Source organism: Trichechus manatus, unplaced genomic scaffold (assembly GCF_000243295.1).
Source record: "Trichechus manatus latirostris isolate Lorelei unplaced genomic scaffold, TriManLat1.0 scaffold00109, whole genome shotgun sequence".
Taxonomy (NCBI): domain Eukaryota; kingdom Metazoa; phylum Chordata; class Mammalia; order Sirenia; family Trichechidae; genus Trichechus; species Trichechus manatus.
Window position 1 is genome coordinate 569,031 of NW_004444045.1, and position 72,089 is coordinate 641,119.

Sequence of the window (72,089 nt, forward strand, 5' to 3'; positions counted from 1 at the left end):
TACGGTGATTTTGGTTAGTTTAATTTTAAATATTCTTGCAAATCTGTTTAGAACATAGTGATATATTTGTACTCCTGGACAAAAGATCAGCCATGGGACAAACACATCCCAAGTCAGGTCTTCTCAACATCCTCTCACCAGGGATGGTGTTGCTGCTGAGCTTGGAAGAACCTTCCAATCTGGGCTCTTCTTATTTGTACTTTCAAAGTGTTTCTGCTCGTAGAAAATACCTACCTTGCCTCTTCTCCTGACGTCAACCACAGTCTCCAATCATCTGGTTACCGATCTTCCTTTAAAGATTTATTTGTTTATTTTAAATACATCATATATTCACATGGTTCAAAAAGCAAGATGATATAAAAAGGAATACATTGAGAAAGCTCACTCCCTCACCATTCTCATCTCCCTCCCTGGGCTCTATAGGTGATAACTGGCACTAGATTCTTGTTTATTTTTCAAAGCCTCTTCAGATACCAACTGTATTAGTTTCTTACTGTTGCAGTAACAAAGTATCACAAGTGGGTGACTTACAAGAACAGAATTTTATTGTCTCACAGTTTTGGAGGCTAGAAGTCCAAGTCAATGTGTCAGCCAGACCGTGCTTCCTCTGAATTCTCTAGAGGAACATCCTTTTTTGACCCTTTGAGCTTCTGGTAGCCACAGGCGTTCCTTGGTAGGTAGCTGCATCTTCACACAGCTGCCCTTTCTCTGTCTCTCTGTCTCTTCTCCTATTTTATAAGGACATCACTCATACTGGATTAGGACACACACTACTCCAGTATGACCTCATATTAACTGATAACATCTTCAAAGACCCTATTTCCAAACAGGATCACATTTTGCAGGTACCAGGGTAAGGACTTCAACATATCTTTTGGGGGAACACAATTCAATCCATAACACCAACACATAAAAACATATATTCTTTGACCCTCTCTATTTCTTATACAAAAGATAGCATACTATATTCACTATTCAACATCTTGCTTTATTTTTATGCTGAACAGTACTTTACTGAGCTATAACTTATTTATAGTAAAATGCACAAAATAAGGAATTTCTTTTTTCTTTTTTAAATTTTACTTTATCTTGTGTGACTTTTTAAAACAATTTTATTGAGCCACAATGGACATATTTATACCCTCATGAACCATCCCTTCCCTACAATCAAGATAGTGACCATACCCGTCACCCTCAGAAGGTTCCTCTTGCCCCTGTATTTTCTTGTTAACTAGTCAAACTGAACAGACTTGTGAGCTGGCCTGAAGACATCTAGCATGGAGCTGACTTGCAGTTTCCTGGTTACTTCTTCCAGACTCCCCTGGTTTCCTAAGAACTCAGAAGGTAGATAACCAAACTTAAGGTTTTATTACTACGAAGTCTTATTAATCACCCAAATTTCTCATGATTAAACATTTAACCTCAAAGGGCTTTGATAAGCTCAATTTGAAAATATTTGCAGTAGCAAGCTAGTGTTATCAATTTGTAAAGCTTCTAGCCTCAGAGCTTCTGGTCCTGGTGTGTTTAACTCAGGCGTGTTTAATCTGGTCCTGGTGTGTTTAATCAAGAACTATTGGAAAAAGAAATAGAACCCCCAGGAAATTTTAGGATTTCTTTTGTTTCTAAACCATAATTCTGGGAGGGAGGAAATGAACACTTTCTATGAGTCTGGCAAGGTCGCTGAGCAGTGCAAATGGTTTGTGCTTGACAACTGACTTAAAGTTAGTAGTTCAAACCCACCCAGTGGTGCCGTGGAAGAAAGGTCTGGTGATCTGCTTCCATAAAGGTCACGGCCAAGAAAACTCTATGGAGCAGATCTACTGTGTAACACCTAGGGTCACCAGGAGTCAGAATTGACTCAACGGCAACAGGTTTTGTTTTGTTTTTATGAGTCCAGCACTTTACATAAGAGAAATAATTTAATCGTCACAATAGCCTGTGATATAGGTGGGGTTGTCACCATCTTGCAAAAGAGGAACTAGGACCTGAGAGTCTAAATAACTGGCTCAGAGACACAGTAAGTAACGTGAGTGGGAATTCAAACCCAGAGCTATCTTATTGTAAAGCTTATCCTTTTTATACCACGGCTATACCCTCCACCATCCACCCATAGACAAATATTAAACACACACCCACACATACTGTATATACACAGATACACTGTGTATAATATCAGTATGTGCTACTTTTTGTTACATTTTATGCCTTTCCAAGGACTTAGAAAAAATATACCAGTGCTTAACAGAACAAGGAGCCCCGGTGGCACAGTAGTTAAGTGCTCAGCTGTGAACCAAATGTCAGCAGTTCACCATTCCATGCGAGAAAGATGTGGCAGTCTGCTCCTGTAAAGACTGCACCCTTAGGAGCCCTATGGGGCGGTTCTACTCTGTCCTGCAGGGTTGCTATGAGTTGGAATTGGCTTGACAGCGACAGGTTTGGCTTTTTTTTTTTTTTTAGGTAACAGAACATGGAGACAAACTGGTCATATAATACAGCAAAACCTGCGAAAGCCAGAACCTGTGTAAGCCGGAAACCTGTCAGAGAAGGAAAACTAATATTTTCCACTAAAACAAGGTATAGGAAAACGGTAAGGCTGCACCCTGTCAAAGATGGAGAACGTGTGAGGCCCGGAAACGCAAAACAAGGCGGTCGTGTGGCGATCTGGCTCTCCCAGTTTTCACTGTACTTGGATGTTGTTGTTGTCGGGCACTGTCGAGTCGATTCTGACTCATAGCAACCCCATGTGACAGATTAGACCCACCCCATATGGCTTTCTGCTGTAACCTCTACTGAAGCAGAACACCAGGTTTTTCTCTCGAAGAGCTGCTGGGTAGGTTCGAACTGCCAGCCTCTAGGTTAGCAGCCGGGTGCTTAACCAGGGCTCCCTGATACACGATAAGTGTGCTTTATTAGTTATATAAATGTTTACATATATTGAATTGTTTTCCAATTTTTTTAGTTGACAAATACTGAGAAGTTATTATTGTGGCCTAAGAGTTGTACTCTGCACATCGGCAGAAACAAAGTAAGAATGGGACGTAGTCTCTGTCTACTGACAGAGACTGTAGAGTGTTGGAGAAATGAGGTGCTAAGTGGGAAACGGTTTGCAATGACTGAAGGCAGTGTGGTTCTGGAAAGGGCCTGCCTGGAGGGAGGAGAACTGGAGGATGTGAAGTTGGATGTTCAGCTGGGATCTGAATATTCAGATCCTTAAAAAACAGACAGTGAAGTTTCCACGACTCACTCAAGTTCACACAGAGAGCTGATAGCACAGCTAAAGCTAAGTCTTTGGCGTCCTGGCTACTTACACATCATACTGACCTCTGTACTCTTCAAAAGCTGCAAACTTCATATCACGAGAGCCATCCTCAACGAACGGCGGCAAAGAGAGCGAGGACTATGGTATCAGCCAGCATCCTGTAGGAAACTCATGACGCGCTCAGAAGAGGTAATTAAAGAGCGTTGCCTGGTGGGACCATTTGCGAAGGTGGAGCAGGCTTAAAGAAATCGGTGAGGATGGTGGAGCACCAGCATCGGCAGGAAGCCATCGCCACCCCTGTGTGTGCGGGGGCAGGGGGGACAGAGAGCAGTGCCGGGGGGAGCCGGGGGAGCTGAAGAAGGGACTGCAGCCATTGCCAAATCAGGGGAATAAGTACCCCGTCATCACCTTCCTCAGTCTTCTGATCGCTTGCCTGGTGCCTCCTATTGGCCCAAACCAAGAGGAAACCAGAGGTCAAGGGAGCGGTGTGGTTGCCATCCCTAGAGGTCAGCCTCCGGGTGCACAGTGCAGAGGAGGAGAGAGGATGGATCTGGAGGGACAGATGGAGAATATCCAGTGCAAAACCTGTGCTGGAAGGGGGTCCAGGAAGGCTTGTCTGGGCAGCACATCAAAGGAGCTGTTCCAGATGCACTGGAATCTCCCTGTCTTAAAGTCATTCCCTTTCATAATCCAATAGCTTGCCCTGGTTCTCAACAGAGTCTTATTCTTATTGTAGTCATCATCTCCTGCAGAGCGCAGATACAAGTGCCAACTGTTTAGCTCAAGCCTTGGCTGAAGAGGCTGTAATGGGTCTAAGTGATCACATTGTGATGGGTTATTGACTTGAGGTTCAAGGTAGTGGGTGCCTAGATAACTTTGAATGATGTGTTGCTTACTGGTTTGAAAGAGGTCCTCCTCACTAACTCATTATCTTGCTGGAGAAGCAGTTGTATCATGGCTTCAGCTTTGAAATGGTAGTGGCTCTACTTCTGACTTTCTTGGAATCTATTATCAACTATTACTCCAAACAATACACTCGCGTATTTGACAATCTGGAAACCAAATTTAGCCGTGCAAATTATAGACAGCTGCTCTCTTGTAATGTTACTGTCATGTCCCAATTTTTTAAGAAATGGAAGATTAACAAAGCCAGCTTTAAATGCTTGCAACAATATTTTATGTAAGAAACCATTTTCCCCCAAAGATGCAGAGACCTGTGAAATGTTCCCAGAGCTCTCTGGAAGATAACTAATTTTGCTTGCAGTGGAAGGGGGAAGTTGCAGAACATCAAATATATGCAAAAACACTTCAAGGCTGGAAGTGCCATCAGGTTACTAAGGAATTATGTAGAAACTAAGGGACACTTAAGAGGTAATTTAAATGATTTACCTTCTCCCAAACCCCCCTCCTCCCTAAAACCCCAAAACAATGCTTATAATGTTAGACTGACCTTTAGCATATGTGATTTTATTGAAAGACAAGACATTTCTCTGCTTCTTACTGTATCTCAAACCACCCTTTGAAGTAATGATTCTTGATCAAGGCCCTTGTGAAAAAGGGATGTCTGACCTTTGAAAAATATTCCATGGGTCTGAATCATCTACGTATATTATAGCTTTATTCTTGCAGACAAGAGAAACTAAGAACAGTTTGCATAATGGAGAAATCTGTTGATACAACTGGATTTGAATCCCACCTATTGGGATCGTACTGTGTGACCCGAGAAAGTTACTTAACCTCTCTGAGCCTCAGTTTTTCATCTCTAAAATAAGTATAAAAATACTATCCTACATACTTTTTGTAAACAGTAAATGGATTTGTGTGTGAGCACAGTGCTGAATAAGTGAGCACTAACGTATTTTTTCCTAAAGCTACTTGTTATATGCAATATGATGAGGGAACCCAGCCACAGTAATTCCTGAGACTTCTCAGATTCCAGGGCTCTGCACTAAGAAAGCATGTTGGCAGATGATCTATGAGACATTGGTATATATATGTGAAATCTGAAAAATGTCACAGTGTTATGGATTGAATTGTGTCCCCCCAAAATATATGTTGGATTCCTAACCCCTATACCTGTGGAATCCACCAGCTGTTCCTTGGAAACCCTATGGGGCAGTTCTACTCTGTCCTCTAGGGTGGCTATGAGTTGGAATTAACTCGACGGCAACAGGTATACCTGTGGATGTAATCCCATCTGGGAATAGGGTTTTCTTTGTTCTGTTAATGAGGCTACATCAATGTAGGATGTGTCTTAAACTTAATCACTTTTGATATATAAAAAGAGCAGATGAGGCACAGGGACAAAAGAGAACAAACTGCTGAAGACAGAAGCACGTGTGAGGATCTCCAAGGAACCAAAATGCTGGACTGTAGAAGCTGAGACAAGGACCTTCCCCAGAGACAACAGAGAGAGGCTTCCCCTGTAGCAGGTGATCTGAATTCGAACTTCTAGCTTCCTAAAATTATTGAACCAATAAGCAACATCATGATAAATGGAGAAAATATTGAAGTTGCAAAGAATTTCATTTTACTTACATCCACAATCAATGCCCATGGAAGTAGCAGTCAAGAAATCAGATGACGTGTTGCGTTGGGCAAATCTGCTGCAAAAGACCTCTTTAAAGTGTTCAAAAGCAAAGATGTCACTTTAAGGACTAAGGTGTGCCTGACCCAAGCCATGGTGTTTTCAATCGCCTCGGATGCATGCAAAAACTGGACAAGGAATAAGGAAGACTGAAGTAGAACTGATGCCTTTGAATTACGATGTTGGGGAAGAATATTGACTATGCCACGGACTGCAAGAAGAAGGAACAGACCTGTCTTGGAAGAAGTACAGCCAGGATGCTCTTTAGAAGTAAGGATGGCAAGACTTCATCTCACATACTTTGGACATGTTATCAAGAGGTACCAGTCTCTGGAGAAGGATATCATGCTTGGTAAAACAGAGGGTCAGTGAAAAAGAGGAAGACCCTCAATGACATAGATTGACACAGTGGCTGCAGCAATGGGCTCAAGCATAATGATTGTGAGGATGGTGCAGGCGGTGTTTCATTCTGTTGTACGTGGGGTCACTATGAGTTGGAACAGGCTCGATGGCACCTAAGCACAACAACAACAAAACTGTGAAAAAATAAATTTCTGTTCTTTAAGGGCATCCGCTTGTGGTATTTTTGTTACAGCAGCACTAGGAAGCTAAGACATAGTTTCTGACACACCAGTTCAGCACCAATGTCCTTGAGTGTGCATCTCTTTTCAAACTCATCCTTTGAGATACCTGGGATTACTCGACAGAGTACCTCAGGGATCTTAATAGTTAGGACAGTGATGGTAGTAGTACTTACTCTCCCTGCGAAATCATTAGAATGATTGGTCTGCTGTCCCTACTTAGGAAAATGGTAGTTCTAGATGTGGGAAGGATTTTGGTATGAAATTGTGAACTTACTCTGATGATGATGCTTCAAGATTTAAGTAACTTCAAACTTAAACAGTTTCAATTCAACATAAGTTCTACAAGCTCAAGTCTTTTTTTTTTTTTTTGTAGTCTTCAATTCTTTCTGCCCTACCCTAGAAATCTGTTAAACCTGAACCTTTGGGGAGAAGCGTAATCTATTCTTTATATTTCTCTGATTTTTAAATAAGTTTTACACATGGATATGTATTATTTTTATAATCACCAAAAAGGTTTACTTTATAAAAGTCTTGAAAATGAAGTATTATTTTTGAATATTTTTGTAAATTGAAATTTATTTGAATACGTTTTGTGTAAACTAGAATCAAAGAATCGAGATAGACCATAAAATATAACGGGAGGGGGAACTTTGGGAGAAACTTTAGTGGTCTGTTACATTATCTTACCTAAAGAGGCAATTAGTGGTAAATTGCCCAGATTCTGGAACCTTCTGCGTGAGTCTAAATCCTAACTTGACCACCCTCAACTATGCCAGGTTCAAGATTATGAACTTTGGGCAAGGTATTTAACCTCATTTTGCCTCAGTTTCTTTGACTGCAAAATGGGAACAGTGATAGTACCCACCTCATAAGTATGTTAGAGGACTACATGCTTTGAAAAGTGCTGGGAGATAGGCAGCGTGACTTGAGTCTTAGCTATCATAATCATTACCCCTCCCTAATCATCTCTCCAATATTCCTGATGAGTGGAAATTTAGCCTTTAATTTACTGTGTGTATTTATTTTAAATTATCTTTTATATTTATCAAAGTTATACATAATCCAAGTAAAAATCAAATTGAATTTAAAGGCTAATAAGGAGAAACAATAGTCCCTGTCCCCACAACTAATCCATCATCTTGCTACCCAAAGGCAGTCATTTCCAATCTATTCTTCTAGCTGATTCTATGGATATTTTCCTCCTTGATTCTAAATAATAGGCGTATATTGCTATTTCTTGACTTCTCAGTTTTAGATATTATCTGTTTGTCATGGATTGAATTTGTCCCCCAAAATATCTGTGGACTTGGCTGGGCCATGATTCCCAGTGTTGTGTGATTGTCCATTTTGTCTTCCAATGTGATTTTCCTTTGTGTTGTAAATCCTGTCTCTATCATGTTGATGAGATGGGATTAGAGGTGGCAGTTACGTTAATGAGGCAGGACTCAATCTACAAGATTGGGCTGTGTCTTGAGCCAATCTCTTTTGAGATATAAAAGGAAGAAGCAAGCAGAGAGACATGGGGACCTCCTACCACCAAGAAACAAGAGCCAGGAGTACAGCCCATCTTTTGGACCCAGGGTTCCTGCAGAGAAACTGCCAGTCCAGAGGAAGATTGATGGGAAGGACCTTCCTCCAGAGCTGACAGAGAGAAAGCCTTACCCTGAAGGTGACGCCCTGAATTTGGACTTTCAGCCTACTAGATTGTGAGGAAATAAACGCCTGTTTGTTGAAGCCATCCACTCGTGGTATTTCTGTTATAGCAGCACTAGATGACTAACACAGTATTGATTTTTATCATAGCAGTCAAGTTTACCCTTTGTGCACTCTCCCATTCCATTTCTCTAATTCTACCAGTGTAGCTTTGTCAAATTTATGATTAAATCATATTTGATATTTACTTTAATATGGTTACTTATATATTGTTCACCTCCGAGTTAAGTAGTGTACTATAATTACGTTTTGTTTCTTTTAGAAATTTTTGATTTTATTGGGGATAATAATTGCCTTGTTTCTTCATTTCCTTAAATTCTTTTAATTTTTTTCTCACCTGATTGATCATATCTGGCAAGCACCGTTTATTTTATTTTAAAATGTTCAAATATCTTTAATACTGGATCAATTTCATTATACTCCAAAAAGACATCCCTACCTGAGCTCTTTATCCTCCTGCTCCAATCTAGACTTGGTTGTACTCTAGCCTGCTGCCCATCTTCATCTTGGATTTTTCTTATACCTTTTCTGTGTCCTACATCTTCATATTATCTTATTCCCTTATTTTTTTTTCTGGAGCATATCCTTCAGAATCTTACTAAGAAAAGATGCATTGGAGGTAAAATTCTTGGTTCCTTGCATATTTGAAAATGTCTTTAGTGTACACTCATACTTGATTGATCATTTGGCTGGTAATAGAATTCTAGGTTGAAATAATTTCCCTCAGAATTTTGAAGGTACAGGCAGTCCTTGGGTTATGAATGAGGTCTTATCTTAGTCAACTAGTGTTGCTGTAACAGAAATACCACAAGTGGCTAGCTTCCACAAAGAGAAATTTATTCTCTCACAGTCTAGTAGGCTATAAGTCAAAATTCAGGGCATCAGCCTTCATGGGAAGGCTTTCTTTTCTCTGTTGGCTCTGGAGGAAGGTCCTTCTCATCAATCTCCCCCTGGAGTAGGAGCTTTTCTGCTCAGGAACCCCCTGTCCAAAGGACGCACTCTGCTTGCAGTGCTGCTTTCTTGGTGGTATGAGGTCCCCCAATCTCCGCTTGCTTCCCTTTCCTTTTATCTCTTGTTGGATAAAATGTGGTGCAGGCCACACCTGAAGGAAACTCCCTTTACATTGTATCAGGCATGTGACCTGAGCAAGGGTGTTACATCCCACGCTAATCCTCTGTAACATAATCTAATCTTGTCTCATTAACCACAGGGAGAGATTAGGATTTACAACACATAGGAAAATTATATCAATCACAAAATGGAGAACAACCACACAATACTGGGAATCATGGCCTAACCAAGTTGACACATATTTTGGGGGGACACAATTCAATCCATGACAGATCTGTTCTGCAGTCTGTCTTTAAGTGGAATTTATAGGTAAGTCGGAACAGGTACATGTGGTTCTTATTTAGGGTCAATTAATCAAATGTTTGTCTTAGTATGTAGTATGTATTTTACCTTTCTATGCATATAAAACATTTTAGAAACACTTCCAAACTGCACATTGTTTTCAAGAGTGTCACAAAGTAGTGCATGTGTTCATGATTATGAACCATTGTATGCATTTAACTCAAATTTTTAATGTCATAGGCTTTATGGCAGTCCTTTCTTAAGTACGAGTTGTCTGTAAGTCAGACGTTCATAACCTCGGGACCGCCTGTAGTATTGATTCAATGTCTTCCAGCTTCCAGTGTTGCTGTGAAGCAGTCTGATGCCTTTCTGATTTCATTTCTTTTGTACATGAGAGTTTTATTCTCTCTAAATCCGTTTAATGTCTTCCTTTTTATGTTTGGTATATTTGTTCACTGTCCCAAGCACCTTGTTGTTACTTTCAACTTGGAGACTTGTAATATTTAGTTCTGGGGTATTTTCTACTTATTTGATAATGTCATTTTTTCCATTGTCTTTACTCTTTTCTGAGAACCACTTTTAGTTGGTGTCAGACTTATTTAATTGATTCTCTAAATTTACTTTATTCCTCTACTTCTCTTTGTCTTTTGTTGCACTTCGTGAGATATTTCCTCAAATTTCTTTCAACTCCTTTACTAAACACTTAAAAATTATTATTTTATTTTTTGAATGAATATTATATGCTTATGTTTCAAAATTCAAAACTATAAAAGCCAATGTAGGTAGGATATGGTGAAAGAACTCTCTTTCCTCAGACATTCAGTTCCTCTATTTGGTAGGGTTATTTGGCACAGCAGACAGTGGTAGAGAAGCCTGTAGGAGTCCCAGGACTCTTTCTCTACTTTGCACCTGGAATGCAATCATCCAGGGATATATTCTCCCATAGGAAGTGGCTGGGCTGCCTTGGTGGAGAATAGAATATTGGCTGTCTGTATCTTTGGGTCTTCTCTCTTGGTTTCATAAGATTCCTCAAAGTAGTACCTCCTAATAACCGATTTGCAGAGTATAAGCTTAGCTGCTAGTATTTTGAGAAAGAAAGCTGGGGTGAGAGGAAGGGTGTGTATCTCTACTTTCAGGGTGTAAATTTCCACTGTATCTTTTTTTTTTTTTTCAATATTGTGCCACCACCCTCAACTATGCCAGATTCCCCAATCCAGAGACCCTTTGTTTTACCCTCTGCAGAGGATAAACTTTTAGTCTTCTGCTGAGGTGGGGGAGGGACAGTAATCAATCTAGCTGAGTTGAGTAAGGGAAGGCGTGTGTAGTTCTAACTGCCTTTTCTGCTCTTTAGATTGGATAATTTCTTTTATCTATTTTCTTGTTTACTGACACTTTCCTTTGTTACCTCCATCCTACTCTGAAGCTTATCAAGTGAATATTATATTTCAAATATTGTATTTCCAAGTTCTAAAATTTCCATTTTTTCACTTTTTTAGTTTCTACATCTCTGCTGAGATTTCTATCTTTTTGTTCATTATGAGTATATTTTCTTTTACATCATTGAACATAGTTATAATAGCTGATTTAAAAATCCTTGTCTACTACTTTAAACATCTGAGTCATCTCAAAACCAGTTTCTATTGATTGTCTTTTCCCTTGAGAAACAGTCACATTTTCCAGTTTATTCATATGCTGAAGTTTTGGGTTGTATTCTGATCATTGTGATTGTTATGTTTTGGATTATTTGGAAGTGTGTTGATTTTTTTCTGCTTATCTGTTTTAGCAGGCAATTAACGTGGTTGGATTCAAAATGAAAACTTTTATCTTGGTTGGAAGCTCAAATCTCCTTTTAGTTCGTTTATCTATAGCTGGGCTGCTTGCAGTTTTGCCCTGTGCATGTGTAACTCGGGAGTCACCCAGATAACTGGGCAGAGCTTATGTACATAATTAGGGGCTCCCCATCTCTGGCCCTCTCCTTTCCAAGATTACTTCTTTACTTTCCAGTGGCTGTGGTGCTCTGAACTCTGTTCTTTGGTTCTTCAGGCCAGAAAGACTGCAGAGTTTCTGTTGGAGTTTTAGCCATGCTACCTGGCCACCTTCCCTCAATCTAAGAGCCAAAAGAGAGAGAGAAACTCATCCTGTCATCCTGTGTCATTCTCTTCTTACAAATGTCAACTCCCTTCTAGAATCTGCCAGCTTTTGTTGATTCTACACTGTCTTCAGGTACTTTTAAGAATTTTTGTCCAGAGTTTGTAGCAGGGCTTTGAATCAGTTCATTCCGGTTTGAACCTCTACTAAGAATTTGCATTTCTACCCCAGATACACTGAATCACAATCTACATTTTAACAAGATCCCCAGGTGACTCCTTTTTTTTGTTTTATATATATGTGTGTGTGTGTGTGTGTGTGTCTATACATATATATGTATAGACACACACATATATATACACACACATATATATCTTAATTTCATTTTGTTTCAGGTGAAAGTTTACAGCTCAAATTAGTTTCTCATTCAAAAATTTATATACAAATTGCTTTGTGACATTGGTTGCAATCCCCGCAATCTGTCAGCATTCTCCCCCTTTCTCTTTCCACCCTGGGTTCCCTGCATCCATTCATCCAGTTTTCCTGTCCTTTCCTGCCTTCTCATCTTTGCTTTTGGGCAGGTGTTGCCCATTTGGTCTCAGAGACTTGACTGAACTAAGAAGCATGTTCTTCACGTGTGTTATTGTTTGTTTTATAGGGCTGTCTAATCTTTGGCTAAAAGCTGGACTTCAGGAGTGGCTTCAATTCTGAATTAGCAGGGTGTCAGGGGGCCGTAGTCTTGGAGATTCCTCTGGTCTCTCTCAGACCAGTAATTCTGGTCATTTTTTTGTGAATTTGAGTTATGTATAATAAGTTTTGAGAACCAGTGCTCTGCTAGTGGTTCTCAGAATTGGTCCCTAAACAGCACCATTAGCATTGCCTGGGAACTTGTTAGAACTGCAAATTCTCAGCTGGGATTTGAAAGGGAACTAACCTGTTCAAAGCCCTGGTTTATAGTTGTTATCTATGAGAGGGTAGGTCCAGTAGAAGCTTACTCTGCTATACTAGAAGTGGATTCTTTCTAACTGCTTCTTAAACAACCTTTGAAACAATACTATTTCCAGTCATTAACTCCACTTCTAAATTACCCTGATGACACAAATTTCTCAGCTTTCTTAGAGGTTCTGTGCTGCAAATGACAATGCCACTCCTACTACATTTACCTCTAAGAGTTCTTAAATAGCACATAAACAAAGTGGGAGTTTATAGAAGATGGTGTCATGGAACATTCTATGTCAGACAGAATCCCCATTGCTCTTCCATTTAGTCTCAAAGTGGCAGTGGTTAGGGCATTCCTTTAAATTGATGTTTTAAAAAATGTGGCTCAGAACGGCCAAAATCACAATGCAGGTTTCTGGGCACTACCTTAGTCCTCTTGAATCAGAATATGGGGATGGAATCTACGAATTTACAGACAGTAAGCACGCCATAAGTGTTGTCTGTCGTTAGAGTTGTCTGAGGCTGCATAATCACCAAATAGCCTCCTGATGTGTGTTTGGCTTCACAGGAACCAGGCTGCCGGAAGGGCTACTGTTTATACATGGGACTGGTATTACTAGTCAGATGCAGCACCGGATTTTAAGTCAGTAAACATATTTCAGGATGACAAATATAAATACTTTGGAACCATACTGCATAATAGGAAACAGATTTTTGTTGTTTTTGTTTACCTAGGATCACTTTGAAATGGAGCTTTGGAATAAGATTTAGTGCTGAAATTTGGAGATGTTCTTAGCTCCCTACACTAAATTCCTGTCAAGAAGGCATTACAATAGACAAAAAACAAAAACAAAAACTTTTGCTATGGAGATGAAGAGATGACCTCATCCCTGTTATCTCTGGTTTTCTCTCGTCTGCATTCAGTTAAGTAATACCAACAGTACTGCTGTGTATGATAACGATCTCACAGAACCAGTCACTCCAGGACCCTATGTACGCACTGGAAAGCTTTGTGAAGGTTATCTTATTAATCTCTGGGAGTGAATTTTTACCCTTACCTTACTATAAACTCAAGAGCACAGAGAAAGTGTAATTGGCCTGTTAGATAAATTTAATTAGGAATTGGCTTCATCCTTAATTCATGATACTCAAGTCCATCAATTTAAGTCTCAATAAATTTATCCTAGAGAAGTTAGTGTCTTTGTGGAGAGGATTCTACCAAACTATAAGCCCTAATTCTTCTCCAGGGAGTTTATATGCTGGTTGGGTTGTAGCGGAAGTCTGACTATTGTTAGGTGCCGTCGAGTCGGTTCCGACACATAGCAACTCTGTGTACAACTGAAGGAAGCACTGCCCGGTCCTGTGCCATCCTCATAATTGCCGTTATGCTTGAGCGTGTTGTTTGTAGCCTTGGTAATATATTGACTATGGCTGCTAATTAAAAGGTCAGCAGTTCGAATCCACTGGCTGCTCTGTGGAAACCCTATGGGGCAGTTAATTCTACTCTGTCCTATAGGGTCACTATGAGTCAGAATCGACTCATTGGCAATGGATTTGGTTTTTTTTTTTTTTTTGGCTATAAGTGCAATAGAAAACTCTAAGGTCTTTTGGGGATGGTCAAAAAAAACTTCGTAGAGAAAATGAGATCCATCCGGGCTCTCAAGGAAAAAATGGGATTTGGAGAGGGGTAGAGTGGTGGAGGGGGCATTGCAGACACGGTGCTCCAGTGGAGCAGGAACAGTAGTAGAAGAGATTGAGGTGTTGGCAGACGTAGGAGAAAGCTGGTCCTGGCTGGGCAGAGGATGCGCTAGAAAGTCCTGAGACCTCAGGTTGGCTGGAACAAGGTCAGCTCGCAGAGAGTCTGGAGAACTTTGCAGGCAGGGGAGCCTGGGCTCGACATTAGAGCATTAACTGAAAGGAGTAATTGCAACGTAGTACTAATTAACTTCTCATATTGTCATTTACATTAATCATCTCAACTGATTCGGATAACCAATCCATTGCAACCTGGAGAGCCACCAAAGACAGCACAGCACAGGCACCATCTGAAGGTGTTCTCTTGATTCCAATAAGAATGTCAGAAACAAGGAGCACTTTTCTGCAAGATGGAGAGTTTTCTAGAGTAGACAGCTGGCCTGACTAGAGCCACTGGCTCCAGAAATAAAGGGCAGAAATAGTGTCCTTGGGGTATCACATCCCGTTGGGCTAATCTTGTTTTCCTCAGTTGGGTACTCAACTCCCTCAGTGCCTGATTCTTCATGAGGCTAGAGGAGTTAATGCTGAGGATGTTGCAATTCTTTGAGTAAATACAGTTTCTGTTTCTGTGTTGGAATTTCCTGTTTTCTGCACCTGATTTAGATATTTGGCTTATTTGCATACGAATGTAGTTTGGGATTCAACTCAAAAAGGGGCTTTTACAAAAGTCTGAAGTCAGAGGAAATTATTGTCTATGTGAGTATACTTTGTAAAGGTCCCTTTAGATATGAAGTGAGTTACAGGCTTTGTCTCCTAGGAAAAGACACCCAAACGGTTATGATATGGACTGCAGAAGAAGATGTGGACATAATTTTAAAAGTTTTTATTGCCAGGTGAAATTTTTTTTTAATTGTACTTTAGATGAAGGTTCACAGAGCTAATTATTTTCTCATTAAACAATTAATACACACATTGTTTTGTGATGTTGGTTGCCAACCCTGTGATGTGTCAACACTCTCCCCTTCTAGACCTTGGCTTCCCCATTTCCGTTTGTCCAGCTTTCCTGTCCCCTCCTGCCTTCTCGTCCTGGCCTCTGGGCTGGTGTGCCCATTTAGTCTCATGTACATGGTTGAGCTATGTGTATTATTGTTTGTTTTATGGGCCTGTCTAATCTGTGGCTGAAGGGTGAACCTCAAGAGTGACTTCAGTACTGAGTTAAAAAGGTGTCTGGGGGCCATGTTTTCATGGGAGTTTTCCAGTCTCTGTCAGACCAGTAAGTCTAGTCTTTTTTTTTTGTGAGTTAGAATTTTGTTTTACATTTTTCTCCAGCTCTGTCCGGGACCCTCTATTGAGATCCCTGACAGGGAAGTCAGTGGTGGTAGTCAGCCACCATCTAGTTGTGCCGGACTCAGTCTGGTGGAGGCTGTGGTAGTTGTGGTCCATTAGTCCTTTGGACTAATCTTCCCTTGTGTCTTTGGTTTTCTTAATTCTTCCTTGCTGCAGACAGGGTGGAACCAGTGGGTATCTTAGATGGCCACTCACAAGTTTTTAAGACCTCAAACACTACTCACCAAAGTAGGATTTAGAACACTTCTTTATAAACTATGTTATGCCAGTTGAGCTAGCTGTCCCCCAAGACCCTGGTCCCTAGCCTTCAGCCCAGTAATTCGGTCCCTCAAGGAGTTTGAGTGTGTCTATGAAGCTTCCATGACCTTGCCTTGGTCCAGTTGTACTGACTTCCCCCGTATTGTGTACTGTCTTAGCCTTCACCAAAAATTGTCTAGTTAGTATTTTTCCCTCCCCACCCTCCCTCCCTTGTAACCATCAAAGATTGTTTCTTTCTGTGTTTAAACCTTTTCATGAGTTTTTATAACAGTGGTCTCATGCAATATTTGTCCTTTTGTGATTGACTTAGTTCCAGGTAAGATAAAATTTGAATCACTTTAGGGCTTGAATCAAAGTGTTTGTTTTTGTTCACTGATGCAGAATTCAAACCAATTTCTTCTTCTGGTCTTGTACCCTTTTTCAGAAGATTATTGAATTCGAATCACTTGAAATAGAGCTAATCTGGTCTAGTTGAATTTTTGGAATTCTTTAAACCCTCAGACAGGTTGAGTTTATTTGTGACTCAGAAGAAGTAATGAACAATCAACATCATCATGCTTTCTCTGAACTCAGAGCACTCAGATTGTTTTCCTCTGGTAGAACTGTTGTTTAGCCCTGATTCATCTATTCCTCCCCTCCTTCCTTTGTCTCTCTTCCTCCTTCCTCCCTCCTCCTTTTTTCTTTCTTTCAATTGACTATTAGTTATGCCCACTATTCAACTAGAAAAACTGAAACGCTGAAGAGATAAATAAGCATTGTGCTCATGTCTTGGTCACATCTATTTCTTTTGGGGGACAGAAATAGAAATAAAATTTAGGTCTCCCTCTCCACTTAAGGCATTATAATTGCTACTACTAGGCCCTTCATGAGACCCTAAGTCAGTGGTTCACATCCTGGGATACCTGAGCCATTTGGGGGTCTTTGTAGGAAGCAACAGGGATTTTTAAATTATTTTCATTATTTCAAAAAGTACAACAGAAATTGCACATTTCCCAAAATAAGATTGCATGAATTAACTAGGATGTCATGGTATTTTTGCTTTTGATTAGAGTTGAATTAATTCAGTTGGATAACATTGATTATCATGCTGATCTGAAGTTGTGATTACAGTTGCATATGCCTTAGATGATTAAAATGGGAAATAGGTTAATTACATCTTAAAAAATGCAGTTTGTTTGATAGGCGGGTTTTATAAAACCAGAAACTAATCGGAGAAAAATATAACAGATTTTGGGAACTCCTGATTCTGAGTGTATCTCGAATAGGCAGAGTGATGAGACACATGAAACTCTGAAATGTGTCTATTTCAAGATTCTTCTGGAATCACAAGATCCATATATTTGTTCTTTCTGGTTGCCTTCCCACGCACAATCTAAAGTCAAAACTCTCTCTTATACTTTCAATGCTAGTTATGGCTCAAGTCCATCAACCATCTAATGTCTGTCATTGATGGTTATTTAATATTGATCGTGTGTATTGGAGGCTTTGGTGGTTCGGTGGTAGAAAAGTCATCTTCCATGTGGAAGACCTGATTCCATTCCTGGCCAATGTGCAGCTACCACCTGTCTATTGGTGGAGCCTTGCGTGTTGCTATGGTGCTGAATAAGTTTTAGCAGAGGTTCTAGACTAAGACAGACTAGGAAGAAAGTCCTGGCATTCTACTTCCGAAAAATTAGTTAGTGATTTTTGGATCATCACAAGGATCCAATCACGTTGTACACTGCAGGGTTTCCATGAATTGGGGCCGATTTGACGGCAGCTAACGACATGTGTGTATTGACTTTTATCATTTCAACTTGATCTGAATGTCTATGGATGCTGACAATACATTTGAAAGAAGATACTATGGAGAAGCAACGAAAAAACATAAACATCATTTATTATTCTGCTAACACTCAATGGCTAGCTTTTTCATGTGCTAACAACACATGATAAGGGCAGTTAAGCCGGTTTGAAAAGTATAAATAGAAGTATAACGAATTTCTGATCTCTTATGAATCATTAAGCTAGTCAAAAGACATGTCTTTGAGGAAGTACTCAGCTTGCTTCCGGAACAGGATGGGGTTTTCATAATCATGCTACAATCACTGTGGCTTTGGGCGTCAGTTTTCTGACTCACCTGGCTCAGGCTGCTTTAGACATACAGCCCTTTAAAGGTTAAATCAGTGGGGAACTGGGGCAGGCTATGGGGCTCAGGAACAAGTGACTTGCTAAATTTAGGTCACATTCTTTGCTGGTGTATTCTGGTTCCAGAGATCATTATGGGGTGCTTTTTGGCCCTAAGGGAAGGTTAGGCATTACCTCCACTCAGGTGCCTGTGAACTACGAGGCAACACCAGAACTTGCCAAGTATCAATCACAAGGGTTATTTGTATGATTATGGCATGTCTCCTGGAGTGCACTGCACAAAAAAAAAAAAAAACATGTGACACAGTGACAGAAGCTTAATTGCTTCAGATTGCTCATGTGTAAGGTAGGGCTAAGATAGATGGTCTCTAAGGAGCTGGCAGGCCATGACCAACTATCTGTAACTCTTAACTTCCTTGAGTAAGCAACGTCAGAATAAAGATCATGCTGGCAAGACAACCCTGACCAGGTCGACACCAGACAGATGGCAATTTACATGCGTGCGAGACTCTCGCTCGGGGGTGGGGAAAGCTAGCTGTAGACAGAGCATGTGCCTTAAAAGATATATTTGAACATTCCGAAACAAGGCAGGTGCACATGTGAAGGCTACCCTTTCCTTTTTGCTTCCTCCAGCCAGTATAGAAAATGACCAGCTGTGACACTTGGAAATATCTGCAATGGAACCTTTTATCCTGGAGACTTGAAGGTTGACGATATGAAGATTTTAATTAATCAGTTGTATTTTGATTAACTAATTGCCACTGATGAATTAATGCGGTTAACTCATTTCATTAATTGTATCGTTTTCCATGTTCCCAGATGGGCTTGACAATTTCCTTTCTTCTTGGCTTTCATCCTCAGCTCTATCTCCGGCAGGAGACACATGGGGCTTGGCACCTGTGAGCACTCTAGTGAGTATTTATGAATAAATCCAGTTGTCATTTATTTAGAATTTACTCTATGCCAGGTCCCAAGTGCCAAGCATTGTTTAAGCCCGTCCTGTTTAATCCTCACTATAGTCTCATGATTTATTCTTATCCTTATTTTACAGATGAAGACACTGAGATTTTGAGAGGTTGAGTAGTTTGCCTGAAGTCATATAAATATGGAAAAACAGATTCAGATTATAGTTTGTTTGACTCGAAAGCCTATGTTCTTAATCACTATGCTGTCTATTGTTCCCCTTCCTTTTGTTGCAAGGGTGAATAACAAGTGCTTTTTCTCCTTATGGAGAGTGTAGGGGTAGGAGATCCTGCTTACGGACATCCTCTGTGGTGGAAAGCAAGGGGTCTGGGGGTGGGCGTGCTCTTCTCAGTGACATCAGCAAAAGAAGGATGTACAACTCAATACCACTTGCATAAGTTTAAAAAATACATACGTACAAAGCAAAAAAAAAAAAAAAATCCACATTTCACAAGAACACATTCAAGTAAAATAACATTAAACTCATTAGAGCAGTTGCCTCTGAGGGATGAGGAGTGGGAGTGGAGGGTAGGGCTAAAAGGCAATAAATATATACATTAAACAGGAGAAGGGGCCTAATGAGGGTCCACAGACGATTAGGTGGTGTGACTGAGCAAAATAATAATGCAGCTTGTTGTACTTGAGGTCAAAAAATAATAATAAATGAGAGAGGGGAGTCAAGGCAATTGAGAAGTAGATGAAATTAGGACAAGATTTGGAACGTCCAGGAAGACATGAGTGAGTGGCTCCTTACCCACATTCAAGAGTCATTTACTTAGTCCTAGTATGGAGGGACAGTAGCCCTGGTGGTGCAACGGTTAAGCACTCGGCTGCTAACCGAAAGGTTGGTGATTTGAAACCGTCCAGTGGCTCCACAGGAGAAACATCTGGCGATCTGCCTGCATAAAGATTACAGCCTAGAAAACCCTATGGAGCAGTTCTACTCTGTCACATGGGGTCACTATGAGTTGAAATCAACTTGATAGGACCCCACAACAACAATAGCATGGAGTGACAGTAATGTAAACATTTACTCGGCATAGACATGAGGTTGGCCCCATCAGACATTTCATTTTTGTCAGAGGATAAAAGCTTTGAGGTCATTTTGTCCAATATAGTGAAAGAGACAGTCTCAGAACATGCAAGCTAAGAAAGTCATTCACGATTTTGTTGCAAGTAAGAAAACCGAAGTTCAGAGAGGTCGAAAGACTAGGCCAAGATGGCGCAGCTAGTTTGGGACAGATCCTGAATGACAGCCCAGTTCTCTCCACTTGACCACGCGCTTCTCCAGGTTCACCTGCCTCTCTGGTCTCTGGACAGCCCCTGGCGAGTGATAACTCCGTTTCTCTGTTTGAATGAGAGATGGATTTGTTAGCCCAGTTTTCTCCTACCTAACCTTGACTCAGAAGAGCATTGACTATGGAAGGTGCTCAGTGAATGTTGATGACAGTGATAGTCAATATTTAGGAATAAGTTCTTCTTTGAATCTTCAAACACTTCAATAAGAAAATTAGTGTTGTACTATTTGTTCTGGATTCCTGTGGCTTTTTCATCTCATTCTAGTTTCAGCTGTGCTGTTCACAGCTATATGAATGTGGCCCTGTTAATCTTGGCTTTAATATCCTCATTTATACAAAGGGGAGTGGTTTTATAGTCTCCAAAGAGCCTCATATAGTCAAGGCTTCTATGATCAAGGCTCTCTAGGACCCCCAGAGCTAACATTCCTCACAAAGACGGCACTGGGGAGTTCATGCTCACAAGATGTAGCTCTTCTTTATTTCAGCTGGTCAGCTGTGCTGGTCTCTGGTGTCATTTCAGAAATGAGCATTGAGACATTTACTAGAGGCAAAGTGTCATGCAGAGATAGGCAGTCCTTGCCTTCCAGGCACTATTATCTTATTGGAGAAAGAATAACAACAGATAGGTAGTAGTAGAATACTAAGTGCCAAACCAGAGCAGGATAGAAAAGTGCTGTTGTTGCTTATGTTACACCAGACCTGGCTGCGAGTGGGCAGGGACAGCTTCTCAGAGGAAGAGGGGTTTATGCTGGGTCTTGAAGTGGGGTAGGATTCTGTGTTTTATTGACTATGCAAAGGCATTCTACTGTGTGGATCCTAACAAATTATGAATAACATTGCAAAGAACAGGAATTCCAGAACACTTGATCGTGCTCATGCGGAAACTGCGCATAGAACGAGAGGCAGTCATTCAAACAGAACAAAGGGATACGGGGTGGTTTACCATCAGAAAAGCTGTGCGTCAGGGTTGTATTCTTTCACCATACTTATTCAATCTGTATGCTGAGCAAATAATACAAGAAGCCAGACTATATGAAGGAGAATGCAGCATCGGGATTGGAGGAAGACTTATTAACAACCTGAGATATGCAGATGACATAACCTTGCTTACTGAAAGCGAAGAGGACTTAAAGCACTTACTAATGAAGACCAAGTACTACAGCCTTCAGTATAGATTATATTTCAACATAAAGAAAACAAAAAAAATCTCACAACTGGACCAATAAGCAACATCATGATAAACGGAGAAAAGATTGAAGTTGTGAAGAATTTCATTTTACTTGGATCCACAATCAACATCCATGGAAGCAGCAGTCAAGAAATCAAATGATGTATTGTATTGGCAGATCTGCTGCAAAAGACCTCTTTTAAAGTGTTAAAAAGCAAAGATGTCACTTTAAGAGCCAAGGTGCTCCTGACCCAAACCGTGGTATTTTCAATTGCCTCATATGCATGCGAAAGCTAGGCAATGAATAAGGAAGACCAAAGAAGAATTGATGCCTTTGAATCATGGTGCTTGCAAAGAATATTGAAGATATCATGGACTGCCAAAAGAATGAACAAATCTGCCTTGGAAGAAGTATGGCCAGAATGCTCCTTAAAAGCGAGGATGGCGAGACTTCACCTCAGGTACTTTGGACATGGACATGTTATCAGGAAGGACCAGTTCCTGGAGAAGGACATCATGCTTGGTAAAGCAGAGGGTCGGTGAAAAAGAGAAAGACCCTCTCAGTGAGATGGATTGACACAGTGGCTGCAACAGTGGGCTCAAACATAGCAACAGTTGTGAGGATGGTGCAGGACCAGGCAGTGTTTTGTTCTGTTGTACACAGGGTCACTATGAGTTAGAACCAACTCGACGGCACCCAGCAACAACAACAACAGGATTCTGATAGCAAAGACGATGAAATGCAGCACTATAGGTGGAAGTCACAAATGGACCAAAGATACAGTCAAGGGGACCCAAAGCTTGATGGGGCATCTTCAAGAAACTGTCTGGCTAGAGCAGAAGACAGTGATGTTCAGATCTCAGCTTCTAGATGAGTGTGAACTATGGAGGTGACCAATCAAAGGCATTATTTACAACAAATTTTGGTCAGTAGGCATTTGAGTGTGTATTTGAGATTGAACTTGTACGAATGTGAACTAATGAAAATGGTTGGAGAGGACCCAAAAGCTGAGTGTAACTGTGACAGAAGAATTCACATAAACTCCTGGGGGTATTCTCTACCGCTGTGACCATTAGAATGTGGGTGTTAACTTACCAGGAGCTAAAACAAAGACAGAAAGAGGATAGCCAACTGTCTTAGTCATCTAGTGCTGCTCCAACAGAAATACCACAAGTGGATAGTTTTAACAAAGAGAAGTTTATTTCCTCACAGTCAAAGTAGGCTAAAAGTCCAAATTCAGGGCGTCAGCTCCAGGGGAAGGCTTTTTCTCTCTGTCAGCCTTCTTCTCTTCGGTGTTCTCCTGGACTAGGAGCTTCTCTGCGCAGGGACCCCGGTCCAAAGGACGCGCTCTGCTCCCAGCACTGCTTTCTTGATGGTATGAGGTCCCCCTATCTCTCTGCTCACTTCTCTCCTTTGTATCTCAAGAGATTGCCTCAGGACACAATCCAATCTTGTAGACTGAGTCCTGCCTCACTAACACAACTGCTGCCCATCCTCCCTCATTAACATCATAGAGGCAGGATTTACAACATATAGGAAAATCACACAGTACCAGGAATCATGGCCCAGCCAAATCGACACACACATTTTTGGGGAGACATAATTCAATCCATGACACCAACCCACCTAGAGATGTAACAAAATTGTTTGTGAACAACAAACAAGTATATGAGAATTATGAAGCAGCCGGAGATGGGTGCAGATCTGAGTAATTTAGAAAGGCAGCTCAAAATTAAACTTTTCTAGGTGGAAACAACTTAAATGTACATTAACAGATGAATGGATTAACAAAATGTGGAATATACATACAACAGAGATTACTCAGCCATAAAGAGAAACAAAGTTCTGATACATACTACAGCATGAATGAGCCCTGAAAACTTTCTGAATAACAAAAGGAGAAACGTCATATGATCCCACTGACGTGAAATATCCAGAACAGGCAAATGTATAGAGACCAAAGTTTTTGTTAGTAGTTACCAGGGACAGGAGGGTGGGGAGGAAAGGAGAGTCATTGTTTACAAAGCTTGACTATCTGATGATGGTAATGGAAAACTTGGCAACGGATACTGGTGATGATTGCACAACATGAGTGATATAATTGGTGTCAATGAATTATACACGTGAAAAGTGTTGAAGTGGCAAATGTTGTATTATATATACATATTTTTTCAGTAATAAAAAAATCAACTTTTATAAACAAGAAATGAAGACTGTATGTGAAGCTAAAGCTGCCAAGAGATTTTTCAACCCACACTGAAAGTGTATGTGTAATATCTGAACAAATGTGTTTAGAATCTGAGTAAGTTTGTGTGGCTATTAGAGTCAACAACATAAATCAATATATTGTGTCAGATGCAATTTATATCAATGTGTCCCTTCTGGAATGTGGAATAATTCACTCCCATATGATTATTTGTATATATGGATAGATAGACAAACAGACAGACAGATAAATAGACAGGTAGGTGGGTGGGTGGGTGGATGGATGGGTGGATGGATGGGTGGATGGATGGGTAGACAGAGAGATAGATAGAGGAGAGACAGAGAGAGATGGATAGAGAGAATTGGATATAGGTCTAAAAACCTAGACTGTTAGCAAATTGTGAGGGACCTTACCTGCCTGGCTAAGGAATTGGGGCTTTCTCCTTTGGACAATGGAAAACCATTGGTTGGTGTTTGGACAAGGATCTTACAGACGGAGCTCCTATCTTCTTTTTGGAATCTAAGGGTGAGTTATCAATCATGAAATAGGAAGCATGTAGTTGCTGAAAGCCCTCTACAAGCCTGAATGGGCCAGTCCTTCAAGCAGCAATCAGCTTTGCTCTTGGGAGTGGGATTCGTGAGTCCAGGACAAGGTGTGCAGAGGAAATTGAAGCTTCACTGCAGCTCCCCTGTAAGGGCTGCCTGTGACATCAATGTGCCAGTGCTGGCATGCAATTAGCCTTGGGCTCCTTTCCCTGGCCTCACCCCTCCTGCAGGTCCCTCTGCCTCTAGTACAAGAAAAGAAGACAGATTTTGTAACAACATGTCTAATAATAACTAACATTTATATGACACTTTTCAGTTGACACTAGATGGAAGCAGAATGGTTAGAGTCTTAACAGAACTTACAAATCCTTACCCATCTCTTTGCTGGGCTGGCCTTCAGTTTAGCAGCTAGTTCATTTTTACTTTTGCAGGAGGGAGATGGTAGAAGACAGAATCGTGACAGCACTACTTGGATTTTCTAAATATACTGTTCTGGAAGGTGTGATACCAACAGTGATGGGAACCTCTTACATGTGTGACTGTACTAGGCAGCTTATAGCCTGGGTTCAAATATCTATCTTCAGATCCTCAGGATACTGCTTTGAGGTCATCTGGGCTGGTGTTGTTACCCCCATTTACAGATAAGAAAAGTGAGGCTCAGAGAGGAACTCGTGACCAGTAAGATGCAGAGCTGTGATTCAAATTTAAACCTTCTGACTCCTAATCTAGTGCTTCTCACTTTCGACTGTAGGAAAAAAAACAACTTAGATTTTGATTCTACGTTAGTAAAGTTCTTTTCTACTAGCTCATTCTGTTCACCAGGTCTTGAGACACGGCTGACCTCCAACAAAGCTGTGGGCAAAGGCCAAGACATGACCCGATTCCCCTGAATAAGGGTCTCAGTCAAGGAGTGCACTGCCCCACTCACACATTCTCGTTTGCACAAAGAAGATTGTATTACAGGGTCATCTTTGTTTCAGTCCACGCTTCCGGGTTCATTTGTATACAGAGAAAACTGTGTTTGGGATTTGCAAAGCCCAACTGAGCATTTCCTTGTTTCACCGCTGGCTTTTTTTTTTTTTTTAACCCATTGATATACCTGCTTTTAAAATGTGGGTATAAGAGGAACTGTGCGTGAATTTGAAAAGCACTGAGGATGTCACCAGTGCACGTCATTGAGGCTGAGTGTTTCCTTTGGGGGAAGCTCTCCCGATTATGGCACTGTTTCACCGCTTGGTTTACTGAGGCGGGAACAAAGCTTATCTATATGGAGAGAGAATGATATTCGCTTGAAGGTGGGAGCCCTGAGTTATTTTCTTTGTCCCCTGTCCCCTGTCCATAGCCCAGCACTTACAATGGCGCTGGCACATAGGAGGCTCTTGGTACCTTGTTGCCTGCATGGATGACTAAGGAACCCAGAAACCTGCTTGCCCATCTCATGCATTGCTGGGTTCCATTCCTACTGCTGGTTTATAAAATTTAAATAGCTTTGAATAATCCCCCTAATTTGAATTTAGGTATGCCAACCCAACCAAAACCCAGGAATGGAGCTTCCTCTCGTGTGAACCAGCTCCAGGGAAGGGATGAATATTGTTATATTCAGAAACAGAGCTATTTCTAACTATATTTTCTAAGGATCCTCTGATCATAGAAAAAGAGGTTGTCAGACGTTTTCAATCCCTGGCCCCTCTTTAGGGTTTTGGACTGTGGAGTGCCAATGATCACCTTGCAGATGTGGTGATGCCCAAAAAGGCTCTGTGGTTGTGTGGATTGAGGGGACTGGAGGGCAAGAAGCTGGGAAGCCAACTGCCTCCATTCCTTGTGTTCACATCCATCCCTGTTAACTCCAGAGAACGCTTGCTCAGTGCTGCCTTGTGAATTTTCCAGAATCTTCACTTCTGTGTCAAGAAGAGGTGCCCTGGTGGCGCAGTGGTTAAGCGCTACAGCTGCTAACCAAAATGTCGGCAGTTCTAATCCACCAGTCGCTCCTTGGAAACCCTATGAGAGAGTTCTACTCTGCCCTGTAGGGTCACTATGAGCCAGAACCAACTCAACGACACATAACAACAACAACATATCAAGAAGAACTCTTGAGTAGCACTTCCCAAAGTATAACCCATGATATTAACAGAGGCTGTTTCTTTATTTCTGTCAAAGCTTTGGTCTTCTCATCTGTAACACATGGATAATAGAAACTAATAAGGTTGTTTTGAAGATTAAATGAAAAAACATGTGTGAAAAGAACCTGCCCAGAACTTGGCTCCTAGGAACTGTTGGTTCCCTTCATCATTCTTTCGTTTTTCTTCACAATGACTAGACAGATACAAGGAATCCTTGAATTCTTGTAACACTTTTCTATCCTCTTTTTTTTTTTACCTTTTTGTCTCCTTTGCTTCAAAACTCCATTCAAGTCCTACCTCGTCTGTGAGACTTCTCTTAAACCTGTGCTTTGCTGATCCTTGTGTAATTTCCAGATTTCTTGGAGCAGAGTTGTCCTGGCTGAGCTTAAATCAAGAATGGGCACATGGGGTCATGAGGTGTCCCTAGGTAAACTGCTTTGGATGGAAGTGGTGATGGAGAAAGGGATCCTTAAACAGGAACTTTTAGGTGCTAAGACACCTGGGGGACAGAGCAAAGAGATGACGGCCATAGTAAGAGAGCTGTCCAGCCCAGCCCCTTTGGAAATTGCAATGTCCTGCCCATTTCTGCAGGGAGGCATTTTGGCTCTGGCCCAGTGAGGGCTGAGGAATGCAGTATTTTGTGCAGTAGTGGGAAGCAAGATTTGGGGACACAGGGAGACAGGCCTTGGGTGGACAACCTTTATCCAGTGAAGTCAAGGTGCATGCCCAGCAGAAGCCCCCTGGGAGAACGAGCCCAGAACTATCCACAGACACAAAACACACTCCCAGAAGGCTCCGAGAAATATTTGGTCGGGGGAGGGGAGGGTGATTTTGAGAGGATTTTACAAGAAGGGTGATGCGACAGCAGATTGTATGACGTCATTCACACTCACCAGCTGATTATGCTTCCAAATAATGCCAAATGCCCACCACATAACATAAACCTACCAGGAAGTGGAGATGATCCTGCACATGGATGTCGGTACCTCCTCCTCAGTTTGGATACCCAGCTATAGCTTTTGGTATCTGCAACTCCATTCTTTGCCTTCTGTGATTTGAGCTAATGTTTGATACTCAAAGGAAAACAGAAGAGAATCATTTATTACTTCTTAGAACTTTGTCTATGCCAACAGATCCTGCCCTGAAATTCTATCCTCCAACCCCAACCTCCCATGGTTGAGGTCATTTTTATCGCTTCTCCTTGCTTTAATGACCAGGATGGATTTCTGCAGAAATGAGCTGATTTAGAATTGTGCTCAGAAAAACCCAATAACTTAATGGTTGCAATGTGTCTAAGAGAATTTTAACTTGGCTTTGTCTAACTAAACAGAACTAATACTAAGGTGATAGCTATGATCGAGGGTTATTAATTTTAGCCATATTCGCACTTTGAGTTGACATCTTCTTGGGTTATTAAAGCCATTACTGATAACATAAGAGATAATGAGCCTGAACTGCCCAAGAAATTCTGAATGCTGCTGTCATGGATTAAATTATGTCCCCCAAAAATATGTGTATCAATTTGGCTAGGCCATGATTCCCAGTATTGTGTGATTGTCCACCATTTTGTCATCTGATGTGATTTTCCTATGTGTTGTAAATCCTACCTCTGTGATGTTAATGAGGTGGGATAGGTGGCAGTTGTTAATGAGGCAGGACTCAATCTATAAGATTGGATTGTGTCCTCAGCCAATCAATCTCTTTTGAGATATAAAAGAGAGAAATGAGCAGAGAGACGGGGGGACCTCATGCCACCAAGAAAGCAGCGCCTGGAGCAGAGTGTGTCCTTTAGACCTGGTGCATGGAGACGCATCTAGTCCAGGGGAAGACTGATGAGAAGGACCTTCCTTCAGAGCTAACAGAGAGAGAAAGCCTGAATTTGACTTCTAGCCTACTAGACTCTGAGAAAATAAATTTCTTTTTGTTAAAGCCATCCACTTGTGGTATTTCTGTTACAGCAGCATTAGACAACTAAGACAGCTACCCTGAATGTCTTTCGATGCTAATCCCATTATTTTGTAGGATGCCCAAGTGCCAGGTCATCATTTCCAGAGTTAAGTATCTGAACTTGTAGGTTGTCTAGCTGCCTCCATGAGGTCCTTGCTGGCTAAGGAGTCAGCTGCGCAGCCCAGCGGAGTTCTCGGGTGGGTGTCTGTCATCACATAGCCTTTGCTGATGGCTTGGAGAGCTCCCAGGTTGGCCCCAGAGAGTAGGCAAGGCCTGCGTGGTGGTGGCAGGAGGTCCTTCGGGGATGGATGACTGCCTGACACGTGTCCACTTCCAGATCCAAAGCAAATGGCTGGCGTTGCCCTTCCTTTATACTAACCACAGGGGAAGCTGCCCCTTTTTTCTCTCTCCCAAGGTAATTACCCTGTTTCCTCCCCACAGGAAGCCAAACTCACACGTCCCCAAACCTTTCAAATGCAAATGGTGGGGAAGATGCTGGGGCCCTGGTGACAGTGCTCAGTGCAGTTAATATTGTCACCTTCTGTTGCCCAGGTGCATAGCCTGGCTTTCGTTCAATGCCCCATGTTCTTGGCACACAAAGAACCTTAGTGTGGTCTGGTAGTCCGAGCTGGCTTCCTGCTTGTGTCAGTACTGTGCTGGCAAGGTATTTCCGCTGCTCAGGAGGCAGCCAATGCCCCCGGCTGAGGCTTGAGATGCCCTTTTGTTCCTGACCATTTGGCCCTGGAAACAATTGTCCCCTGACAGGCTTTTCGTGCACAGTGTGTTCTCATGGGCCTGGGGCTCCGGCCAGAGAAACTGTAGTGACCTGTTCTTTCCTGAGGCCTTTCCCACTCTCTGTGGGCCCCTGGGAAGCCCGCAGGAGGCAATCAATAAATATTTGTTGAGTGAATGGAAGAGCTTCGGGACCACTTACCCACTTTACAAGATTCTCAGTGGATAGTAAGTCTGGCTTTAAAAGAAGCTACAAGGAAAGTATACTACAAAGCCAAGAAATCTTTTTTTATTTGTTGCCCCAGTGTGACAGATGAGTGTAAGGGTGGATGGGACAGAGCCATATGACAGGGCACTGTCGGGGGTGGGGGAGTCGGGGACGTTGGTGAGTTGCATTTTCTTTTCCACAGTTGCTATGTGTCAAGCACTGGACTAGGCATTTTACATGCATTATTTCATTTGATCCACGTAACAGATCACTAAGGAGACAATATTGTCCTGCTTTGTTGTTGTTGCTATCAGGTGCCGTCGAGTCAGTTCTGACTCATAGCAACCCTAAGTACAGCAGAACGAAACACCGCCCTGTCCTGCGCCGCCCTCACAATCATTGTTATGCTTGAACCCATTGTTGTAGCCACTGTGTCCATCCATCTCATTGAGGGTCTTCCTCTTTTTCGCTGACCCTGTACCAAGCGTGATGTCCGTCTCCAGGGACTGAGCCCTCCTGACAACATGTCCAAAGTATGTGAGACGTACTACTTTAATGATAAGGAAACGGAGAATCAGAGAGGGGAAGTCACACAGCTAGTAAAGGGTAGAGCCAAGGTTGAAAGCCAGGCCTGTCTTACATCAAAGCCTCTGCTGTTCCCGTCATCGCACAGCAGGCCAGGTACTGGGCTCAGGAAGACATCAGGGTGAGCCAGGCCCTCTGGCACTCCTGACTCTGAAGACTTCAGAGAAAGATTCCAGTTACAATAATCAGAAAGCCTTACCTTTGTGTAGCACTCGAACATTTACAGAATTATTGCCCCTCCACTATCTCCTTTATCCTTCACAGTAACTTAGTGCACTATTAGCCCATATTACCCATGAGAAACTGAGGCACACACTGGTCTTAAGCATTGTGAAAAAAATACAGTACAGCTTTAGTGCTCATACTGCGTTGAATAGAGTTTCCTGAAAATTCATGTCCATCCCCAACCCCAGGGTGTGACCTAGTATGGAAATAGGGTCTTTGCAAATGTAAGTAGTTAAGATGACTTTGTACTGGAGTATGGTGGGCCCTAAATCCAATATGACTGGTATCTTATAGCAAGAGGGAAACTTGGCCATAGAGATACAGGTAGCGAGAGAAGACTGGCCTGTGAAGAAGGAAGCAGGGATTGAAGCTATGCTGCCACAAGCCAAGGAAGGCCTCGGGCTACCAGAAGCTGGAAGAAGCAAGAAAGGATCTTCCCGTAGAGGCTTCAGAGAAAACACGCTCTGTTGACACCTTGATTTTGGACTCCTAGTGTCCATAACGCTAAGAGAATATATTTCTGCTGTTTTGAGATACTCTGTAGTACTTTGGTATGGAAGACCTGGGAAACCAAAACAACATTAAACACAAAATGTTGTTGTTGTTGATCAGGCTGGAAACCTCTCAAGTCAGGGACAACATACTATTTACCTATGTGTCCTCCAACACCTAACCCAGTGTGAGGCTTTTTGCAGATGCTCAAACAATATGTACTGAACATGTCAATATCCATCAATAATTGTGATTCATCTGTTTATAAAGCAATGAGCTAGATCCTTCAAGCCTCACAGTCCAGTATCCTGGCTTTAGAGTCGTTCCTTAACAGTCCCTCTGAATGTCTCTTTCATTTTTGGTGCAGTAATAAGTAACTAGGAGGGACAAGTCCCTGGAGAAGGACATCATGCTTGGTAAAGTGGAGGGTCAGTGAAAAAGAGGAAGACCCTCAATGAGATGGATGGACACAGTGGCTGCAACAATGGGCTCAAGCATAACAACAATTGTGAGGGCGGTGCAGGACCAGGCAGTGTTTTGTTCTGTCGTGTGTAGCGTCGCTAGGAGTTGGAGCCGACTTGACGGCACCTAACAACAACAACAACAACGAATTAGTAACTAGAACAGTGGTTTTCAAATGTTTGAATGGTACAATTCTTTTTTTCAAAGAAAATCTTAGGCAGAATCTTAACATGGTAACTGGTTTATTTAGAAAAGAAAAGATTCGTTGGGCAATTTATGTCTTCAGCGTTTGATGGAAAATAGTGCGAAAACCCTGAACCTGTCTGTTCTTCTAGTTTCCACACTGCACAGTCTGAAGAGCATTAAATGAAAGCATTAGACTGACCACAGCACTGTTCATTTCCCAACGATGTCAGACATTCAGGTGCTGTGTAGGGGGAAGGGCTCCTCTGCCCTGCAGGGTGGCTATGAGTTGGAATCGACTTGACAGCAGTGGGTTTGGTATGGTTTTGGTACAGGATGAGGAAAAGGATGGGTGAGGGAAGAATGGAGAGTTTTCCTTTGTACAGATGTCAGAGTCACATCCATCATGGGTAGAAGGATGTGGGGAACACTGTATCGTACGCGGGGCTGCTGTAGATAGCCTACAGATTGGATAGAATTCTTAGATGCAAACAACAGAATCCGTTCCCACCAGTTAAATATAGCCCTCACTGAGAGAGCTGAAGAGCACACTCTCCAGACAGCACTTCCAGAAACAGCTCCCAAAACCACACTGCAGAACTGGGCTGTCCGGGGAGCTGCTGCCTTTGTATGATGAGATGGTGGCTGGTTCCAGAATTATGTTATCTTTGGCATGATTAGGAAATTACCAGACCAGAAAGCCAAATCAGCAAGCAATCACCATAGCTGCTGGCTCTAGAATCATGCTTCTCTGCCCTGGTCCACATCAGAAGAATGAGTGTCTTGCACTCTGCCTTTCTTTCCATATAACTCAGTTCACAAGTGAAGACTAAGGCAGGTGTAATTTAACAGTAGAGCCTAAATTGCACCCAGAATCTTAACTACTATGGGGTCGGAGAAATCTAGCATCCATGGACCAAAAGAGAGTCGGAATGGGTGTTGAGCAAGCTAATCTCCAGTAATGCTGCAGTCCACCACCTTGGTGCTCAACATTCATGCACGTTTTTTCCTATACTTAAACAGCAATAACAACAACAAATGCTCCTGCCTAACCTAATGTATTAGGTTGAATCTTATGAAATTGATAATATTTGGCTATTTTTTTTACCTAAAAATGACAAATTCCTCTGGCTCAACCTAATAAGTGGTTCATGTACAATCGAACACATACACATACTTACTCCCAAAAGTCATATTTGTTAGGGTATCTGTTTCTGGGTAATAATTATTCCTCTTCTAGCTCATTAACAATCCAACTTTATTGTTCCGTAACCTATGGATTAAATTAGAAAGATAACCATTACAATCACAAAAGTAGAGGAAAGATAAAGGGGGATAAAAAAAATGTATGCATAGATAGCTAGATAGACTGATAGGTAGGTAGGCGGTCAGATAGACAGATAGATAGATAGGCTGATAGACAGGCTGATAGAAAGATAGACAGACAGACAGATAGATAGATAGCTATGTTGTTATTAGTTGCTGTTGGGTAGGCTCTGATTCATGGCAACCCCATGCACAGCAGAATGAAACATAGTCTGGTCCTGGACCATCTTCACAATCATTGCGATGCTCGAGTCCATTATTGCAGCCACTATGTATTTTGAGTGTCTTCCAATCTAGGGTGCTCATCTTTTAGCACTATATCAGACAATATTCTGGTGTGATCCATAAGGTTTTAATTGACTAATTTTCAGACTTAGATTGCCAGGCCTTTCTTTCTAGTCTGTCTTAATCTGGAAGCCCTGCTGAAACCTGTCCGTCATGGGTGATCCTGCCGGTATGTGAAATACTGGCAACATAGCTTCCAGCATCATAGCAACACCCAATCCACTGACAGATAGGTGATCGATATAGATATATAGATAAGGGAAAAGAAAGGAAAGAGAGAGCATGGAAGAAAATATGGGTAGCTATTACAGTGTTACAGTCCTCATTACAGTCCTCATGGTCAACAAAGGTTATAGTTGGTGTTTATAATTTCCTGTCTCTACTACCAAGTTCCTGTAACCTTTAGTTCTCGGGTGGCATGAACTCCAGTTTGTCAGGGTTGTTTACTTAGGAGGTACCCCAAACAGTTATTCCTGAGGAGCCTAGTCCTTGATGGTCTTGCCTGTATGGGGTTTCTATGGACTTATTGTTACCCTAGACATGTCCCAGAGGATCCCCTGCATTCCAGACACAGTCCTACCTGCAGCCACTGTGTAGCAACAAGCTTTTCCACCTGGATCACCGAGACCAATCCCCCCAGCCTCACAGTAATTCCTATTTTTGCCTGTTGTTCCAGTAGCTTAAAGAACACTGAGCAGCTAGATAGCGGTTTCAACTTTTAGTTCAATGGGACCATTATTTTGCCTTCTGGTGAATTAGGACTAAGCCTGCAGAGCTCAAAGTCTCCGGAGCAGGAAACAAACGTTTTGCAAATGAGTCATCAGATGTAAGAGTGAGAGGTATCTTATTGCTTAGTTTGTGTAGCCATGCTTTCTGGCTATGGGAGAAGCATCATGTAATTAGTTGTTGCTGGTTAGGAATAAACACCACATCCCACAACCTCGCACCGTGCTGTCTCCCAGATAGTGCTGTGACTGGGCTTACTAGATCACGTCCGCATTCTGTGAGGCCCATCAAATTCAATGGACATTTTCATCCTTATCTTGTTCACTACCTTTGTGTTTGCTGACAGTGTTGGCAACTCCCTTCTCTCTCCTCCCATTACTTCCAGGCCACCATATCCATCTGGTTTTTCTCCTATTTCTCTTGACCTTCTGAGTTCTCTTCTGACTTAAATGTTGTATTCTTCAAGTGCTATAGCATTAATTCTTTCTCTTCTTCCTCTTACACTCCTTGAGCAATCTTCTTTTATTCCAGAGTTTATTTGTGTGCGTGTGTGTGTGTGTGTGTGTGTGTGTGTGTGTGTGTTAACTCTCCCTACATGTTGAGTCCCTGGGTGTTGCAAATGGTTAAGCATTCAGCTACTAACCAGAAAGTTAGTGGTTGAAATTTACCCAGTGGCTCCTCAAAAACAGCCTAGTGACCTGCTTCTGAAATGTCACAGCCATTGAAAACCCTATGGAGCACAAGTTACTCTGAAACACGTGGGGTCACCAAGCATTAGAATCTACTTGACGGAGGCATTGGTGATTCAGTGGTAGAATTCTTGCCTTCCACACAGCAGACATGGGTTCGATTCCTGGCCAATGCACGTCATGTGCAGCTACCACCCATCTGTCAGTGGTAGACCTGTGTGTCACTATGATGATGAACAGGTTTCAGTGGAGCTTCAGACTAAGATGGACTAAAAAGAAAGGCCTGAAGATCTACTTCTGAAAATCAGACAATGATCAGAATGGTCCAGTTCACACTGATCATGGGGATGGTGCAGGATTGGGCAGCGTTTTGTTTCATTGTGAATTGGGTCGCCAGGAGTCAGGAGCCAACTTGATGGCAGCTGACAACAACAACATGTTGATGACTCCCAAATTTGTGCCTTTAGCACTGGCTTCATTAATGAATTTCAGCCCCACATATCCAATGGCCTGTCTCGAAACTAAATACCTCACAGGCACCTCAAACTCAAGTCTCAAGTAAAAATCATCTCCCTTAAATCTGCTCTCAGTGCCATTAACGACTAGTGATGTTGTCAGGGAAAGCCAGGTTTAGTCTACAGTGAGGTGGTAGAAAGTATTCAAGCAGAAAACAAGAGGAGGCAGGTTTGGCTTGTAGAGAAACAGCAGTCTGGAGTACGTGGGCTGAAGGACACAGCCTCAAGGGTGCAGTCTCGAGAACACAGCCCAGGAGACAGCGGCTAGAAGAGCTGTAGGGCAAGGAGAACTTCTAGAGGAGAAAGAGGCTTAGGCTGCAGCTGAACGTGAGAACGTGGGGAAAAGAGCAGAGTAGAGACTTCTCACTGCTTTAATAGATTGAAGGGGTGGTGCCCAGGAGCTCATCTGGCAGAATGCAGCATGGGACGTTTAGGAAGGCATTGGAGCTGTGGGGTGCTGAGAGGCTGAAGCTTGGTGATTACATCAGTATACAAAACTAACAGCTCCAAGCTTCTAATCAAGTTTGATGATGGAAACACCAAAGGCTCCGATGCTGGGCCTTTCTAGAACCTTCTGAGATGGGCTAGGCCGGTGGAAAGGACTGTTGGAAACTCATCAGGTGCTGCAACTCTTTCCTGTGTGGGAGCCTGGAATCTCCAGGGAGCATGTGACTCTCTGAGGGCCGACACCTAGCACTTGCATTTTTTCTAACTCCGTTAGCACTTAGTAATCGGACAGGTAGATTGAGGGTCCTCGATAAATACGATTTGAAAAGAGATGACCGAATACTTCTGCTCCTTGTGTCCCTAGCACCTGCTAACTCATCCTTTGGTTCTTTCCACTGAGAGAGTTAAATTCGCTCTCAGGATCAGTAGTGGGTGGAGGTGGGAACTTGGTAAGGAGGAGGAAAAGAGGAAGGAAAGTATCCTCTTAACTTGGAATTTTTTTTTTAATAAAACTAATTTAAAGATACTCATTTAAAATGGATTTTAGCAGAAAACGTAACAAAATGGCAAAGTGCATATTAAGTATTCCGGTGTTTGATTGGCAGTGCTGGATTCTCACTGAAGACAATGCTGTCACGGACAATCTCAGCACCTTCACCTAGTCTCAGGTTACCAGCTGCTGAGACCCATGAGTGGAGTCCACCCGACCCGAAGGAAACCTTATTGCATTTGAACCGCCTTCCTTTTCACCATTTGCATGGTGGTGCATCAGCCTCCACGGAGCACAGATGGCACTTGCCTCTACATGAACAGCATGGAATTTCATTGTGCCCCGTCCATATTCTAGGCTGGCTTCACTTTATTGTCAGCATGTCTGCCCACTATCGTCCTGCCCAAAGCAATCGGCATAACTCTGTCAAAGGTGAGATTGGTTTCTGATTTTTATCTCTGTGTAAGGCATTCTAGATCTTTCAGTCCCTCCTAGATGTGTTAAATGCCCAGGACCGAGAGAAGTGCTTTAATTTGATAAATTATAGGATGTGGCGATGGCATAAGATGACTTGGAAATGGATTGTAGAGTCAGGAGTTAACTTCTCCCTCACTTTCCCTGGAGCCTAGCTTGTTCCTCCAAGGATTTCCCTGACTGAGCCGTCTACACTCCTGTGCCCCTTCCTGACCGTGCTCTGGGCTGCTTCAGGAGAAACGTGGCCCTGATGCCCTGAATAAATTGTGAAGTGGGCACAGCGTGTCGTGTCCCAAAACGCTTGGATGCTCAGCGCCCTCATGAGTCTTCCCACAAGTCCTGATGGGAAACTTGAAAGAGAACCTCGTCCCGTCCCGGGAGAGCCACGCTGTGACAGGATCAAAGCCTTCAGCCTAAAGAGAGGAAGCCCTTCTGGTATGATTTCCAGCCCTGGTCAGAGGTTAAGGAAATTTTTGATGGGGGAAGGGAGCATCTTTTAGCATCCTGAAGTCACACTGTGTAATTCTGACTTTATTTTCTTGGGCTGCAAACAGTCTATCTGTGAAATCTCTGCAGTTCAGGTCAACAAAGTTTTTTTAGTGCTAATATGTGTCACACACTGTGCAATGAGCTAGGGCCACAAAGATGAGAAATAAAAAAGCCTCAGACTTTCGGTGACAATGGATTTGTAACTAAACAAATTATGATACTGTTCATGCATTATCAGTGTCATGACGTAATGTACAAACCAGAGGGCTATGTGGACACAGAGGAATGGTGGCTAGTTTTGCTTGGGGTGTCTGTTCAGGCACCACAGAAGCAGTGACATTTAAGAGATGAATAGAAATTTCTTAAGCAAACAATGGGGTGGGGCCTGTCATTTAAATAAGAGGAATAACAAACATCTGTGTTACAGTATCTGCGTATCTGCTTCCAAGGAGTTACAGTCTATAGTCACATACACACATACATGCATACACATAAGTTTATCATTCTAAAAAGCAGAAAATGGCCTTCAGCCAGGGGTAGAACTGAACAGAAGGCTGCACACTGAACCCAAGGAGCTAACACCCATCATTGGAAAGGGAAGGACGACAATTTCAAGTAATGCATTGGTGCAGTGGAAGCAGATATGATCCATCCACCAAGAGAAGTGCAGAAGATTGTGGGAACATACAGAAGGAGGGGGATATATTTTAACCTGGGAAGAAGCTCTCTTTGGGCAGGGCGTTAAAGGATAAGTGAGACTTTAAAGTCTAAGAAGGGAGAATGACACCCATCCTTCCTTCCATACTTGCTAGGGGCATTTCTTCCCCTTGGAGACATTCTCTGCCCTGTGTACTTGTCCCTTGTACTCAAGAAGTTGGAGATGTGAACACGTCCTTATCATAAATAGAAAAGAATATGCCCATTAGTGGGGTGGAGGGCAAAGGAGAGTCATATCAGGCATATGCCTTCCGAGCTCCCCCTCCAAACCTTCAACAATCTGCCCAGGTCTCTTACCTGCAGCGGCTCCTGCTGGTTTTGTTGTTGTTGTTCAGGTTTATTACGAATCTCCTTTGAAATGTCCAGAGGACACAAAGCTCCACGCTCTAAACAGGACCTCTGGAGTAAAACTGATGAATTGTTTGTCGAGTCGATTCTGACTCATGGCAACCCCGTGTGTACAGAGTAGAACTGTTCCATAGGGTTTTAAAGGCTGTGACCTTTTGGAAGCAGATCACTAGGGCTGTCTTCCAAGGAAGCTCTGGGTGGATTTGAAACACCAGCCTTTCAGCTGGTAATCGAGCACTTAACCACTTGCGTCACCTAGGAACTCCAAAATGCTGTCTATATAGATGTCCATGCAGAGCCCCTACAGGACTTTTTTTTTTTTTAATTTTTTTAGTGGTTTCCCTAGAGTTCGCAATATACACTTACAACTAATCTAAGTCTACTTTCAAATAATACTAAACCACTTCAAGGTAGCACAGGTACCTTGTAATGGGTAGTAGAGATATCCCTTATGCCTCCCTCCTGTGCTGTATAACATTGTGTCATACATTTCACTTACCCATAAGCTACAGTCATCCACAGTATGGTTGCTATTACTGTTTTGTAAAACTGTTATCTGTTAGGTCACTTAAGAATAAGAAAAATAAGAGGTTTTATTTTACCTTTAATTTATTCCTTCTTGAATGCTCTTCCTTTCTTTATATAGGTTCGAGTTTCTGATCTCTACAGTTTTCCTTCTCACTGAAGAATTTTCCTTAACAAATCTTATGAGACAGATCTGGTGGCAAAAAATTCCCTCTTTTTTTTGTCTGAAAGTATTTTTATTTCTCCTTCCCTTTTGAAGGATAGTTTCACTGGGTACAGAATTCTAGGCTGGTGAGTTTTTTATTTCAACACTTTAAACATTTCACTCCACTCTCTTCTTGCTTGCATGGTTTCTGAAGAGAAGTCCAATGTACCATATCTTTACGCAAATAACACGCGCCTTCTACATTTGTTTGCCTACTGCACTCTCCCCCTGAGAAGTATTTTCATAAGCACCACTATGCCAATTTTTTTTTTACATGTTGCTGTCAAAAAATTAGCATAGCTTGGAGGGAGGGTGCAGTTGGCAACAAACATAGAAGGTGCACGTTCTTTGTGTAAAAGTGGTAATCCTTATCCTTGTTCGTTTATAGGTAACATGTTTTTTTCCTCTGGCTTCCTTCAAGATTTTCCCTTTGTCTTTGATTTTCTGCAGTTTGAATGTGATATGTCTAGGTATAGATTTAAGGAACCATGGTGGTGCAATAGTTAAGCACTTGGCTGCTAATTGAAAGGTCAGGGGTTTGAATCATGTGAGGCAGTTCTACTCTGTCCTATAGGGTTGCTATGAGTTGGAAACAACTTAACAGCACAAACAACAGTTGGAATTTTTTTGTATTTTTCTTGCTTGATGTTCTTTGAGCTTCCTGGCTGGACATGTGGTTTGGCGTCTGTCAACAATTTTGGAAAATTCTCAGCCACTACTACTTTAAATATTTTTTCTTTTTCTTCACCTAGTAGTCCCATTATGCACATGTTACATGTTTTGTAATTGTCCCACAGTTTTTGGATATTCTGTTTCATTTTTGTTGTTGTTGTTCAATCTTCTTTATCTTTGCTTTTCAGTTTGGGAAGTTTCCATCTTCAAGCTCACTGGTTATTTTCTCAACCATGTCCATTCTACTCAGGTGCACATCAAAGACATTTTTCATTTCTGTTATAGTGTTTTTGATTTCTATTAATTTCCTCTTGATTCTTTCTTAGTTTCCATCTCTAACTTGCATTACCTATTTGTTCTTGCATATTGTCCACTTTTTCCATTAAAGCAATTAGCATATTGATCATAATTATTTTAAATTTCCAGTCTGATAATTCCAAAATCTGTACCATATCAGAGTCCGATTCTGCTGCTTTCTCTGTCTCTTCAGGCTTTTTTTTTTTTTAATTTTAACTTTTTGCGTGCCTTATAATTTTCTCTTGAAAGCTGAACATGACATAGTGAATAAGATGAACTCTGATTTTTTTTTCAATTGTAATGTCCCATAAAGCTCTGTCAATGTTGACGTGAGGGGAGCGGAGTGTTTTATAATCCTATGATTAAGTCTCAGTCTTTAATGAGTTTGTATCTCTGGGTTTTGACCTTCACAAGAGCTTCTCACCTTTTTCTTTTTCTTCTACCCCTCACGTGAAACAGGAAGGCTGGAGGGAGCTGGAGTTGAGTATTTCCCTTTCTCCATGTCAGTTGGGTTCTGATAAAATCCATATCAGTTAGACTCTGGTAAAATAGTTTTCCTTGACCACAGGCCATTGTTGAGGAGAACAGAACACTCTGGACATTTTCAGAATGGTTATTTTTTTCCTCCCCCTGCTGAAAGCACAAGAGAAATTTTCTCTGAGCTTCACAGTGAAAGCCTAGTGGGGCTCCTGGAGGTAAAACTCATGAAAGTGTGGTGGCCTCCTAAGGCTGAGCCTCCAGGAGTTTTTATCTCTTGAGCTAGTCCACACTCAGTCTTTAGCAATTAGTCAATTACCCTTTAAAGTATTCCTAAACTGTGCTGAGTCTAGCTGTGGCAGTTTCTGCTTCCAAGAAGAACTCTTTATTGGAAACACAAAATTATAGCATAAGAAAACCCAGACCATCTCTTGGACTTTGCAGAATGGGATCAGACCAGTATTATCAATGATTAAACGTTTATTGTATATCATGGTTTGTACAAAGGATTATAAATTTCTTCTCTCCGGGAGCTTATGAGTAGATATGACTATATGGAAAAGTAGATATCAATACAAGATATAAAATGAAACATCACAAGATGGTATATGAATCATATAATATGATTAAGTATCAAGTGAGTGATAGAGTCTCCTCTTAAATGCAGTAAGGGGTAGTTTGGATTAGATGCTTTCCCAAAGCTTTGTTTTTAGATTCATTATTCTATGAATCTGACAATAAGTGCTTTGAGGTTAGAGTTTTATCATCAAAACAGGGGTTCTTCTCTTCTTCTGATTGCATTAACATCAGAAAATCATTCAGAACAGCAGCACTTATGTGTAGTTAAAGATCAGTTATTTGCAATAGTAGCTATGTTTTATTACCTACATCTTATATGCAGTACGCATTATGTTGAAAATATTGACTAGTGAATTTATGGAGTATATGAAGCTCCTTTACTTGCAGACAGGTTAGGTTTTTAAGGGTGTTCTTAAATCTAGTTGTTTGCAAGTTCAAAGTATTGCCAAACAAGCACAATTTGGCATTTCCTTACCACTATTAGTTTTCTTTTTATTTATTATTTTTTGTTTCCATAGTAGTTCTGTTTCTTCTTACTAGGGGCTTCAGCACTCTTAATATTTTCAATTAACCAGATATGACAGAGTTAGTAATGTTTGAAAAATACCTAAAAAAATAAATAAGTCTTCCACCTTCCATTGATGGAGGTCAAGAGGGGACTTGGTCTTGGAGTAACACTTGGCTTTCCCAAACGTCTGTAACTTCATATACAAGATTCAAGAAGGAGACTCAGCACTCAGAGTCACCAGTAGGGGTTAAGAGTGACTTAGGAATTAAGACCTTACCCACCTAGGCCTTCTATCTCTCCATCTTTGGGACTTAAAGAGGGGGCCAGAAGTACCCCATCCCTATCTTTAAATACTCACAGATTCACCTCAATATTTTTCTTGCATCCACCAGAACTAATCTCATTATGCCTTCTACTGATGTTTATTTTAGTTATCATAAGAAGCCCTAGCCTCTTAAGTTATACCACATCTCCCACCCTCTAATCCCTGTAAGGTTCTGCGTACTCAATATTCTGTTATCATCTATTTCCCCTTTCTAACTCTTGCAACCCTTCTGCTGTGCCTCTGTAATTCATCAGAGCATCATCGTCAGTAAAACTCCATATATCCTTAATCGTTTATCTCCACCTGAATATCCCTTGGGGACAATGCTTCACCTACAGCCTCTCAGGGGGTGGTTATTTTTTTCCTGCAGCTTGTACGCCGGGCCTGGAGGAGAGGTAGTTGTTCTCCAGGCATCCCATTGCCTCTTAAAAGACCTTACCCCACTCTTCCTCCAAAACTCTTCACCTTTGAATCTCATGTCATCAGTATTACTCAATGCCCTTGATTGTAGCAGTCATGTATTAAGGGGCCACTCCCCCTCATTTCCTGGAGATTTTAGCTTCTGGTCTGCTTTTACTCTCTGGTTTTTCACCTGTATTAATCCTTGGCAATTTTGGAATTCTCATAGATAATGTTTCTAACACCCTGGCCTCTCACTTCTTCAACCTTCTCTCTTCCAATGCCTTTACCCTCCACTCTACCTAGTCATCATTCCCATGTCATACTCTGGACCTAATCAACACCAATAACTGTGACTCCTTTGCATTTCAAGTTTATTTAACCCATTCTCGGACCACCACCTCCTGTTTGTCCAACTCAATCTCTTTAGTAGCCTGACTCCAAGAATTCATGACACCACTGGAGCCTCCCATTCACTTCACCCTACTATTTTCTCACTGTTCTGCAGCCCCGTGGTGTCCTCTGTTTCCTCCTTACCCAGCTTACATCCCGTGGTTAATCATCACAATCACTCCCTTGCAAAATCCCTCAGTCTCTCTTGACTAGTGTCACTTTAAAATCATGACTAAAATTCTCAGTTAGGTCTCTAATGCTGTCAGAGAAATAGAGTATATGGACTGCCAGAAGAACGAACAAGTCTGTCTTGGAAGAAGTACAGCCAGAGTGCTCCTTAGAAGCGAGGATGGTGAGACTTCATCTCCCCTACTCTGGACATATTATCAGGAGGGATCAGTCCCTGGAGAAAAACATCATGCTTGATAAGGTAGAGGGTCAGCAAAAAGGAGGAAGACCCTCAATGAGATGGACTGACACGGTGGCTGAAACAATGGGCTCAAACATAGCAAAGATTGTGAGGATGGTGCAGGACTGGGCAGAGTCTCATTCTGTTGTACATAGGGTCGCTATGAATGGAACGGACTCGATGGCACCTAACAAGAACATACTTCCACTCCCTCTTCCATAATCCTAAATAATGACTTCAAGATTTCTCTTCTCTCCTCAAACCCTCCCATCCCTCCTATCTTGTCTCACTCTCATCTGATGACCTTGCTTCTTACTTCTTGAGAGAACTTAAGCAGTCATAACAGAATGGCTGCAGACTCTACCACAACCTCTACCTCCTGCCCACATCTGTACCACATACCCTGCCTCCCTACCTGCCACAGATGGACTCTTTCTGCTCCCATATAAAGTCAATCTCTTAGTTTGGGGACTAGCTCTTATCCCCCTTGCTTTCTCAGTGTCATTGCTCTAAAACTGTGCCCCTCTCTCTTCCACATCACCATTTTTTCCCTCTTAAAAATATCTTCTTTTAACCCCACTTCTCTCACCAATTATTGCCCTGGTTTTTGCTCCCTTTTGCAGCAGAACCTCTTGAAAGAACTGTCTATACTTACTGTATCCAGTTTCTTCTCTCACATTCTCTCTTTAACCCTCCCCAAACAGGCTTTCATACCCTTTACTCCTCAGAAAGGTCTCATGTTAAGGTCCTCGATGACCTCCACATTTCAGAAGCGGATAATGGTTAATGCTAATCCTCATCTTAGTTGACTTCTCAATAGCATTTGACATACTTGATTGCTGCCATATCCAGGGAACAACCTCCACAGTTGGTTTCCAGGAAGCACACACTCTTGCCTTTCCTCCTACATCACTTAATGCTTCCTCTCAGTCTCCTGTCCTGTGTAGGTCCCTCCTTTTCTCCCTGACACCCTAACACTGGCTGACATCCTAACACTGGCTGACATCCTGTTCCTCTTTTCATTTTTGTGCGCTCTCCCTCCCTTGGTGATCTCATCAAGTATCAAAGCTTTAAATGTAATCTATATGCCAAAGAATCCCAAATTTCTAAGTCCATCCTAAATCTTGGTCCAGGACTCCAAACTCATAAAACCAATTGCCTTCTTGAGACCTTCACTTGGACCTTTTAAATTCAGTATGTCCAAACTTGAGCTCCTGACTTTCTCTTCCGAGCCATTTTTGCTCCAAGCTTCCTAATTTTAGTTGATAACAATCACAGCAGCCAGAGAAGTACTTTTAAAATGTAAGTCAGCATAGTCTCATGACAGAACTCAATCAATTGGCAAAAGATATTCATAAAGACAATGTCCTACACCCTAGTTTGGTGAGTAGCGTCTAGAGTCTTAAAAGTTTGCAAGTGGCCACGTAAAATACAACTATTGATCTCTACTCCTCTGGAACAAAAGAGAATGAAGGAAATGAAAGACTCAAAGAAGAAACCAGTCCACAGGATTAATAGCCCACATGAACCACGGCCTGATCTAGCCTGACACCAGAAGAACTAGATGGTGCCTGGCTACCACCACCGACTGTTCTGACCAGGGACAAAATAGAAGGTCCCAGATAGAAAGGGAGAAAAATGTAAAACAAAACTCAAATACCTAAAAAAAAAAAAAAGGCCAGGCTTACTGGATTGATAGAGACTAGAGGAACCTCCGGACTATCGCCCTAAGATACCCTTTGAACTTGGAACTGAAGCCACTCCCGGTGGTCCCCTTTCATCCAAATAATAGGTTGGCTTATAAAATAAACAATATCACCTGTGAGTACTGTGCTTCCTTAAATAATCAACTGTATGAAGTCAAATGGTCATTATTTACCCTAAAACAAAGACGAGAATCTAAGGAGAGGCAGGGAAGCTAGATTAATGGAAACAACAAAAAGAATGGAAATAATGAGAATGTTGACACACTATGAAAAATGTCACCAATGTCATGGAGCAAGATGTGTAGAAATTGTTAAATGGGAACCTAATTTACTATGTAAACTTTCATCTAAAACACAACAAAATAAGTAAAATAAAATGTATGTCAGATCTTGTCTCCTCTCTGCCAGGGGCTCCCCATTCCACTCAGAGTAAAAGCCAGGGCCCACAAAGCTTTGTTGATTTCCCCCCTCTGTCACCTGTCTGACCTCATCCCTTACTCTCATCCCCTTACTGCTGCTGTTGCCAAATTGACATCCTTGCTATTCCTTGAGCACACCAGGCACTCTGTTGCTTCAGGATCCCTTCACTGGCTGTTCCTTCTACCTGGAACGTTGTTCTCTAGATATTCATAACTAATTCCCTCATGTCCTTCAAGCTTTCCCTCAAATGTTGCCTTCCTATGAGGCCAGCCCTGACAATGCTATGTGAAATTTCATGCTATTGCCACCTTGCTCACCCCATCCCCCTTACTTGTTCTATTTTGTTTCCATAGCCCTTACCTCCTTTTAAGATATTGTATAATTTAGTTATTATCTGTCTCCCCACTCCCACCCTCACCCCTGCCTGGATTATAACCTCCACGAGGGCAGGGATTTTTGTCTGGTTTGTTTGTTGTGTATCCCACACATCTAGAATAGTGCCTGGCATGTAGTGTGTGCTCACTGAATCTTTGTTGAATGAATGAAAATAAGCAAATCAAGTTACAGTGGCCTGAGCCAATGTCGGAAAATGAAATAACCTTACATGATCGCTAGTGTCACAGAGTGGCAGGACATTGCTCCGAGTGACACTTTGTACATGAGTGTTTGAATGTTGACATTTGTAGGTAGAGGAGCTTCTGTGATTCCTTTAGATGACTGTGATGGTTAAGTTTGTGTGTCAACTTGACTGGGCCATGATTATCAGTGGTTTGACAGTTGTATGATGTTGTGATTACTTCCATGATGAGATTTTCTGTAATGTGATCACCTCCTCGATGCGATCTTCTGTGAGTAGCCAGTCAGTTGAAAGGGAGTTTCCTTGGGCGTGTGGCCTGCATCAAATGTAAGTGGACATTCGGGCAGGGCTCGTGGGCTTTTACTTGCTCTGGATCCTGCAGCTGGCTCCTATTCGTCTGGCCTCTGGTTCTTGGGACTTGAGCTAGCAGCTTAGCTGCAGTCTTGCCTGCTGATCTTGGGATTCATTGATTTTTGCAGCCCGTGAGCAAGAGCCTTGCTCTCTGACCTGCCGATCTTGGGTTTGCCAGCCCCTGTGGCTACATGAATCAGGAGAAGCTTCTATCCTGACCCGTGGACTTGGGACATTCCAGCCTCTACAACGGCATGAGCCATTTCTTGGATATAAATCTCTCTCTCTATATATATTTGTATGCTTTACTGGTTTTACTTTTCTAGAGAATCCAGCCTAAGACAGTGATGTTGGATGAATTCAACCTCAAATCAGTGATAAGGGAAAGACTTAACTCCTTTACCTTATGTTCACTGAAATTAATGAACAAATACTGTTCTTGAGCCTTATAATGCCCCCAGGCATTTATGAGATAATGTATATTGAGTAGGGTGCTGAGCATTGTATTTTGGGTTTATCGCTCTGATGCTAGCCCAGTGGCAAACAATGATAGTTACAACCTCCCTCTCTGTCCTTTACTACCAGCTATAGAATGCGTGGAGATTATGGTAGTCTCTGAGAAGTGGGCTACAGACCTGGCTGAATCTTGTGGGCTGGTGGAGAAGAAACAGAGTAGAGTCAGTTTACTCCTTCTCAGACATTGTGTATCGTCGGCTACAGGCTGCAGCACTGAGCCAGTTACTGAACTTGTTCTGAGGTCTGAACACATGAACCCTGGGAAACTTCAGATAAATAACTTACCTGTGTTTGCTTGTGGCTCTCTCTTAGCCCTCCCTTTATGTTTGCTCTACTGACTGGTGGCTGTGATTCACTCAAACAGGTGACCTGGCTAGATGAGCCCACAGAATTCTTTAGCTTAAGTTATAATTGCTCTTGTGATAAAATGTAGAACCCTTGAGTCTGGTCTTTCAGGGACAAAGAAAAGGATTTTGGGAATTTGGGGTTGTGACGGAGGAGAGGAAGGGAGTTGTTCATGGAATCAGACTGACATTCCTGGCAGTAACCACTGTGCACAGGAAGTAGGGTGGTGGGCACACCCAAGCCTAGGTAGCCAAAGCCTACTTTGCTGGGAGGGCCAGACAGCTAGTACTGTGGGGACAGGGTTGGCAAGGGGAGAAGGAGGTGGCACAGCCAGCCAGTGCTTACAATCAACACAGCAGCTGAGGCATATGCAATATGGCCAGCAAATAAAGAGGGAGGTGGGAGAGGGCAGAAAAGGGCTGGTGACTTAGCAAACACACTGCCTGCATTCTCACCCCTACTGCCATGGGCTGAGGATTCTCGAGTTGTGGTGTTCAGACTACGTGCAAAAGAATCACTTGGAGAATACGTTAAACATGCAAACTCCTGAGCCTTTCATTCTGATTCTGTATGGGATGTGGCCTAGAAATCTGCATTAATACAAGCTCCCCCAGTGGTTCTTCCCCGTGGTGAAGTCTGAGGACCTTCGTTCAGTCTGTAGAGTACCCTTCCTTTAAGAGATGGTTCCCCTCCCAGGCTACCTTTGGAAGGTTCACCACAATGGCGGCGCCTGCTCCCTGGGATGGCTCCAGAGCTTGCCCTTGCAGGTCTCACTGCCCCCCAGGCCCACACACTCACAGCCCATTTGGCTGGCCCCAAACCACCTAATTCAACACCTGGGAAACTAAAGTCCTCATCTATTGCTTCCCACTTCCCCTTACTGACATCCCCATTTCTTTTCCTGAACAACCAAACTAAAATATTCTTAAGTCCTTCTTGTTCTGTACAAGTTCATAAAAACTTTTTTATGGTAGATGGTTGGAAAACGTACCTTCAGGTTGAAGGAACAAATGGGCAAACATTCATGATATTTTACAAGACAGAAAACGTTTGCTCATGAAGGGGAGACATCAGGGCCACACATCGATGTAGGGATGGCCCTGCACTCAGGAGCCCGTGTTCAGTACACTGTGACTTATACAGATATGCCAATTATGATTTCCTTAAGTAAGAAATAATAATTGCTTACATTTATTTGGCACTTACTCTATTCTAGGCACAAATAAGTGCCTTATATGTGCTAACTCATTTAGCCTCTTAGCAAACCCATGAGGCCGTACAACACAGGGTTCAGATGGTAGGCATGGAAGTCAGACTGACTGGGTTTGAAACCCAGCTCCACTACTTACTGGCTGGTTGTTCTTGGCAAATTGCCTAACCTGTCCACCTCAGTTTCCTAATTTGTAAAGTAGATATAAGAATAGTACCCGGTTCAATGGAATGTTACAAATTCTATCATAATTCACTGAATCCAAGACGTCATCCATTGCAAGGTGCACCATTACTTTGTTGTTGTTGCTGGTTATCATAGAGTTGATTCCAACTCTCAGCAACCCCACAGGATGGAGTAGAACTGCCTCATACAGTTTTCATGGCTGTAACCTTTATGAAAGCAGATCGGCAGCTCTTTCTCCACAGAACTGCTGGGTGAGTTCTAACTACCAACCTTTCGGGTAGCAGTCAAGTGCTTATCCATTGTGCCACCAGGGCCCCTTACCATTACTTTATGTAGCACTAATTTAAAAAAAAAAAAAAAGCTTGTCAGTTAATTCTGAACACCATGAACTGTCAGATGCAACTAACTTCACAGATATTAAAATGAGGAAAAACATGCATCTTTGATTCAGTGAAATGTGATAAATGGTTTAAATGATACCTTAATCATTTACTAAATGGTACTTCAATAAAACTTTCTGTGACCAAAGAACTGAGATATGGGACAATCCTGTCTGAGCAAAAGACCTGCCAACCCAACCTCAGCTGGCCTGTGTGTTTAGTTAACCCAAAACCCAGGTAGTCCCTCCCTTCCACTTGGGTTACTGATCCATTCACTGAGAAGTCAATTATTCATTTGGGACATAAAGCTATATGTGAAAGATTCCAGTTAGCACTTAACCTCTCGTTTAAAAAATCCCCTTTTCGAGGTCATACGGGGAAACTGTGAGGACCTTTTGAGTGTCGACACACCATTAGCGGGGCTCTGACTAAAGTACATAGCCCAAGCTTAGCCCCGCCCACCTTTAGCAATACTGACAGTAGGTACTCGACATTAAAAAAAAGATTTTTATAGCAGATTGTCTTGATTCATTAGATCTTAAAGTGGGCCTGACACCCCTCTCATTTCTTTTCTAGAGTGGCTTGACATTTTTTCATAGTATGAAGAAAGATCATTAACACTGAAATGTGACTGCTAAGAGGCTTCAGCTCATGTTTACTAATCTCCTGTATGGCGAAACACTGGCACCCAGACAAACCCTCATTCACATCGGAACAAAGCACTAGTTATGTGTGATGAAATTCCTTAGAAAAAAGTCTTGCAGGCTGTCGGGGAGTGCATGAATGTTGGAAATACTTCACCAAGTCTTGCTCAATGTCCTGGGAAGACAGTCTGCTGCTATCTGGAGACTCACCCCAGAGAGGACTTGCAGTCCTCGGGGGCACGTGGGTCTAGTGAGGACAAAAGGAGCGTGGGTGGATGGGTGGGTGGAGATAAGGTTGGCTCTTTTCTCTGTAATCGTCCCAGGCCAGACTGGAGCCAACTCCTAACCACCCACTTTACTAGCCCATTTAGAATATTGTCACCAAGGCCGCCACCTCCCCACCTTGGGACTAGATTTTCCTGTTTCCTGATTATAAGTCCTAGTCGCCTGGGTTTCTTCAGTTTCGAATTGGGTAAATCAGAAGGTGGAGGAATAGAGGAAAGGTGTTTGACCAGCATCAAAGATATGAAATGGTTAGGTGGGAGTCTATGGTGTAGGATGAAAACAAAATCAATTGTGACTCCAGCTGTATAGAGAGAGCTCCAACTGATGGGATTGAGTAAGCAACTGCAGAGTGTACAGGAAGGTGGATAGTGAGGCAGAAGTAGTAACGGGAAAACAATAAGAAGTGAAAACTACCAGAAGAGCAAGGAGAATGGGGCTGAGATAGAGCCATGTTTTGCCATTGTGGTCCCTGGACCAGGAGTATCAGCATCACCTGGGAACTTGTTAAGAATGCAAATTCTCTAGCCCTACCCCCAAAATCCAAACCGTTGCCACTGAGTCGTTCTGACTCATGGGGACCCCATGTGTTACAGAATAGGACTGAGTTCCATAGAGTTTTCTTGGCTGTAATCTTTATGGAAACAGATCGCCAGTCTTCTTCCACAGTGCTACTAGGTGGGTTCGAAGTGCCAACCTTTCAGTTACTACCCATGGTCGTTGGGTTGATTCCGACTCATAGTGACCCTATAGGACAGAGTAGAATTGCCCCATAGAGTTTCCAAGGAGTGGCTGGGGGATTCAAACTGCCAACCTTTTGGTTAGCAGCCGAGCTCTTAACCACTGCACCACCAGGGCTCCTTTTGGTTACTAGTATAGCACAAACTGTATGTGCCAGCCAGGAACCTAGCCCCACCCAGACCTACTGAATCAGAAACCCTGGGGATGGAGCCCACTAAGTCATGGTTTAACAATTCTTCCAGGTGATTCTGATGAACACTAAAATTTAAGAACCGCTGAGTTAGAGAATCAAGACAGAGACAATTACAATGGTACTGCAAGAAAGCAATTAGGAGCACTTCTGGAATGAGGAAGAGACAGTCCTGATAGCACTGGGATGGGGAGAGAGTGGACGGAAAGGAGAAAGAAGAAGGAAAAGTGATGAGGGCTGCTGAAGTCAAAGAAGAATGTGAATGAAGACTGTAGCCATTCTAGGTAGTCTGCATTCTTGGGTAGCACATGCCTACCACTGATGTCAGGCACAGGTTTTAAGGAAAGACTCAGCTGACAACAAATGTGGATGCAAATTACTTTTAGAAAACAGACAAGGGATTACATTGCTGAGATTCACCTGTGGGTCCTGGTGTGGCTCATTTATTCTGTTTTCACTACACGCTAGTCTGTCTGGTGAGATGGGTTGGATGGTGGCCGCCAAAAAGATATCTCCATGTTGTAATCCCCAGAACCTGAGAATGTGACCTTATTTGGCCAAAAGGTCTTTGCAGAGGTAATTGAATTCAGGATCTCAAGTGAGATCATTTGGATTATCTCGGTAGGCCCCAAATCCAATGACAAGTGTCCTAATGAGGGCGAGGCAGAGGGAGACTACACAGACAGAAGAGGAGAAGCTATGTGAAGACAGAGATTGGAGTTATGCAGCCACAAGCCAAGGAATGCCGGGAGCCACCAGAAGCAAGGAAGGATTCTCCCCGAGAGCCTTTGCCAGCGTGTGGCCTTGCTGATACCCTGATTTTGGACTTCTGGCCTCCATAACTGTGAAAGAATAAATTTCTGCTGTAAATCACCAAATTTATGGTAATTTGTTATGGCATCCACAGAAAAATATACTTGGCTTCAGGGAAAAGTACGTGGGATTTGGGGTCAAACAGACCTGTGACTTCAATGTCTTTGAATTTTATTCCCTTAGATGGGGTATTAACTCTCTGAGCCACAACAGTCCCCGCCTGACTTACGTTGTCCATTACTTAACCTATCTGCTTCCTGTAAGCTTCTGAATTTGTATCCTCTGGCTTAGATTATCTCTTGAAGCATTTCCATCTTTGACATTCTAGTATTCTAGCAAGGAGATGGCACCATGGGTTGATAGCCCAAATCTTTGGAGGCTATTTGGAAATGACGTAAGCTACCATCCTTTGAATAGCTAGGATGACGTGTCATGAAGGATGATGGAAATTTCTTCCTGAGATGCGGCATGATGACTTTTTCAGAACTGTGCCCTCAAGTAATTTTTATGAAGAAACGGAAAGGATTGTCTCCTGCCTGGGTTTCACTCATTCCTTCCCAAGAGTAGAAGGGTGTGACTCTGGAAAATTAGCATCTGTTGGGTCACTGTGGGTGAGAAGGGCCTTCACTGCAGAACAGAAAAAACAATCAACACAGGCCTGCAGTGGGAATGTTCTATCGCTGGGTCAGCTATAGAGGGAGGCACGTGTGGTTGCTTGGAACTGCCTTCAAGTTCTCCACCAGAAAAAAAAAATAAAACCTAGAATGAGCCTCTCCCAGATATTGTATGTTTTTCAAGGAAATCTCATGCTAGAATCAGCCACTCCAGCAGATGATTTTATATTAGATGGACTGGAACTGTCTCCATTCAAGGGGATTTATTTCTGGAATACCAGAAAGCACTCCAGTTATCCGCGCTTTGCTGCTAATAAGGTCCCAAGCTATGCTTCTGATGCTACCTGGCATTGTGGATTCCACTGGGCTGTGTTTTCCATGAGTCTGTCTCTGTCTCAGGGGCTCTCAGCAACTCTGTGTCACTTTACCTCTGTCTCTCTGTCTCTGTCTCCCCCTGGAATGAAACACCAGTGTTCTGACTGAGATATAAAACCTAGCCTACCACGGGAAAGTAGTATTTCTTCTATTCCGTTTCCTTGGGAAGGTGCATGCAGTAGGAATCCAGGGTCAGAGGAAGGCCAGAGTTTCTTCACTTGTACTGAGGCATGCACTTGGAAGAGAGGGTGGGAGGACCCAACTCCAGGACCACATCCCACTCGGGGAGGACAACTGTCACTGAACAGTAGCTAAAACAGCAGCATTGTCCAAGGAAGGCAGTCCATTTTCCCTTCTGACTCTGGGTACAGGTCATCTGTTCAACATCGTGGCCCTAAGAGGTTTAGGGCAGGAACCACATGGGGGAGGGGCAGGCTGTGGGAGTGGGAATTGGAACATTGGGCTCTGCCTCTCCATTCAGGGCACAGTGTGGGGGCACAGTGTGGGTGGAGAGGCAAGAGACGTGGTCCTAGTTGCTGTTCTGTCTCCAGCTTTCTTGGACCTTTGAGCTCTGAGCTTCTCTGTGCCATGCTGGTGAGAATGACGGTAAGGGAGGAGAACCAGGCAGAAGCTGTCCCAGCTGGGGGGGGGCACATAGTGCCATTTCTGCTATACTCACAAGCCCCCCTGGATTCACAGGAGGAGAACATCGTCCCTACCTCTTGATGGGGGAGCATGAAAGTCACATAGTTAGAAAAGCATTGGGATGGGAGATACTGTTACGGCACAATTGGCCACATCCTCAGAGGAACAGAGCATCACCCCTTTGGTCCTGAGGCAAGCTTATGGCCCTTCGGTCTTCTCTAAGGAATGTTGCTGCCAGCAGGAGTGGGAACGAGGTTCAGGCCAAGTCATGTCCTCCTTAGAGTCTCCGTCTCTTTCTCAGTTAGGCCTTGCAGGTAAAGGAGCCCAGGCATGGTGGATTATGGGAGTCAGAAAAGACCCAGGTCAGAGTACTGCCATTTCAGAGGAAAGCCCAGATGAGGGAGTCTCTGGAGCCTTTTGTGACTGTGCAGGCTATTGGGGGAGCGGGCTGAGAACGCCAGTAATAAGGGGAAGAGGAAGCAGGGGCCTGGTGATGACATCTTTGGGGGTGTCATGGATTGAATCGTGTCCCACAAGAATATCTGTCAACTTGGCTGGGTCATGATTCCCAGTATTGTGTAATTGTGTACCATTTTGTAATCTGATGTGATTTCCTTACATGTTATAAATTCAATCACTGTGATCTAATAAGATGGATTAGCAGCAGTTATGCTGATGAGGTATACAAGATTGGATAGTGTCTTAAGCCAGTCTTTTTTGAAATATAAAAGAGAGAAATGAGCAGAGACACATGGGAACCTCACGCCACCAAGAAAGCAGTGCCGGGAGCAGAGTGCGTCGCTTGGATCTGAGGTTCCTGCACAGAGAAGCTCCCAGACCAAGGGAAGATTGATGACATGACCTTTCTCCAGAGCCAACAGAGAGAGAAAGCCTTCCTCTGGAGCTCACAGCCTGAATTTGGACTTGTAACCTATTAGACTGTGAGAGAATAAATTTCTCTTTGTTAAAGCCATCCACTTGTGGTATTTCTGTTATAGCAGCACTAGATGACTAAGATGGGGGCAAGCCCTGAACTGGTGGTGCGGCCGCTACAGGGTGCTCTTCCTTCTCCCTGTCCTTCCTCCTTGCCCCTCACTCTGGCCCTGTGGGGAAAACAAAAACCAAACCAAACAAAAAGCTTGGAGAGATGGAATAGACAGTCAATGAAAGGAATTCGTATTTATGGGTACCACTATGCTAGTCCCTTTCAAGTACATTATTTCAATGAATTCTCACAAAAGCACTGAGAGGTGGGTATTACCAACTTTGATTTATAAATGAAGAGCCTGATGCAGAGAGGTTAAATAACTTGCCCATGATCATACAGCAAATAAGTGATAGAGGGTGGATTCAAACGATGTCTATCTGACTTTAAAACTTATTCTCATTCCACTGTATCAGATTGCCTGTAATTGGAGGAGGCCGTGGAGAATGAGAAAGTGAAGTTGATACTAGGAAACAGCAACAAGAAGGAAGTTAGGGATATGAAAAGGGTTCTACCAGATTTTCTTCCTGCATTTCTTAGTGGGAGTCCCTGGGTGGTGCAAATGGTTCAGCACTAGGCTACTAATCGAAAGGCCGGTCATTGGAACCCACCCAGATGTGCCTCGGAAGAAAGGCCTGGTGATCTGCTTCTGAGAAATCAGCCATTGAAAACTCTGTGTAGCACAGTTCTACTCTGATACACATGGGGTTTCCATGAGTTGGATTTGCGTCCACTGCAACTGGTTACTGGTTTGGTTCACATTTAAGGGATAAACCAGTGGGGGAGGCTGCCTGATTCTAGGAATACCAGTGAATTGGGGTAGAAGATAGATAGCCTTTCAGAGAAAATGGGGAAGAGACCCAGTTGTGTTCAATGAGAAGGAAAGGGTCAAGACCAAGGACTGGCTGGCCTCTTCTCACAGGGATGGTGGGGCCTGCTCTGGCCTCAAAATCGCAACATAGTGGCTAGTCAGTTTCTTCTTCCTGCCCTCAATTTTGATGTTTCCTGGCAAATCTGTCTCATTTATTACAAATAAAATAATTTCCTGGGAGAAGGTAGGGTAGAGTGGAATGTGAAGAGAAACAGGAAATATGAGCTCTGCTTGGCTTGGTTGCTACTAGGCTGGTGTTCTGGGCAAGTTTCTTCACCTCTCTGGGCCTCAGGTGATGAGATGATCGCCAAGCTTTCTTGGAGTGACTCTATTTGAGCGGTGCCTGGTATGCGTAAGTGCTCAAAGCTGCTGAATTATTGACTGTGTTGGACTGAACTCTAGTTGCTCCATGGCACACTAAGGACTGCTTCATGAAGAGGCCAAGCAATCCCCAACCCAGGTGAGCTGCAGCGTTTCTCCTTTACACCTGGCCTGAAGCACAGGTTCATCTTTAGGTGAGAAGTGTCCCAGGGACAGTTCACAGCCTTTAGGTCTCTCATGTAACTGTGACTTCTAAGTCACCTATGTAATTTTCCTGCAGCCAAGTCATCCTATGGGGCTGCACTAGAACATCCTTCCTTTGGTTTTTTCTTTGTTCCACCCTTTCTCAATGCCTCCATGGGAACACATACAATGATTCATGAGACCAAGCCTACTAGGGAGTTCTGCATGCCATGGAGAGGCCCTGGCTGGACTGAAGGACATTCATACCATCTCCTGTAGTCACCGTTTAGTCAGTCTGCAGTTCTTCTCCTTGCCTTGACTCTTCTCAATCTCTCCTGCTTGTGGACCATGCCCTTCCACTCCCAGACCCCCCTTCTAGTCCAGCTATCACTCATCAAGGACCTGCTTCTCTTCATCGAGTGTTTGGCGCTGGGCTTGGTCAGTCCTTAGGGAGCTTGTCCTTCCTGATAAGCCTCCCCTCTGCTGCTCACTCCAGCTCAGTCAGCCTTCAGGGGTGTGAGGAGGGTGGAGGAGTTGGGGCACAGCAAACAGCAGGTGAGTCACCTCCCCAGGTTGACGTGGGGAGAACAGAATGAGTGGATGTGCTGGGAGGAAAAAATGACATTCAAGCTAAGAGTACAGCTGAATCAAGCATTAGTCATTGAACCTGTAGGAGACGATGCCCTCTCTGAGAGGGGGTATGTGAGTGTATGGGGGTGCTTGTGGGGATTTTGTTAGAGAGGGGAGGTCTGATAGAAGAACGGAACCTACCATCTAATGGAGCCATTTATTAAGTATAGTCTGAGAGTAAACTGTGGATCATTTCAATTCATAAAAATGATCAATAAACCTCAATAAAGGCCTGCCATGTGGGAGACCCCGTGCATGTTGCCCATGGCTTGTATGTAGTACTGTTGGCTTTAAAGGAATACATGGGGAGAGAGTAAAATTTGCAGCTGGAGGTGCAGGGAGCAGTTTTAGATTTCATGGTAGAAGGACTATCTCTTTTTCTGAAACTTTTTTCAAAAGGAGCATGGGTACCCATGTGTCTAAAACAGTCCAGGGCCAATCTGAAGGTAAGGGTGGAACCAGCTTATCTGATATGGCCCTTGAAGTTCTGTGGACTTATGGCCACTCATCATCTGAGGACAGGAGGATGTAGTCCTAAGGGGTTGAGGTCCCAGCCCCTATAAGAAAGATTAGAAAAGTTAGCATACATCTTTTCCATTGATAGTCCCTCTTGCTGCTTTTGCAAGATGCTTGGCCCATCAGCTCATTAGCCTTCTTTGCCCTCAGACTGGCTCCCTCAACCTGATACCAGCCACCAACACTCCAGACGGAGAGGTGTCATCATCTCCAGTTTCTGGGGCCACAGGCCCTGGAATCACTTGGGTGTAGTAAATTCACCGAGCATCCTTTTATCCATTCCCTCAAATATGCCCCCTGCCGCCCATTCCATTGTTCTTTTCTCTACCTTCTTTTCTTCTGCATTCTACTGCCATCAGTAAGCTTTGGGGCTTCATAACCTCATTCATGATCTCCTAGCTGTCAATTTGCAGTCAGAAATTCTCTCCCCAAACCCTCCTGAGTTCTGATGGCTCTTCACATCATCTTCTGCTACGATGATGAGCTGATGGACTGGACGCCAAGAACTTCTACGGTAGCTCCTCAGGGATTTTCACATGTGGCAGAGACTGCTACCTGTGTACCCAACAACCGTCTCCTTTTTGTGGGCGTATGGCTAGTTTACATTTCCTAGTGTCCCGTCTCTGTAGATGTAGCATATAGCTGAGTGCTAGGTAACGGAATGTGAGTAAAGTGACCAACACTTTTAAGAACGCCAGCTATACTCAGATAACAATGAAGCTTAGGAGATGGCAGTATCAGAAATGGAATGAGCCTACCTATCCATTGACATTGAGTCAATTCCAACTCATAGCGACCCTATAGGACAGAGTAGAGCCTCCCCATAGGGTTCCCAAGGAGCGGCTGGTGGATTCGAACTGCCAACCTTTTGGTTAGCAGCTGAGCTCTTAACTACTGCACCACCAGGGCTCCAGAAGGAGCCTAGACCCCTGAATTACTGTGAGGAGGAAAGCCAACCACCAATGATATGCAGTTGCCTTGGACTGTTACATCAGAAAGAAATAAACGTATATCATGGTTGAGAATATTTGGGTCTACTTATTACCACAGCCTGACCTAGCCCAATTGCTCAAAAATGATGCCGTGTTTGGTAAGTAGGGGCCAGTGAAGATGAAGGAAGCCCTCAGTGAGATGGACTGACACAGTAGCCGCATCAATGGACTCAGCGGTCGTGACGACGGCGCAGGACTGGGCGATGCTCCGTTCTGGTATACATAAAGCCGCTATCAGCGCGCGCCAACTCAGTGGCAACTAACAACAACAACAGCAAAGCTTAGCCTGCCTTAACACAACACACTTCAAGTCTGAACGCCGCTGCCTGCCTTCTAAGCCATAAATTATCCCCTTCCCCTGTGTGGTTCTGTTTCCCCCCACTGCCTCCCCTGCCCAGTGTTGCTGGTCTTGTTAGCCCCTGAGCACACCCACTCCTGCTTTCCTGCTTTGCTGATGCTGTTCCTCCCGCCCTCTGCCTCCTTTCCCTTGTTTATCTCAATCTCCATCTCAAACTTCCAGAAGTGCCTCAGACGATCCCATCCCATACTCTCTTCCCTGAATTGATAGGTCAGTGCTTGTTGCATACGTGCTAGTTTTCTCTTCCTCCTTAAGGGCAACCACTGTGTACACTCCTCGGTGCTGGGTATAAAAACAAAAACAAAAAGCCAAACCTGTTGCCATCGAGTCGATTCTGACCCATAGCGACCCTATAGGACAGAGTAAAACTGCCCGATAGCGTTTCCAAGGAGCGGCTGGTGGATTCGAACTGTCCAGCCGTAGCTCTTAACCACTATGGCACCAGGGCTTCCATCAGCTAGGTATAAAGTAGGAGTTAAATAAATTTTCGTGAATTGATTGTAGTCCAGGGCCTTCAGACTTTATTTCTTGAGATGAGTAATGTGGAGTATTTTCTCTAATAGATCACTCGTTGATTCAACAAAAGATTTACTAAGTGTCCTTGTTATAAAGAGCTGTAGTGAAAGCTACAAGGAGCACACTAAGAAGCAGACCCGCCTTTGGCACATACGTCAAATAATGAGATTTTATACTTCGATGACGTCTCTGCCCTGGTTTGTCCCTGCGGTTGCTGATGTATTTTCGCTTTCCTCTTAAATCTTTTATTCCCTGTCAAACATGAGGCTGACTGCCTCCGGGAGAGCAGAGGGCAGGACCCCTGGAACAACAGATCACTGCTTCCTCTCTTGACTTTGAGTTTCAAAGCTCACTTTCTTTGCCTATTTGTCAGGACGGTAGTCCTGAATGTCAGGCTTTGTGGAGAGAGAGGAAATTTGTCTAAATCCCAAATGTCCCTTTTTTCTATTAAGCACCAAGCCCAGCCAACTCTATCAAAGAATAGTGGAGACAGCAGATATGCAGATACTCCCTCAGCCCTTGCCACCCCACCCTCCAGAAGGGGATGGATTTTGGCAGGGGACCAAAAAAAAAAAAAGCTATTTATCGTGACCCCGTGTGTGTCAGAGTAAAACTGTGCTCCATAGGGTTTTAAATGGCTGTGACTTTTCAGAAATAGGTTGCCAGGTCTTTCTTCCAAGGCACTTCTGGGTGGATTTGAATCACCAACCTTTCATTTAATAGCCAAGCATTTAACCATTTGGGCCACCTAGCCTGGGGCAGGGGAAGTCATTGCCAAAAAGGAAGATAAAGTTACACGCCGGTCTCTCTGGCTCTCTGGAATGTGAGAAGGAGCACAGGTCTGAGATTAGTATGCCCAGACTTCCCTCTGCAGAGAGGGAAGGTATTAGGTTGAGAGGGGAAGCCAAGAGGATAAAGGGCTTTTGCCCCACATCGTGTTGAGACTCTGGGTGGAGATCACCTCACCGGGTGCCCCTCCACTCTCATGGAGTCCTGAGATGTCAGCTTCACTAGGGCAGGGATCTTTGTTTGGGTCGCTGATCCCAAGAATCTAGAACAGTGCCTGGAACATAGTAGGTGCTCAGTAAATATTTTTGGAGTGATGACTACATCAGAGTACAATGAATGGTATGCTGCCATTGGACAGACGTCTCCCATGTGGCTTGGAGGGCATTCAAAAGTCCCTGTGAGCTCTGGGGGGCGGGGAGGCATGGAGATAGCTGAGGCGGTTGGATGGTGAGGGTCCACGGGATGTCGCCACAATGCAGGCTGCAAGGAAGACTATTTGGGCTGGAGGTGTGATACCATTCTCAGTCAGACCCAGAACACGCATGGTCAGAAAGAGCACAGATGGGGGGCTGAGTCAGCTGGGGTAATGCTGGGCCTGGCTGACCAAGAACCACCCACTGCTTCCATGCTGCAGCTTCTGCAGGGCCAGGCAGACAGGGGCCACCATGCCCCACAGGACAGAGAGCGGCACAAGGGCTCCACATGGCTCAGAGGCCACCTCTGTGATGGCAGACACAGCAAATCCCCCAATACTATCCAGAGGCCATCTTTGAAGGGAGAATGGAGTGGGGCAGAACTCTGAGCATTTCCTTGAAAAAGATTGTTTTAAACCAAAAAGACTTTTGAAGTAAGAGACTCAGATCTTGTTAGTTAGTGTATTTGAGTTTCCTTCCTATTCTTTAAACTGGAGATGATATTAGCACCTACTTTATAGAGCTGCTGTGAGGATTAAATCCACATTGACAGAAAGCATTCAGAACCCTGCCTGACACCTTGTCATCAACGCTGTTCCTATCGCTGTTGTTGTCACCCAGATAGGTAGGGGCTTCTAGGGAAGACGATGCCAGTTATGAAAAAGAAGATGTTACATTTATTTTCCACATCTGAGTGTCATGTGAAAAAAATTTTGATTCTACAACACTTAAAAACAACACTTTTTGTGTAGGGGGTTTGTGGCTTACATAGCACTTCCATACATTGCCCTCTTGAATCCTGCAAGACCAAAAAAAAACCAAAACAAAAACAAACCCATTTCTGTCGAGTCGATTCTGACTCATAGAGACTCTAGAGGACAGAGTAGAACCGCCCCATAGGATTTCCAAGGAGCAGCTGGTGGATTTGAACTGCCGACCTTTTGGGTAGCAGCCACAGCTCCTAACCACTGCACCACCAGGGCTCCAATGCTGCAAGAAGGGAGGGAGCTATTTCTATGCTTATTTTACAGATCTAGAAACTGAAGCTCAGCAAATTTAACCTGCTTGCCCAAGGTGAACACTTCCCGCGTAAGTCATGCCAGCACTGAAATCCAGGACTCCTGACTTCAGTCCCCATCTCTTCCAACTCTGTCCCTCCTGTGTTGTTGTTGTCAAGTCGGTTACAACTCATAGCTACCCTCTGGACAACAGAACAAAACAGTGCCTGGTCCTGCACCATCCTCATGACTGTTGCTGTGCTTGAGCCCATTGTTGCAGCCACTGTGTCAGTCCATCTTGTTCAAGGTCTTCCTTTTTTCCCTGACCCTTCTGTAAACGGACCCAATTCCATCAGCCGGCAGGACTCTCCACCTACTTCGCAGGTCATAAGACTGTCCTCCTAAAAGGACCTTTGTTTCGTTAGCCAGGGTGCTGGGAAAGGACCAGATTACAAAGGGTCCCAAACATGTGGAAGTGAAGAACAGATTCTGTGAATAAAGTAGTTGGTTCATTTACACAGCAATCTCCCATATGCACAATGTGCTTCCATAATCCAGAGCTCTTACAAGTATTCCCACCGTCCTTGTGTGGCCACAGAGCTGTCTGCAATCTTACAGACAGATGGCCTTCTCAGGTCATCAACAGTCAGAGGCAGAATGAGGAACTCCCACCATGAAAAGATGCACGAGGCCAGTGGAGGTGACCAACACCGAGAATGAAGGAGGTAAAATCAATGCTTCAGAGATGCACGCATCTGTGAACACATACGAGGAAGGCCCTTCGCTTCTGTCTTGGTTAAGACCTTTGTGGCATCAAACAATAGAAGCCCAGTTCAAATTTATTTCAACAAGAAACGGGTTGTTATCCCTTTCGTTACTACATTTTTTCTCTTTTTTTTTTTTAGTGGCATGTGCTCTCAGTATTGAAATGCATGCTTACCAACTGAATGTGTTTAACTTTTTGGTTGGTAATATGGATTTTGAGAAATATGATCTGGTAATACAAGCCACCAATGAGGTGAGTGGTACTGTGGCACCACTGATCTGTGGTATGGCAATTTTACCAATGAAAGCTATGTCGATAATTTATTGCTGGTGCCTTCCCATTAGGTTACATGGGGGAACCTCTGGTTTTCCAAGCATGACACAGAAAAATCAAAACAAACCCATCAGGCTTCCCTAACTATCACACAGGAAAGCCATAATTATGCTTGCAAGGCCTATCTCACAGAAATAAAGGAAAAAAGGCAAAAGGTTACAAAACTAACATATCCAGGAAGCATCACCTAATAGAATGCTCAATCTACACAACAATGAGGCTCCAACTCCAGTCAGCTGAGCTTCATGCATTTCAAAAGGGACCCACCTTGATGCTAAATGCTTTAGAACCAAGTAATGCCTCACCTCTGAGGTCCAGAGGCATAAAAAGTGTCTGGTATACCGTTAACCCAATGGTAATGAAAGAGTTACATGGGTTCAGGGGCGCCTTACAGAATCCAGGTCATGACCTGGAACCGTTGGTGTTGCTGTTATTGTTAGTTGCCATTGGGTCAGCCCCCACTCACGGCCACCCCATGTATAACAGAACTAAAGGTTGCCCAGCTGTGCCATCTTCATAATTGTTGGCATGCTAGAGACCATTGTTGGGGTCATTGTGTATTTTGAGTTTCTTTCAATCTAGGGGGCTCCTCTTCCAGCACTGTATTGGACAATATTCTGCTGTGATCCATAAAGTTTTCATTGCCTGATTTTTGGAAGTAGATCACCAGGCCTTTTCCCTAGTCTGTCTTAGTCTGGAAGCTCTGCTGAAACCTGTCTACCATAGGTAACCCGGCTGGTATTTGAAATACTGGTGACGTAGCTTCCAGCATCATAATAACATGCAACCCACCATAGTACAACCAGCTGATAGACAGGTGGTGAACCTGGAACCAGCGACTGGAACATCATCAGATGCCATCCCTGACGCGGCATGGATCTTCTGGTCAGATCTGTCTCTTGCTGCCTGTCTTAGGCTGGGTTCTCTAGAGAAGCAAAACCATTGAAGAGTATACACAGACACACACACACACATATATAAAGATTTATCTCAAAGAAATGGTTGGTTCACATGGTTGGAGAGGCTGGCAGTCCCAAATCTGTGGGTCAGACTTAGGGCTGGAGGCTCTTCCTGAATCACATGGTTGCAGGGGCTGACAAATCCCAAATCAGCAGGTCATATGGCAGGTTCCTGGTCCACGGGGCTGCGGATACTGGGGAATTCCAGAATCGGCAGGTCAGACAGCAGGCTGCTAGCTCAAGTCTCAAGAACCAAAGGTTAGATGATGACGAGCCAGAGGTAGGATCCAGAGTGTTCATATATATTCGATGTAGGTTACACCCTCAAGGAATTTCGCCTTACATCAGATACTTGAGTAAAGGTGTGACTTGAGTATGGCTATGACTTGAGTAAGGCTGTGACTTGAGTCACGCCCTTTAGTAAGGGTGTGACTCAAGATACACCCCACGCTAATCCTGCCTCATTAACGTACAGAGGGTTAGGATTTACAACGTATAAAATGGAGAATAGTTGCACAATAGCACAAAATGAAGGACAAATACATCTGATCACAAAATGGAGGACAGTTATGCAATACTGGGAAGCATGGCCTAGCCAAGTTGACACATAACATTAACCATCACACTGCCTATCTGCCTCATTCTTCTCTCTTTGTGGGCCCTCCCTGATGAGGCCCTTCTTTTCTGCATGGTGGCCTGGCCTCCTTCTCTGGGCTGCAAGTTGCCTGCAGCTCCAGAGTTTGCTTCAATTCTGGTCACACGTTATAAATTCCCAGCAAAGAGAATGTGACTGGTCTCGATCACAGTCGGTTAGCTGGTCCTGAGGCCAAGGCTACGTGAAGGAGGCAGACCTGTTGAGTGCCCACTGCTAGACTTGGGGATGGGATAGGGTTGGGGGAGCTGTGAGTACTCAGCCCAAGGAGAAAGGGGTCCCTGTGACCTGGGCAGCCCCCGCACGTGTCCCCACGGGTGTCCCCACTTGCTGTAAGGATAGACTGACTTCCTGTTGCTCTTCTGAAGTGCTCATGGGGCCTTCACTGCACCCACTCTCCAGCCTAAGTGGAGGCCTTTTGGGCAAAATGCAGGAGAAAACCGGGTGCATGTGGAGGAGGGTTGGTTTATTTCGTTTTCTATTTTTTGTTTTAGAAGGAGTAAGTTTCCCTTCCGTTTCAGCCTTCGCCTTGCAATCTACCCTGGGGACAGCATAGAAGTGGCTGCTTTTATGGAAAAGGCAAAAATCGGTTTTTGACAGAACCGCCTACCTACTGCTCCAAAGTATCCAATTTCCCCCGTGTGTCAGAACAGCCACTGTCTGGCATCTGTTAGGGGAGGCTTTGCCACAGGAATAGACACGAGAACAGCAAGTGATGGGGCCCCTCAGCCTCTGGACACATTTAGAACTCTATGATTTATATTCCTTGCCTCCCCACACCTCCACTTTTGTCACTTGGCGGAGGTTAGTTCTTCTGACCCAGTGGATTCTCACTCCAGGATGCAACAGCTCAAGAAGTCAAACCAGGAAGGTGTGGGCCAATTTCATGTGACGTTTTGGCTGGCTGGAGGTTTTACTTTCCTTGTGTTGACAATTCTGGTATGAAATAGAAATTTAAGGATTTGCCTCCCTCAAAAACCAGTCCCCCACCATTTAACTTAGGGAATAACAAAGCAATAACAGCAACTTTAACAGGAACTCATTTCACAAGGAAGTTATAAAATTGAGGATTGATGGGTGGTTTATAGAAGCTTAAATGGGCTTTCCCTGAAAGGAGTGTAAGCCAGGTGTTTCTTGGGTCAGACCAGTCTAACCCTTTGGTGACCCAATTATTTTCTCGTTTGGATTTTTGTTGATACCATGTGTTTTCACTAATGGAAGGCATGCTTATTAAAGGACCAATTCAGAATTTTTATTATGATTTATGGATTTTGATGCCCATTATCTGGAATCTCATATGTCCCAGCAGATGCCAGACATAATAAATCTTACAAATATGAGTCAATGATAAATCTGGTTTTTTTTTTTTAATTTTTTAATTTTATTTCTTGAAAGTTTGTAAAACATGAAGGCCCCTGACAACAACTGCATACACATTTTATTCTAGTCTCCTTTTTTATAGCCTTTTCATTATTTTTCATGAAACTTTTTAAAACGTGGTAAAATACATTCTTCCTTACTGTAAAGGCAGTACCTACAGCCTAAATAAAGACAAAGGATTTTTTTTTTTTTAATCTCAGGAAAATTATCACTACAATGCATTCTTCATTACTGCAAAAGCAGTACTTACAGCCCAAATAAATAAAACTAGAAGAATTTGAATCTCAGAAAAATTATCACTACTATGTATTCTTCATTATAGCAAAAGCAGTACTAACAGCTAAGAAGCAGAAACAGCTGCCCCGGAATACTGCAGACGTGCTTACAGTGGTGCATTCCACCTGCTGCACATGGAAGCAATGATTGGACCCTAAGATTGAATGCAAGGTAAGAATAACTTATAGGAGTTCAAGCTTTTTGAAAAGTACCACTCCAGTGCATTATTCCTTATTCCAAAGGCATTACTTACTGTTCAGAGGCTAAAAAAGCCGCCCTGAAAGATTGCAGAGCAAAGACTCAAAGCAGAGCAGGGAGCCAGTAACACCTGGAAACAGTGAATGACATCAAGGAGAAAATGGCCACTTAGACTGAATGAAGACTAGCAATAGCTTATTCTTGCGATAGGTACATTCTCATGAGAACATAGTAAGTGGAAAACACAGTGAGGATTCTTATCTCACAGAAATAAAGGCGAACCTGTCAAAAGTTTACAAAATACACACACCCAGGAGACATCACCTAACACAGTGCTCATTCTACACAATAATGAGGCTCTAACTCAGCGTTCTTGAGTTGCACACATTTCAAAAGGCTCCCATCTTGAGGATGAAAGTGTTAGAATTAGACCGTCTCAAAGAACTTCAGAAGCATAAAAAGTGGTTGGGATACTATATGTCCCATGAGTCACGAAAGGGCTAATGTGAGTGCAGGTGACACTCACTGGCTCTCCGGCTCAAGCTCTACCAGCTGCAACACCAGGACCCCAGCCCCACAAATTGTCCTCTCCCAGGGGAGCAGGGTCCCTGGTGTGGCTCACATCTCCTCCCACAGCCCGTTACGGCATTCTTGTTTGTGACTACACCATCTCTGCCCTTTTATACCCTAGTTAAGATCTCTCCCCTTCTGGTCTTGTGGCTTTCTTGGGAGAGCAGGCCAGCCCTCCCTGAGGGACCCTTCTCTTCCACACTGAGGCCATCCTCCTGACCTAGTCCTGACCACGTCTCTGCTGTGTCAGTCACATCACAGGTAAGCCAGGAGGAGGGAACTTCTCCCTCCCTCATAGGGCTAAAATTCTATTATTAGAAAACAAAACAGGACAGCCATACCTAGCATTTCATTCCACGCTCCTGGTGTTTCTCCTCTTGGATACACTCAGTCTTTGAGCTCATTGTAGCTTCCCTCATAAGAAAAAGTTAGGGAGAAGTGAGGGTGAGGTTTATGACCTGTTGCTAGAGTTTTATGTCATCACATGAGGGCAACTACTGTGATTGCTCTTTCTGAGAGCATTTTGGTGCCACCATCATAAATGAGACTTGATGGTTTGGATTTTTTGGTCTTACCCTAATCCCTGCAGTATGAAACTCTAGGAATTCCAAAGGAGCAAAATGCACATATACAGAGAACCACAGTGGCCCTGATTTACCCAAGGGAGCCCTGATGGCACAGTGGTTAAGATCTATGGCTGCTAACCAAAAGGTTGGAAGTTCAGATCCACCAGCTGCTCCTTGGAAACCCTATGGGGCAGTTCCACTCTGTCCTGTATGGTCCCTGTGAGTTGGAACCAACCTGACAGCACCTAACAACAACAGCAACAAATGTATGTACCTAACGACAGAGCTTCAAAATGCATGTTAGATCTTTCTGGGGAATTGACCTCTTTATCATTATGTATTGTCCCTCTTTATCTCTGTAATATTCTTTATTCTGAAGTCTACTTTGTATTATTAATATAATCACTTCAGCTTTATTTTGATTAGTGTGTGCATGGTATATCTTTTTATACTTTTTTTAATTTTAACCTATGCCTTTATATTTAATGTTGGTCATTTTTGGATATTATACATTTGTCTCTTGCTTTCCTAATCAATCTGCCTTCAAATAGTAATGTTAAGATTTACATTTACATTTATATTTAACTTAATTATTGATAGGGTTTCATTTAAATTTACCATCTTACTACTTATTTTCTATTGTTCCTTTATTCCTCTTTTACTGCTTTTTTTGCAGTAACTGTTTTCTTCTTATGATTCCATTTTATTCCAAATGTTAGCTTATTGGTTATTCTTCTTGAGTTTTTTTTTTTTTTTTAGTGGTTGCCCTAGGGTTTATAATATGCATCATTAACTTATCACAGTCTGCCTTCAAATAGTATTTCTTGTATTGTGTAAGAACTTTATAACTGTTTATTCCAGTTACTTTTTCCCCTTCTTTGTGCTCTTGTTGTCAGATGTTATACTTTTATATATTTTATAAACCCCTCAATATATTGTTTATTATATTTTTGCTTTAGCCAGTCAATTGTCTTTCAGAGCAATTAAAAACAAGAAAAATGTATTTTATATTTACTTTCATTTTTACCGTTTCTGGCACTCTTCATTTCTTTTTGTAGATCCAAGTTTTGACCTGATATTATATTCCTTCTGTCTGAGGAATTTCCTTTAACGTTTGTTTTAACATTTCAAGCAAAGTTGTAGTGCGAGTCTGCTGGCAACGAATAATCTCAGCTTTTGTTTGTCTGAAAAAAGTTTTTATTTTATCTTGATTTTTGAAAGGTATTTTTGCTAAGTAGAGAATTCTGGATAAACATTTCGTTTTTTATTTTTTGAAGATGAGTCTCCATTGTCTTTTGGCTTGTATAGTTTATGAAAAAATCGTCTATAATTATTCATTTCGTTCCTCTCTATGTGTTGGGTCTTTTTCCTCTGCTTGCCTTTTTGAATCTTTTTTTTCGGTTTGCCTTCTTAATATTTAAAAAAGATGATTTTCTGCAGTTTGGCTATAATGTGTCTAGATGTGTGTATGTGTGTGTATACGTGTAGTTATCTTGACTGGGGTTCTCTGAACCTCTTGGATCTGTAGTTTGATATCTTTCTTAATTTTTTGAGAATTCTCAGCCATTATTTCTTTAAATATTTCTTCTATCCTGTTTTCTCTCTCTTCTCCAATGGCGTGTATGTCATACCATTTGATATTGTCCCACAGTTCTTATATGCTCTGTTCTTCTCCCCTCCCCACCTCATTGTTTTTCCTTTTTATTTCAGCTTGGATACGTTCTATGTATCTGTCTTCAAGCTCACTGTTTCTTTCCACAGCTGTGTAGAATCTACTGATGAGTCTTGCGAAGGAATTCTTCATCTCTGACATTGTGATTTTTATTTGTGGAAACTCCATTTAACTCTTATAGTTTTCATTTCTGCTGAGATTCTCCATCTGTTCAGGCATGTTGTTCTGTTACACCAAACCATGTAACATATTAAAACCACAAAACCAAAACGGTTGCCGTCAGGTCGATTCTGATTTAGGGACTCCCCATGTGAAACTGTACACCATAGGATTTTCAAGGCTGTGACCTTTTGGAAGTAGATAACCAGGCCTTTCTTCTGAGGCACCTCTGGGTGGCTTCAAACCACCAACCTTTCAGTTAGTAGGCAAGTGCTTAACCATTTGTGCCACCCAGGGACTTCTATAACATACTAATCATAGTTATTTTAGAGACCCTGTCTGATAGTTCCAATTTCTTGGTCGTCTCGGAATCTGATTCTCTTCATTATTGTTTCGTCTCTTGATTTTTTTTTTTTTCTTTTTCTTTGTGTGTGTATTGTAATTTTTTCATTTCTTATTGAATGGTAGCCATCTTGGTAAAACAGTGGAGACTGTTTTAACCGCTATGGCACCAAGGCTCTTCTTCTGTCTCACTGTTACTATTGGAAGTTAAGTCAGTCTAGTCAGAAGTGGAGCTGGGTTTGGTTTTTGTTTTTGCTATTACTATGTTTAGTGCACTGTTAGCTTTAAATTCCTCTAGTAGTCAGTAGTGGTTAAGCGTGAGGCTGCTAACCAAGAGGTCGGCAGTTCGAATCCACCCACTCCTTGGAAATACTATGGGGCAGTTCTACTCTGTCCTGTAGGGTCGCCATGAGTCGGAATTGACTTGACAGCAATGGGTTGTTAGCAGTTAGTAGTTGCTGTCTTGTGCTAAAGTACTGAAGGGTTTTCCTCAGTGTTTCTGCTTCACGCTCAGCTTTCAGTTGTAGAAGCACATCTGTGCCACAGAGAGGACTCTTTCTCTGTGCTTTTGCGTCTCCCTCATTGCTAGACTTCTGTTGCTTGTCACTCAGTTCTAGGCTCAAAGTGGGAACAGGGGAGTTTCTGTTGTACTGACCCAACCTCAGCCTTAGGCTGGCCCAGTGCACATGGACCTTGAGGTAGGTTTTTCTCAATACTCTAGCCCTTTCTCCCTGTGGCAGTCAAACTCTGCTTAGTACCTGTCCTTGGTCTTGGTGGGAGTTTCCTTTACCTCATCCAACAATAGCAGACCTCTGCTTGGTATTGGTATGGGCTCCTGGGCTGAAGATTTCTTGCTCCTCCCTCAGGGAAGGAGGTTTTCTCTCCTATTCCTTCTCCAGCAGAAACCTGTCTTTGCCTTTACCTTGGGGGTGACAGGGTTTGTTGCTCCTCCCCTAAACAGCAGCTTAAGCCTTTTGCTTTGTGTTGCTGCTGTAGTTAGGTGCTGTTGAGTCGGTTCTGACTCACAGCGACCGTACGTACAACAGAGCGAAACACTGCCCTGTCCTGCTCCATCCTCACTATCGTTGTTATGCTTGAGCCCATTGTTGCAGCCCCTGTGTCAGTCCGTCTCGTTCAGGGTCTTCCTCTTTTTCGCTGACCCTCTACTTTACCAAGCATGATGTCCTTCTCCGGGGACTGATCCCTCCTGATAACATGTCCAAAATATGTGAGACATAGTCTCGCCCTCCTTGCTTCTAAGGAGCATTCTGGTTGTACTTCTTCCAAGACAGATTTGTTCTTCTGCTTTTATCGGAAAGGAAGATCCAGGGAAGCAAGCAGAACTTCCTGCTTGTCCCTCAGCAGTCCCCAGTTTCCTCGTTCATGCCTGCTCCTTCTAGGGTGGCTCTCTCGAGTCTCCTGCCCTGCTCCTGTTCCTCTCAGGAGCACCGGGTGGAGGCCCACAGAAATGAGCCCCACGTCTGGGCCCCCGGCTATTTCAGGCTATTACTGTAATTCACTCTTGGCGTTTAACAGTTTATTAACATTTTAGCTGATTTGCATTCAGTTGTTTGTATGATAACTACCTCTTCCTCCTTTACTTTGCCACAAGTGAGAAAATTTGTGTGTCTTCTCTCTTCTTGGAGAAGTTTTTTCCTCTTTTGGAATTCAGTTTACTTCACTGTCTTGCAAATTCAGCTTTCCGGTGGGTTTAAGAAAGGTTAGGATTTTGTAGTTTAACAACGGTTTTCTTCTGGTTATTAGGTGGGAGTGACCTTCTCCACAGCTTTCTACATCCTCACCAGAAGTGAAAATTGGGGTGATACAATGTTGTAATGGTGTTAATTAGCTTTAAATTAATCTATAAGAGCCTTTTTTTTTTTTTTGACAATATAACAAAGTAATTCCAAAATTTATATGGGCAAATTAGTATATTAGGGGAGTCAGGGACATCCTGAAAAACAAGAGCAATGGAGAGGCAATTATCCTACCAAATATTAAAGTGAATTTTAGAGGTATCAAAATTAAGACATTGTGGTGGGTTTGAACCATAGACCTTTCAGTTAGCAGCCGAGCACTTAACCACTGCGCCACCAGGGCTCCTGCAAAATATATAAAAATTTTAAATTCTGTATACTTCCTTTTGAGCCAATATATTGAGAGGCAGCACAGAGTGGCAGTTAAGCACATAGGATTTGGTGTCAGGATGCCTGGGTTCTAATTCTGGTTCTGCCACATACATGCTGTGTGATACTGGGCAATTTATACAGTCACTCTGTTTTACTTTTCTTTTACCATCTGTCAGTTGAGGATATTAAATATCTACCTCACTGAGTTATTGTGGGAAGTTAACGAATTAATACATGTAAACCAGTTAAGACAATGAATGGCATACACTACATCAGTGTTTGCTATAGTGATTTTCATGGAAATCCTCTTTAAAGTCCATGGGACATCCAAGCACAAACCACCTTTAAGGAAGACCTTTTTAATTTTGGCCACCAGATGATTGTCTAAATTAGTTGAACCAAATTTTGCATGGAAATTTATTAGGTGGAGCCTTGCATGTTGCTATAATGCTGAACAGGTTTCAGCTGAGAGTCCAGACTAAGATGGACTAGTATGAAAGGCCTGGTGATCTAACTCCAATAATCAGCCAGTGAAAACCCTGTGGATCACAACAGTCTGATCTACAACAGATCATGGAGGTGGGGCTGGACCGGGTAGCTTTTCATTCCTTTGTGCATGGGGTCACCATGAGTCTGGGACCGACTTGACAGCAGCTAACAACAGCAAGTTATATAGGAGAGATGATGTGATCCTATGATAGTTTAACATTTGCATTTAGGTACAAAAATATACGTTCGAGTTTTATCAGTGTGCTTGACATTTAGGGGATTGATGATGTCTTAGTTATCTAGTGCTGCTATAACAGAAATACCACAAGTGGGTGTCTTTAACAAACAGAAATTTATTTCCTCACGGTTTAGGAGGCTCAACCCAAAAAACCAAACTCATTGCTGTCAAGTCGATTCCGACTTGTAGCAACCCTATAGGACGGAGTAGAACTGCCCCATAGCGTTACCAAGGAGTGACTGGTGGATTCAAACTGCCGACCTTTTGTCAGCAGCCGAGCTCTTAACCACAGGGTGCAGGCTCTAGGGGAAGGCTTTCTCTCTCTGTCAGCCCTGGAGGAAGGTCCTTGTCTCTTCAGCTTCACTTCCTGGTTCCTTGGAGACCTCCATGTGTCTTGGCATCTATCTTACCCAATGTCTGCTCACTTGTTCAATCTCTTTTATATCTCAAAAGTAATTGACTCAAGACACACCCTACAGCAATCCTGTCTCATTAACATAACAAAGATAACCCATTCCCAAATGGGATTATAACCACAGGCATAGAGGTTAGGATTTACAACACATATTTTTGGGGGACACAATTCAACCCATAACAGATGGTTTACTCATATTATAACCTGTAAATGCCTGGACACTTTTCTTAAGAGCCACAATGATGTCCAGTTTATACCATAAATGAAGAGCCATCTGGCCCTGCCATAGGGCCAATCTGATGTGACAGGCCATACATTCTATTCTGTGCCATTGCTATAATGCCTGCTGACACCGACTGAATTGCTGCCTCTTTCCTGAATGAGGAGGATGCAGGTCTTTTTTCTTTCGGCTACCAGATGATCGCCTAAGTTAGCTGAACCAAATTTTTAATGGGAATTTATTAGGTCCTAAGTGGAGACTTGCGTGTTGTTGTGATGCTGAACAGGTTTCAGTGGAGCTTCCAGACTAATACCTGCAGGTAAGGGCCCTGCAGGTAAGGGCCCTACAGGTAAGGGCCCTGCAGGTAAGGGGCCTGCAGGTAAGGGCCCATATGACTAGAGAAAAAGAAATTATTCTTGCCTGCACTTTTGGAAATGAGAAATTCTTTTACCATCGAAACATCTAGCAATTCCACTTTAGAAGTTATCTGAAGGAGATAATAATAAGCGTACAAAGCATGTTTGTACGCTTATTGTTATTATCACCATGGTTCATGTATACAATGAAAAACACAGTCATTAGGTAATGTTATGGATCTACATTTATGAAAGTAGAAAGAAGCCCATATTGTTGAATAGATTGCACTGGTTGCATTTATAGTATGATCATTCCTATATTTTCTTCATAGCATGTATGCCCATTGGAAATTATATGTTCTTTGTTTATTGTGTGTTGCCCTCATTAGAATAAGTTCAGGGAATTTTAGGGTTACTGATGT

General features: G+C 42.9%; 1 long non-coding RNA gene across 1 annotated transcript; it reads left to right on the forward strand.

Moving 5' to 3' along the window:
* Window positions 1–18,763: 18,763 nt before the first annotated feature.
* LOC111821831 (uncharacterized) lies at window positions 18,764–48,771 on the forward strand. The gene is made up of 3 exons (XR_002825165.1): window positions 18,764–18,861; window positions 35,679–35,995; window positions 48,648–48,771. It is a non-coding gene; the product is annotated as an uncharacterized LOC111821831 (long non-coding RNA).
* Window positions 48,772–72,089: the final 23,318 nt, after the last annotated feature.